General features: G+C 35.7%; 1 protein-coding gene across 1 annotated transcript; it reads right to left on the reverse strand.

Moving 5' to 3' along the window:
- Positions 1 to 6,643: 6,643 nt before the first annotated feature.
- LOC143253598 (neuropeptide F receptor-like) lies at positions 6,644 to 38,673 on the reverse strand. Its single transcript, XM_076507714.1, has 2 exons — positions 38,643 to 38,673; positions 6,644 to 11,857 (listed from the first exon to the last, which is right to left on the reverse strand). Exon 2 carries the CDS (start codon positions 11,796 to 11,798, stop codon positions 10,728 to 10,730), a length of 1,071 nt encoding a protein of 356 aa, XP_076363829.1. The 5' UTR covers positions 11,799 to 11,857; positions 38,643 to 38,673; the 3' UTR covers positions 6,644 to 10,727.
- Between the last annotated feature and the right edge of the window lie 33,416 nt (positions 38,674 to 72,089).

Genomic DNA, 72,089 nt, shown 5'->3' on the forward strand with positions numbered 1-72,089 from the left:
AAAATAAGACATCCCCCGAAAATAAGCCCTAGTGTCATATTTTGGAGTGAAAATTAATATAAGCCCTGTCTTATTTTCGGAGAAACACGGTATTAACCAGATGCTTGACTTTTGTTGTTTAAAGTTTGATTATTATACTATTACGCTTAATTATTGTACCTTTAGGCTTAATCAATCCTTGATTATTGTACTGTTAGGCTAAATTATTGTATTGTTAGCCTTAATCAAGGCTTGATTATTGTGTTGTTAGGCTTAATCAAGGCTTGATTATTTTATTGTTAGGCTTAATTATTGTATCATTAGGCTCAATAAATGCTTAATTATTGTATCATTAGGCTCAATAAATGCTTAATTATTGTATCGTTAGGCTCAATAAATGCTTAATTATTATACTGTTAGACTAAATTATTGTATCGTTAGGTTGGGCCCGGCATGGCCAGGTGTGTTAAAACGTTCAACTCGTACTCTGAGGGTCGCGGGTTTGAATCCCCTTCACACCAAACATGCTCGACCTTTCAGCCGTGTGGATGTTATAATATTACGGTCAATCACACTATTCGTTGGTAAAAGAGTAGCCAAAAGTTGGCGGTGGGTGGTGATGACTAGCTGCCTTCCCTCTAGTCTTACAATGCTAAATTAGAGACGGCTAGCACAGATAGCTTTCGTGTAGCTTTGTGCGAAATTCAAAAACAAAAACAAACATTGTATCGCTAGGCTTAATCAAGGCTTGATTATTGTACTGTTAGGCTAAATTATTGTATCGCTAGGCTTAATCAAGGCTTGATTATTGTACTGTTAGGCTAAATTATTGTATTGTTAGGCTTAATCAAGGCTTGATTATTGTACTGTTAGACTCGACACAAAACGATTATTCAAAACCTCTCTCAACATCATTATACTTAATTTTTTGTTATTGATTTTCTAATCACCTGAATTTTCTTTTTTCTCAACTCTTGATTGTAAATTTGAGCAAAATTATAAATTTAATATAGAATAGCTATTGATTCACCTGCTCTGAAAATATATCCTGTATAAAGACGTTTTACTTCTTCAATCAACTTTCTACAGATGGTAAAACAAGTTTAAATCTTTTCGGGAGTTTAAAAAGATATTAAGGTTCTCTTGTCAAATATATTCAAAACAGTTTTTATTAGTTAGCAACAGTCCCCTTTATTTTCCGTTACTGTTCTTCTGTATATGCTTTTTTTTTCTTCAAATTTTATGTTTGCAGAAGGTTTTTTTTTGTTTTTTTTGTCAGATCGCAGTGAAAATTCGTCTGCTTAAGGATTTTCTGGTAAAGATAAACAAACATGAAATGCTATATACACATATTCATCGTTAGTTTTGAAGTGATAATCTAGAAGAAAGAAAAAGGAAATATTAAATGTCACTCACCATCAACATTTAGGCTACTCTTCTCTGATCTAATAAACTACGAAGCGCATTTTGACGTCAACAAGCCCTGAAACTTCGATTCACAGTCCGAATATGCTAATTATTGGGACACGCCCGGCGCAGGTGATGAGAGAAACTAGTGTAGGCAGTGAGAGATAGCATAAACTCATATATGATATGTACTTTGTAAGGTTTAGTTTTATTTTTTTGAGTTTTTCTTTTATTATTGTGAAATGTTTAATGTACTTTAAAGGAAAAATCACTCACGTATGCCACTTTATGGAAAAACATTGTATATTTCATTTCTCAGGTAACATGAATTAAAGAGTTCTTTATCAGGTTTGTTTAACTTGAAGCTCTCGTGACTTGCGGATTTCTTGCTATTATTCGTTTTTCTTTAAAATGTCAATTTCATGGATATTCAAACAAAAATAGAATGATTCGTGTAGTTCAAGCGCTATCGGGTCTAATCTGATACCACTGCAAATCTTTATTTGCATTTTTCATTTTTTAATATATTTAAAACGTTGTTGCTTAGAAACAAATCGTTCATCTTTCAATATGTACTGGAATTTAATCTTTTATTTTCTTTTATCCGTCTACACAGTAAGTATTTAAAGGTTGAGTAAGTGTTATTCAAACGATTTTGGAGCTTCACCACGTCGTTACAATTCATGTCGCCACGTCCGGTCGTACTCTGCTTGCCAACCGTGCACTTGACAACAGCCCTACACTGTAGTATCTATTCCTGAAGACTTTGTCGTAAGGTTACCATGGTATAAAATACATAAAACAAATAGAATTAAGACACGAATTAGCCCCTCCCCAGTGGTTCAGCGGTAATTCATAGGGCTCACACCACTGAAAACATGGTTTCGATACTCATGATGGGCACAACAGGACAGACAGCCCATTATGTGCCTTTGTGCTTAACAAAAAACAAACAAAGACACTATTAAACCTAAGATAGCAATTATCTCTAATATATAAACTAAAAGGTCACCGTTCGCTTTATGTTTAAAGTTAATTTCCATAGAAGTTTATAACTAATTTAAATTGGCTTAATGCATTACATGTAAGCCTAGTAAACTTGATTGATGTAACAAAACAAAGATAAGGTATTCTCTGTTGGTTCAATTAATGACAAGAGCACAGTAATCTAAAATACATTATTCTGGACAAGTCCCTACAGTAATTAGCACCAGCAACTAACAGGTTTAAATATGGAACAGTAAGTTGTACCTTATAAAACCACACTGGAAACACAATTTTTAATTATAACATGGTTTTAGATAATACTTGTAACAACGAAATGACTACGGTTCCTTCTTTACTTTTATACGGAAACTTAGCAGGTAATTAGTGGAAACCTTAATAGCTCTCTCTCTCGGGATTTGGGTAATCATATGTACTCTGGAGGGTCAGGTGCTCTTTGACCTCTTCCTCCTTTCTTTACTTATATGGTCATGCAGTGTTGGTTGGTGTGGTTACTGCTTTAGGGTCAGAGTGGTCTGAATTACTCAGATCCTTTTCAGGGCAATGTCCATGTACTGGTATACATATATAGATATTATTTTGCCCTATCGGTAGAAAGTCTAGTTTGATGGATGCTCTTTCCTCCCTCTCTCTATATATATTTATTATTATTTTATTTACCTATTTAATTTTATTTTCCATTTATTTATTTTTGTGTTTAAAATATATATTGATTGGGGAGAGATGTTTAGGACTATCTTCATCATGTATGAGGTACCTGTCTAGTTCGCATAATAATTCATTTTCATCCAATTTTTATCAATATACGTTATTGTACTAGGTAGGATTCTATCTCGTATGGTTGGTATATTTGAATATTTGTTTGAATTTAGATGATGTCGCTCTGGGAACTGTGTATACTGTTGTGAAGAATGTGTTCTGTATTGTTTGTAACATGGTTTTAATTGTTTGGTCACTCACATGCTGGAGCTGCATAGTCTATTACTGATCTAATGTATGTTTTGTAAATTTTTAGTATGTCGTCTGTTGATACTCCACTGTTATTGCCAATTAGACTCCTAACATAGTTGGTTTGTTGCCACACTTTACTTTTAATTTCATTTACGTGGTTAATCCATGTTTATTTTAAATCATAGGTTAGACCTAGAAATGTTGCCGATGTGGCAGTCTGAAGTAGTGTTACATACGTATATATTTCAGGTTGTAGTTTTTTATTTTATTTTGTCAATTTTGTAAAGACGACAAGTTGTGTTTTTGCTGTACTTATTTTTTATTCTGTATTTGTGACAATACTCACTTATTCTGTTTAGTTGTGTTGTATGTTTGTGGCTGCTATTGTTAAGAAAGCAGGCGTCAGTGAATTTGTTTTGTTAAAGCTATCTATTATTTCTTCAGTTAGTCTGACTAAGTGGTCAATTATTTGTCTGAATTTTCTGAATCCATTTTGTTCTTCTGGTAATTTTGATGTCATCTCTAAGAATGTGGAGCAGTGTAAGACTAGAGCGTTTGGTTTGTTTTGAATTTCGCGCAAAGCTACACGAGGGCTATCTGCGCTAGCCGTCCCTAATTTAGCAGTGTAACAATAGAGGGAAAGCAGCTAGTCATCACCACCCACCGCCAACTTTTGGGCTACTCTTCTATTAACGAGTAGTAAGAATGACCGTAACATTATAACAACCCAGTCGCTGAAAGGGCGGGCATGTTTGATGCGACTGGAATTCAAACCCGCTACCCTCGGATAACGAGTTGAGCGCCATCTGGCCACGCCGAGCTATTTGAAGTTTTTGAAAAGCAATGGATTTACATTTCGAGAGTATTGGAAAATTAACCGGAAATGCTCTAATAAAGTATTGATGTAATTATATATATATTTAGTATTTAATTGAAGAAAAATAAGTCTTGGTCAATTTTAGTGACGATTTGAAGGGATGGGAGAAATAGTCAATAAGAGAATTAGGTTTTGAAAAATGTTACACCTAACACTTTCACAGAGACACTTCATCAAACAAATAGGAAAGAATATTTGAAAACATTGTGCGAGAAATATGTCGTAACACCAGCAGGTGAACCGATCTGTAAACCTGTTTTTATTAAAAATGGAAAATCAGTATTATTATGATTAGACTTTGTAAGGAAGTAGGTTACTGTTTTTAAACACTGGCCACCTTCAGTGACATTCAATAACAAACATTAATTTAGACCTTAATTAATACAATTGTAGAACAAATGCGGATAAGGGTTAAAACACTATAAAGCTGAATCTATCGAAATATTTAACTTTAGCAATATTTATATCACCCAGGCGGTGGCCCGGCATGGCCAAGCGTGTTAAGGCGTGCGACTCGTAATCTGAGGGTCGCGGGTTTGCATCCCGGTCGCGCCAAACGTGCTCGCCATTTCAGCTGTTGGGACATTATTAAGTTATGATCAAGCCCACTATTCGTTGACAAAAGAGTAGCCCAAGAGTTAGCGTTGGGTGGTGTTGATCAGCTGCCTTCCCACTGCTAAATTAGCGCAGATAGTCCTCAGGTAGCTTTACACGAAATTCAAACACAAAACAAAACGAACAAAAAAAACACGAAACCAGTGAAAATGTTAAGTTTGAAAATCGTGAATAATAGTAAAATTTTTTTAAATACCTCTTATCATTAAAAACTATTACTGTTTTACACAATGAAAGGATTTATACTTATGATATTCGTATCTTTGAGATCACAGACTTTTAAATACTGACGGCTGGTGAGCTTCCGTGAGCAAGTACACACACACACGTATAACGATTCACTAAAGTAAAACAATGTTTACAATGAATTTAAAAAATATATTAAATTAGAACTTTCATATTAGAATTTAATTCACGATTTTAAAATTTCAACCAAATATTTACAATTTATTTTCCTTAATTAATTAAATTAATATAATGTATTTTATTTATTTTCAAATAAATTATTTAAATTAAGTTCTTTAATTAAATAATTTAAATATTTAAAATACTACATTAAATTTGGATTAATACGAAATAAAACCTTTTAAAGTTTAAGGGGCCTACGTTTGTTTTATATTTTCTTGGCCCGGCATGGCCAAGCGAGTTAAGGCGTGCGACTCGTAATCTGAGGGTCGCGGGTTCGCATCCCGGTCGCGCCAAACATGCTCGCCATTTTAGCCGTGGGGGCGTTATAATGTGACCGTCAATCCCACTAGCCTTACACTGCTAAATTAGGGATGGCTAGCACAGATAGCCCTCCAGTAGCTTTGTGCGAAATTAAAAAACAAACTTTATGTTTTCTTTATTGTAAAGAAAACATTGTTTTGTATGATTTTTGTCCAGTTTTTACACATTTTCTGTAATATCACTTTGTTTTAAGTAACTTTACGATTATGTAGCTGGAACACATTTCTAACAACGACCTTATAATGTTTATTTTAAGACATTAACTAAATTTTCCCAAACACTTTATAAAAATACTCGAAACAGAAATATGTAAGAATTCTCTGGAGTTTACGTAATTAAATATATAATTATTTTATAAAAGAAAACCCATTTAGAGTTAATTGTTTTAAATTGATTCACTGAAAAGTAAACTAAAAGATAATGAGTCAATTTGTTATTTATTTTTTCCCTTTTTAAAAGTCAACCATTTTCCCGATCGTTTTAATACTCTTTAAACAATGATTTAATAATTGCTTTCTTAATATCACCAACTTTAATTAACAAAATAAAGTAAATTAACAAAGACATTCAATATATGAGAGAAATATAAACCCTAAAAGTTCGAAATGTCAGTGTTCTCTAGAGAACTTATTTTATTATCGAAATGAATGTGACAAGAGTGTGTTAGGGACAGATTCAGTTGACGAGAATCGAAGTTTGATAAAGAACATTAAAACGACTGTAGCAACAATGAACATTTGACTGATGTATGTGTACAGTAACAAATGTATCATTCTTAAACGTTTCTCAAACTAGGGTGCATTAAAGTTATAAAGACTTTGATAATTCTAGAAACTAATGAGATAATAATGGCATAACTACTAATGTATTAAGGGTTGTATATTTTACTCACAAATAATACAGTTTTTTTAATACGATATTTGGATAAAACATTTTTAACGATAATAGAAAAGAACTTTAAATATTGTTGGATTTACCTTTTTCTCTCTACAGAGGACTTGTGTGAGCGAAGATAAAATAAAACATTTGCTGATAAACGGTGTATAGGAAAACAAACTTTTATTGGGTTCTGTCGGCAAAATAAAAGACACTTTTATAGAAAAATCTATTACTGTGGTACCAGTAAACAGTCCTTTAGTATCCGTTCTCCAACTTTCGACCTTATAAAGAGTCCATAAGTACTTTACAAGGGTCATTCCATTACCATGACAGAGAAATCGTTAAGCCATCATTGTTAGACACAATTTCAGAAATTTTTCGCCAATTCTGAAAAATAACAGCAAAACATTCAACGTATTTATCCTGAAACGACCTATGTTTATTATCAGTTATCACCTTATCTGATTTCTTAACTTATGAAACACCATATTAATACGTTACATAACTAACTAAATCTGTCTGCCTTTTCTTGTTGAAAATATTAATATTGTTAAGAAATAGTTTTCACTTTTTTTTTTAAGACATTTAACATTATTTACATGTAATCTAAGACAGACAGACTGTGGAACAAACTGCTCCAATACAACACATCATGACATGTTTTTGTGAGCTACACATCAGATTGGTGCCTTACAATGAACAGTTATGATGAGTTCGTCGTGAACTATCTGACACATTGGTGTTCTACAACAAATAGACAAAATTTGACACCCTTAAAAACGTGCCAGTATTGAGTTACCAAAAACATTAGTGTAATATAAACAATAGTAGTGACAATAAGACATTTTTGTTTTTATGAACATACGTTTGTGTTAAATCTATTAATTTTCTTCATCAAAAACACATCTTTAAAATATTGGTGTCTCAAAGAAAGAAAACAAAACAAACAACAAATATTACGACGTTACATTCTTTATGACTCAGAACAGCTTACAATATATTTAACTGCTCTACTTGACACACATGATTGTATATCATTTACAATACTATTTATTGTTGTTACTGAAATAGTTAAATCTTGACACACTTATGACTAGTTTAGAACAATTATTATCTTGTTACTGAAACAGCTAAATCTTGATACACTTATGACTAGTTTAAAACATTTATTATCTTGTTACTGAAACAGCCAAATCTTTATACACTTATGACTAGTTTAGAACATTTATTATCTTGTTACTGAAACAGCTAAATCTTGATACACTTATGACTAGTTTAGAATATTATTTTGTTACTGAAACAGCTAAATCTTGATACACTTATGACTAGTTTAGAATATTTATTATCTTGTTACTGAAACAGCTAAATATTGATACACTTGTAACTAGTTTAGAAATATTAAAATCGCTCTTGAAAAAGGTCAGTCTTGATGCACTTACACTTGGATGGGAACATTAATGTTGTTCTAAAAATTGCCAACTCTTAACATAATGCTTAGAGACAACAAGGGACCTATTGGCCCACTTTGGCTGTTTCATCCGCCAAACTACACCATTATAAATTTTAAACAATCTTAAAAACAACCCTTATCACATCAACAGTACAATACTAGGATCACTTTAGAGACTGATCAACCATTACACCAAGATCCTTTTCTTTCATAACACTGTTAAGGTTATTCCCATCCAAATTATAATTCAAATTATGATAACCCACATACATCATTTTACATTTATTGTAATTAAAATCCATCTACCAGTTATTTGTCCAACTCACTAAATTTTTTAATTCACTTCAATTTACTGCCTGTACAACAACTGAAGGCAACCCATTCCAAAGGCCAACCCCCTATTAGAAAAATGAAACTGTCTTAGCTGAAGATGACTCCTACCCTGCCAAAATGTATATCTGCATCCCGTAGTTCTACTATTTTCACTGTGAGGTATAAAAAACACGACACATCAACACTATCAATTCCCTTTATAATCTTAAACACTTTAATTAATCAGATATATTCTGACTCTTCTTTTATCAAGAACAAGATAAAACAAGTTAAGAGATTTCAGCCTCTCCTCATACGACAACAACTCAGTGCTAGGCAATATTCTGTTAACCCTTCTCTAAACCCTTTCCAACAATTCAATGTCTTTCTTAAGGTAAGGAGCCCAAAATTGAACACAATACTCCAAATGTGGCCTGACCAGTGATCAGTACAATGAAGTTATAACCCTTTTAGACTTGTCTTCAATATTTCTGTAGATACAACCTTTACGACAAAATTATAACCTCTTCAGACTTGTATTAAATGTTTTTGTAGAATCAACCTGAAATCCAATTTGCCCAGCTGCTAGCAACAGTACAATACTAGGATCACTTTAGAGACTGATCAACCATTACACCAAGATCCTTTTCTTTCATAACACTGTTAAGGTTATTCCCATCCAAATTATAATTCAAATTATGATAACTCACATACATCATTTTACATTTATTGTAATTAAAATCCATCTACCAGTTATTTGTCCAACTCACTAGACGATCTAAGTCCTTGTGTAAATCATCAGCATCCACTTCACAGTCAGTAACATTTAAGATTATAACATCATCTGTAAGTTTAAGTAATTTATTGACCATTCCTTCATCTGTGTCACTGATGCAAATAAAAAGGATAAAAGTTGTAACACTGAGTCCTGAGGAATTCCACTTGTAACATTAATCCAGTTTGACTCAACTCGATTTGTAACAACCCTCTGTTTTCTTCCATCCAGACACTCTTCTATCCAACTTGCTAACTTCTTCCCCACATTTACAGAAACTATATTTTTACAAGCCTTTCATGTGGCACCTTGTCAAATGTTTTATGAAAATCTAGATACACTTACCACCATCTATATAAGCTGCATCTGTTTCAAAGAATATCAAAAGATTTGTAAGCTAAAAATTTCTTTTAATAAAACAATGTTTGTTATTCAATAAAAATTCTAAGCTTTGTTAAATGACTTGGCAACCATTTTTAACAGACTTTCCAAAACTTTTCCCACAACTGATGTAAGATTAACGTGTTTATAATTATTAGATCAGTTTTTATTACCTCCCTGAAACAGAAGAGTTACTTTATCTAACTTCCAATCCTCTGGTACCTGTCTGCTATTCAAGGACTGATCAAAATAGTAGTAAGTGACTCATATGTCCAATCTTTAACCTTTTTGACACAATTATACCAAATTGTAATATCAGTATTGGTCTAAAAACAATCAAATCTTGACACACACTTATGACTAATTTACGATATTGGTATATTATTAAAATCAGCTAAATTTTAACATAGTTATGACTGGTTCCGTACTCGAATAAGCCGGACTCCGTTACACCACCTGTCAGAGAAGTGCAACAACAAACTAAAATTAATAGTTCATTTGTTTAATTAATTAATTTTGCACTATAAATAATTTCAAGTGTCTCTTTTTGATTATTTTACACTAGTTTAAAGCAGTAGTGTCACATTCTAGATAGCCACAGCTGGCTTTTCTTCATCGTGTAACGCTGGTTGAAAACACTAGAGTCACACAGTAGATAGCCATAGTTGGTCAGTTTTCATTATTTAACATTAGCCTAAAATACTATAGTCGTACAGAAGGGAGTCACAATTGGCTAGTCTTCGCAACGTAACACTAGTGGTAAAGGACAGATAGCCACAACTAGCTAGTCTTCATTACTCTATACTAGTTTAAAGCACTAGTGTTAAAGAACAGATAGCCATAACTGGCTAGTCTTCATTACTTTATACTAGTTTAAAGCACTAGTGTTAAAGGACAGATAGCCACAACTGGCTAGTCTTCATGACGTAACACTGATTAAAAGCACTGGAGTCACACAGCAGATAACCACAAGTGGCTTGTCTTCATAACGTAACACTAATTTAAAGCACTAGTATTAAAGAACAGATAGCCACAGATAGCTATTCTTCATTACTTTATACTAGTTTAAAGCGTTAATGTCAAAGAACAGGTAGCCACAACTGGCTGTTCTTCACGATTTAGTATATGTTTTAAGCCCTGGTGTAAAGAACAGATAGCAACGATTGGCTATTCTCCATGACGTAACACTGGTTTAATACGCTATTTCCTGGTACACCATACCCCGTTATTTCCTGTTTATCTTGTAGACAATAACAGTGTAAAGTAAGGTAGCTATAGAACGGAAACACTCTGGAAACGTGTTTTAACTCAAAGCTAAAACTTTGTTTATGGAACATGTTTTTTCCACTCAACATTTCCTATTTTATTCATTTCCAGTTCGACTGGGTTTTCGAGCAGCTACACGAGCTGGAAAATATCTCTTTGAACTCTTTCCGAAAGTTGTCGTTCAACCATCCGTAGAGTAAGGGATTTGAACAAGCTGAGCTCATTCCGATCATGTGACAGCAGGCGAACACGATCCTGAAAACCGAATCATCCTGGAAAGGGTAGTAGAAGTCAGTGACGACATTAAGGATGTTGAGGGGGAGCCAGCTGATGCCAAAGATGAGGGCGATGGAAATAAGCAGGGTGTTTGTCTTCTTCATTCGTTGCTGCTTGTTTTCCATCATGGAGCCTCGGTTCACGATCCTCTGTCTCAGCTTGCGGCAAATCCTGGCATAAGCTACGGTGACAATCAAGATGGGCAGGGCGTATTGGAACACCATGGAGAACACAGAATAGATGAAACGCCCGTTTTTGATGGGCCAACGCTCGAGGCAATAGTCCACTGAATCCAGCCACGGCAACCCCACGTGGACGTGGTCCACAGTGCGGAAGATGAAGAGAGGGGAAGAGAGAAACAAGGCGATGACCCAGATCGAGGTCAGGGTTGAGACAGCGTGGAGAGGGGTGCAGCTCTGCTGAGTTGGGTACACGATGACCTTGTAGCGGTCGAGGGCGATGGCCGTTATGCTAATGGTGGAAACAAAGATACTGGTGGCCTGCAGAGCGGCCACCAGTTTGCACGTGAACAAACCGAGTGGCCAGAATTTGAGGACGATTTCAATTAGCGAGAATGGCATGGTGAAGAGGCAAAGAATGAGATCCGATATGGCAAGGTTGATTATGAAGACATTTCTGGCAGTTCTCATCTGGGGCTTTCTGGCTACTGCCATACAGACCAAACCATTTCCCGTGGCTCCCGTGATGATCAGCACCACGTAGGCCACAAGGAGGCCAATAAGAGATGGATAGTCTACTGTCCGGTTACTGACAAACCGCTGAAGTTTTGCTATAAGCTGGATTTCACTGATGTTATTGGTGGAATTGGCGTCCATCTCATACGTGAAAAAAGTGACGTTTCGGTCTTCCCACGTGATGTTGCTAGAGGTGTCCATGACAAAAACCCAGCAGAGGTACCCTCCAGTATCAGGTCTTTACAGCTGAATAACAAGACCTGAAAAGAGAAAAAAAACAACAAGAAAATTGTTACTTAAATTCAACAACTTTGATAACTAGACGTTTGATAAAAAAGAAATACCAAACTGATGATATAATACAACAGGAACGAGGGTCTAGATCGGAAGATCTAAGGTTAGACACGCGTTGAATACACTCGATACGTTCAGCAATAAGATGGTGGTGGGGTTGAATGATACAACCAGTTATTGTTTGAGAGAAGGTTGCGATAGGATATTATACTGTCGAAAAGCTTTGTTTATTCGTGGACTGCATCTCTCTAGGAAGTTTTGTATGACGTTTTAAACTGTTAGTGCGAATCTCCATCTGCTCCTAACATCGAACCTTTTCTAGACATACCCAGTCCACTAAACACGCCTACAACGTTTCTCAGCTCATTTAAAGAGTAGACATATATACTTTATCCCCTGTTTCCCTACATTTTATTTATCCTAAATAACGTAAGACAATAGATAAACAAACAACAGAGCAGGTATAGCGTTTTTTCTATATTAGTTCAAAGTTGACACAAAAGAAGGCAGATAATCAACAGAAACCGCCGCTAACTCATGGTCTACTCTAATCGAGTAGTTGGATTTGTTTGTTTGTTTCTTTTTTTAATTTCGCCCAAAGCTAAACGAGAGCTATCTGCGCTGGTCGTCCCTAATTTAGCAGTGTAAGACTAGAGGGAAGGAAGCTAGTTATCACCACCCACCGCCAATTCTTGGGCTACTCTTTTACCAACGAATAGTGGGATTGCCCGTCACATTATAATGCCCCCAAGACTGCAAGAGCGAGCATGTTTGGTATGACGGGGATTCGAACCCGCGATTCTCGGATTACGACTCGTATACCTTAACCACCTGGCCATGCCGAACCAGTTGGATTTGACACTATCATTCAACGCATCCATTGCGGAGCACAATTTTGCAGTAATCGAAATAAACCACAGATCTTAAATTCACATTCTGACACGGTCTCAAACTAAGCAGCTCACAGTAATTTTTAACAACTCGAATTACTCATTTCAAAAAAAAGAAAAATGTAAGTCATGTAACTGGTGAGAAAGGACTCATAAAATAAAACAATCCAGAACTGTAATAAAAATCTCAATTTGTGACGTATCACATAACATCTTGAAAAGAGAATGCCAGAAAACACGGGTAATTAATTATCGAAGCTGAACTACTTTTAACAGTGTAACATTACCAATGAATAAGCAGGTCTTTCGTAGGACTTGCTGATAAGAAAACAGAACAGACAATAAAGTTAGGAGACGGCTTGAGAAAAACTTGAAAGGTACGACGTTTTCACAAATTTATCTCGCCATTAGGTAAATCGTTGTCAGAACAGAACAGAACAGACTTTCTAAGGCACTCCTGTTTTCCCAATCTCACACCAAACTCCAGAGCATTGGATTTGTAGATTCTCTTTACACGTTTAAAATGTGTTACTCCACTTAGAACTACTTGCAAGAAAGATACACACTTTTTTTATCCTATTTTTTTTCCCACTTAGACCCTCTGCTATTGAACTATTACTAAATTAGAAGCCATCAATCACGACCAAATAGACTTGGTTTGGTTTATTTTGAATTTCGCGCACAGCTACACAAGGGCTATCTGCGCTAGTCTTCCTCACTTTAGCAGTGTAAGACTAGAGGGAAGGCAGCTGGTCATTACCACCCAACGCCAACTCTTGGGCTACTCTTTTGTTAACGAATAGTGGGATTAACCGTAACATTATAACGCCCCCACGGCTGAAAGGGTGGTCAAATAGACTTAATCTTATCATTTGCCTTTCGTGAAGACTTCCTAGTCGTATAATTATGTATGAGATGAAGAGTTCTTATCAGCCCTGATGAGTCCAAGTTCATAAGTCTAGTTATGAGACAGCAAAAAAAATAAAGCGATTAACGAGAAATGAACATGTGTTTTTACTACTGGAGGCGAAATAAGTACGAGACTTGAACCTCCGACTTCTTAAAATGAGTAATTTCTGATGGTTGTGCTAGGATTCAAGGCTTGACTATGATGAAACAACAAAGGTCTTACAGTGATGTAGGTGGTCTAATAATTTAACCCGCCATATTGGACGTTAAGTGTTTACATTACTCTCAGGTGAAAAATGACTAATCCATCTTCTAATAGCGTGTTATCTGAAGACGTAAAGCATTTCGTCAATGAGTATAAAGAAAAACATGTCGAGAAAGCGAACGAAATTTCGGATCAGTATCTTGCACGTAAAGTTTTAACAAATCTTATAGAATAGAATGTATGATGTTTAATATGACGGCACTCAATGAAACGGGGAGTTTTGTGGCATCACGTGCAAGATACAAAACTTTGTATACAGCAGTGTATTAACGCCATCGTTTCCAAAATGTATTGGTCACTATACTGGGACCTGGCACGAACTGCTGGTGATGGTAGGTCGACTCGCAATCTGAGGGTCAAATTTACCAAGTGTGTAACAGTCAATCGGGACATCTGTGTAATGTTTGGTAACATGCAGGATTTATACGATATCGGAAAAAGTTACAATGAAAAATATAGAGTATTTTGCCGAAACGTTTTCTCTGAATACAATGGTTGTGTTGGTTTTCCATATCTCAAGTTCACCATTCTCTTTGCTTTGATATTGTGTCATATCTGTTGTGCTGTTAGTAAGTAGAACATCTGATAGTTGTAATGTTAGGGTTAAACTTTCCAACATCTGCTCTCAAATATGTGTACAATCCTGACAAAACGTCTGCTGGTTGTATTTACAGATCTTAATCTTGACAGAAGGTTTGCTCGTAGTGTTTACATATAACATCAACCGAAGTTAGGTAAAACCTATCTATATCTAATGGTATAAATCAGCTGCATCTCCTGTGGTTTTGTGTTTAAGATTTTTCATATAAGTATCACAATCCGCAAACCTTGTAAGAAACAAGGATAGAGGAAAGAAGTGTGGTTCTGAGAGAAGGGTAGAAAGGAAATATGTCAGAAGTGTGGCTCTGAGAGAAAGAAGCAGTGTGGCATTTGAAGAAGGAATACTGAATGTCTTCAGTGATTGGTTATTAAACACTGAGGTATTCAACCAACTGTCGTTACAGGACTCCTATTTATAAATGTTGGATGCGTTCTTGTTTTCAAATCGATTCTGCGATTAATATTTTCTGAGTTTAAGATATACGTTTTCTACGTTATCACAGCGAGAAGTTTGAAGGAAAGCAGCAGCTTGACACAAGTAATGTTCGTTTGTTTTTTGAATTTCGTGCAAAGCTACACGAGGGTTAGCTGCGCTAGCCGTCCCTAATTTAGCAGTGTCATCACCACCCACCGCCAACACTTGGGCTACTCTTTTACCAGCGAATAGTGGGACTGATCGTAACATTATAATGCTCCAATGGCTGAAAGGGCGAGCATGTTTGGTGTGACAGGGATTCGAACCTACGACCCTCAAGTAGTTCTGAAATAACACTATCAGAATTTAATGTAAAATCTTTTCACTGCGAAATCTGCTACGCTAAGAACTAAGTAGAAATATCCCAGCATCCTGTGGGTATCCCAGAATATCGAAACGCGTTTTCTAAGCTTGTACTGTACAATGTGACGACAGATTGTATTTGATTACCAACAAAATTAATTTGTCTTCTAGAAACCAGCGTATTTCTGGCCGTTTTGTGTACCTCGTGGTTAATTAATTATCACTAGACGTCACAGATGACGTAAGCATACTTTCAGAACAAAGCAAAATAGATTCTCATGTGAAATGTAGCCAGCATCGGAAGCTTCGAGTCCCTAGTTGTACTAGCAAGGTTGAAACGCCTGTGGTTCTAATCAGATCCTTTTAAACAAATTTTACGAGATATAATATTTATATTTCATCAGTTTTCCGATTTCGTGTCAGTTGGTGCGTTTCGAATTCACGTAAAAGAAAAACGATGAAACACGAAAAAGAAAAAAACAACAACAAAAACGAAAACAAGTTGCACTATCCTAAAGACCTAGGTCATTATAACTTCTTTATGTATCGTGCATAGTTTTCAATAAATTGGACCAGCACTATAAGTCTTACTTGGCATATGAGCACGCATAAAAGATCGAAAAAAGAGGTTGTTAAAAACTTAGATTTTCTGAGCGGTTGAGAAACTTCTGAAATGTAAGAAAAAGAAATGATGGACCGAATAGAAAGTTTGCAATGGTTCGGAGGTGAAAAATACATCATGCAACGTAGAGCATGATTCGGAGCTGGAAAATACATCATGCAACGTAGAGCATGGTTCGGAGCTGGAAAATACATCATGCAACGTAGAGCATGGTTCGGAGCTGAAAAATACATCATGCAACGTAGAGCATGGTTCGGAGCTGGAAAATACATCATGCAACGTAGAGCATGGTTCGGAGCTGGAAAATACATCATGCAACGTAGAGCATGGTTCGGAGCTGAAAAATACATCATGCAACGTAGAGCATGGTTCGGAGCTGAAAAATACATCATGCAACGTAGAGCATGGTTCGGAGCTGAAAAATACATCATGCAACGTAGAACATGGTTTGGAGCTGAAAAATACATCATGCAACGTAGAGCATGGTTCGGAGCTGAAAAATACATCATGCAACGTAGAACATGGTTTGGAGCTGAAAAATGCATCATGCAACGTAGAGCATGGTTCGGAGCTGAAAAATACATCATGCAACGAGCGTATTACGAAGTTTTAAAGTGTTTGTGTTCTAAATAACCACATAAATATTTTTCTGTCTGAAGAGATTTCACGTGTGACCTCTACAAAGATTAGATCAAAAGTTCAGTTCTCGTAGAAAATTCATTTATAAATATGGAACTGGTCAAGTACGTATTCGGAAATGACGTCTGAACAGATAGATAGTGTATGTAACTGTTAAATGAGTAGAGTGTATGTGTTGCTGTTAAATGGATGGATAGCACGTGTAACAGTTTTTTGGATGTATAGTGTGTGTAACTGTTAAATGGACGGATAATGTGTGTAACTGTTAAATATGTGGATAGCGTGTGCAGTTATTAAATGGGTGGATAGTGTGTGTAACTGTTAAATGGACGGATAGTGAGTGTAACTGTTAAATGGACGGATTGTGTGTGTAACTGTTAAATAGATGGATAGTGTGTGTAACTGTTAAATGGATGGATAGTGAGTGTAACTGTTAAATGGACGGATTGTGTGTGTAACTGTTAAATAGATGGATAGTGTGTGTAACTGTTAAATGGATGGATAGTGTGTGTAACTGTTAAATGGATGAATAGTGTGTGTAACTGTTAAATGGATGGATAGTGTGTGTAACTGTTAAATGGATGGATAGTGTGTGTAACTGTTAAATGGACGGATTGTGTGTGTAACTGTTAAATAGATGGATCATATGTATAACTGTTAAACGGGTTGATAGTGTGTGTAACTGTTAAATAGACGGATAATGTGTGTAACTTTTAAATGGGTGAAACCCGTGTTTTGATACCCATGAGAGGCAGAGCACAGATAACCATTTATGTAGCTTAGCGTTTAACCATAAACAAGAGTAGGTGGTTAATTTTTCTAAAACTTGAGGTTTGAACCTACTAGGGTGGATAATAAATGAACTAACTCTCATCTTAAAAGTCAGTTTACGAAAAAATTATAAATAGATAAAAAAACAGACCTCAGCCACATTTTAATTGAAATTACGACAGTTGAAAAATGTATTTAGAACTGGTTCTATGGTTCGTAACCGTTTTGCACAAAGTTTCAAATTTACTTGTTTGCTTTTCTATCTCTTTCTTTTTTCAAAGATAAGTAAAAATAATCTAGATGTCTCTGTTTGTTCGTTATCTACTGGAAAAGTCTTACGTCGTCCTGTGTCTTCATATGTTGATCACAATATATCCACAGTTCCTGGATGGCTCTAGGATATTTATTTCATATTTTTCATTTTCATCTTTTCGTCGTTAACATGGAACAGCGATAAGAAAAAGAAGATATTGCCCGAACGCCCTTGGTCTTGGCAGGAACATCAGCGTGCATAACCAACAGCACGGACTGGTTGTTTTTTTTGTCCTTAATGAATAACTACAACGTTTCATATTGAGTAACGTATTCTGAGGATGTGCACGTCTGGAGCCCATCAAAACCAGCAAACCGAACTAATTACTTTTGTTTTCTCCAGATATCCTTAAACTTATATAACATTACAGCAAAATACATGCAAAACTGTAACGTTTATATTTATGATTTAATGGACAATGGATAAATATGCGTATGTAACTTATTTTCTCAAGACCTCCACGAGGAGACAGAAGCGATGTAAGTTCTGTTTCATCGTCAGCAACATTGGTTTTGAAAAAATTTAAGATCGCGGTTTTTCTAATGAAACTTATAAGTTTTCGACGAATAATGGACCGGTATTATCGTCTTTTATCAACTTGTACTCTGAGGGTTGCAGGTTTGAATCTCCATCAATATGCTCGCCTTTTCAACCGTGTTGGGCGTTATAAGGTTACAGTCAATCCTAGTAGGTAAAAATGTAGCCTACGAGTTGGCGGTGAGTGGTGATGACTAGTTGTCTTCCTTTTAGTCTTACACTACTAAATTAGTGACAGTAGACACAGATAACCCTCGTGTAGCTATACGCGAACACTCAAAGACAAACACAAACAACTAAAAACCTTATCAGTGTGCCTTCCCCCATGGCACAGCAGTATATCTCCGGACTTATAGACTAGAAACCAGGTTTCGATACCCGTAGTGGACAGTGCACAGATCGTCCATGGCGCAGCTTTGTGTTTAATAATAAACAAACAAAATTCAGTGTGCTTTGAACGTGTACATTTAACAAACGATTGATTCCATCTTTCCATATATCCACAATTTGAATGTGGACAAGCATACAAATGTCGTGCATTCCATCCATTGTTGTGTTCACCACGTTCACTTTACTTACAATGTATTCTTACTTCTTAAATACCATCCTCCCTCTGATATTCTGTATAGTAAGTATATTGTGTAATAAACAGTTTATGTCTACATAACCAATCAAACTTCTCCATCTAGCCTGACATCTCACATTTCCTGTTTTCATTGTTATTGTACACTGTTAATTATTGTTGCACTTTGTTTTCTATTCTTGTATACTGTTTTATATTTTCCTTTATTGTTCGAAGTTTAAATAATTGTGTTAATTTTTTATTTCTAGTGTAAGATTTCCACAAAGTAAAGTAATCAATATAATTAAATGAAACACCATACAAATAAGAAGTAAGCGAGAGGAGATCATAATTACTCTCTTTAAATATTCCATTAGTTTTCAGACCAATAACAAAAGGTAACGAATGCTAAAGTCTTTAAATAAGACCGTACAGTTATCCACCTGTTAGATTAATAAACAAACAAACATACCATGAAATGGATTTATTTCGCACAAGCTAACATCATGGTCAGTAATATGATGAGTTATCAACTCAATTTCTTTAGAGACATTACGTCGTTATTATTCTCAAGCGAACAAGAACTGAACACCAAAGACAAAAGTAATACTTGGTAATTCCTGTTTTTTTCATAGGAGGCCCCGCTAGAACAGCGGTAAGTCTAGGGATTTACAACACTAAAATAAGCGGTTTGATTTCCCTCGGTGGGCTCAGCAGATAGCCCGATGTGGCTTAATTATAAAAAACACACACACACTTATAAAAGATTGTTATGGGATTCTTTTTGTTATAAATTTAAGTCTCTTTTTGAATGTCTCACATTTCTACACGAGGGATATATGCGCTAGCTGTCCCTGATTTAGTAGTGTAAGACTAGAAGGAAGGCAGCTAGTCATCACCACTACCGCCAGCTATTGGTCTACTATTTTACCAAGGAATAGTGGGATTCACCGTGACATTATAATGCTCCACGGCTGAAAGGGTGAGTACGTTTGGTATGATGGAAAGTCGAACCCGCAACCCTCAGGCTGCGATTCTAACGCCCCTAACCGGGCCTCAGTGATAAGACCATTTAAATCTAATAACTTCGAACGGTGAATAACACACAATGTAATCCTATAAGAATATTCTGAATAAGTGAATAATTACACTCCATAATGACAGTTTAATAGCGTGCTCTGTGGTAAATAAATCAACATAGACTTCTGATTAAGGATGTGCCCTAAATCACGTAATCAAGGAATACTCTTGGATAACAACGTATTTTAGGGTGTTTACTGTTGGATAAAAACGTACTGTAATGTGTTTACTGTTCACCTTTCCTTTATAGATTAATTATCTTTATTATGTTTGTGTAAAATGATAAAATCTCTTACAGAATAGGAGAAAAAATGCCGTCATCGCCTTTGTTAAAACAAGAATTGCAGTTCCTGATGCAGTCTCATTTTGGAGTTTCTGTTCACGAGCTACCTACTGAAAAGTTTTCTGAAGCCATAAAAAAAAATAGAGAGGGTCCATCATTTGAAAGGAGGGGAGAAACTCCTCGTTAGAAATATTCAGAAATAATGAATTAAATGAATGACAAATTTAAGTGTTTGAAAGACGCTGTTCCCTCCCTACCTCATCAAAAAAGAAATAAAAAGGAAGACAAATGAGGTAATTCAAATAACGGAACGTTCAAATAGTGCCCTTCAGCTTCCAGTGTTTTGTTCACAAATGTGCATTCTTCCGCTACTTTAAGATGCATTACACGTTGTCATGTTCCATTCCTGACGCCATCTCAAAAATGGCCTTCATGGAAATGTTTGTTTGCCCTTGAACACGTGATTTGCATGGCGTACTGAGAGGGAGGTTTGTTTTGTTGCTAATGGATACGTTTTCAAAGTGGTCTATTCCTGCTAAACAACTTGACAAGATCAAACTTTGATCATTACATGGTCAACAAGTGATGGACTAGAGAGCTGTAAGTTTTGATTTTTAGGTATCTAAATTAATTGACTGACACACACACACGCACGCGCACTTCTGGTAAGTGTGATGGCAGCTCGCCCTGTCAGGCAATAGCAACTAATGTCTCAAAGTCTATTTATTACTCTGTGTGTTGAGTTAAAGCTCAGTGACGTTTTCTAAGACAGTTAATGTACGAAATGAACATCTGATCTTGTATGCAAGGCCATCACTTACTGCAACTTCAATTAATTTTTATTTTATGTATTGGCTTTAACCAGTACACTAAGATAATGTACTGTGTACAAGACACACAGGTAATGTATTATATACACAGATAGTATACTGTATACCAAGGGTAGCCAAACCTGCTTAACATAAGAGCTACATACGATAAACTTCAGATGTTTGAGAGCCACAAGACATGAACAAATATTACACACACGTTTTTATCGTTAGATGTACATTTTGTTATATACATTTTATAAAAATATTAATAAATACGTGTACGTAATAATATTTATTCATATATGTAGTTTTTAAACTGTTAATTTGTATTAGTTACAATAATCACAAAGCACACATATATATACCAAATGTTTCAAAATCCTGACTGATTATTGTTTTAACTATATTGAGCGTATTCAATACGGTAATGAACTACGGAAACATCTAAGAAAAATAAGCAAATTTGCATTTCATTAATATTAAATGAGACTGACAAAAATAAAAATAAAAGGGTAAAAACAGATATTTTTAATGATATTTGTCTTAGTAAATATTTGGTCAAAACGTGGAGGAAAATGTGTAAAAGAATAAAATTAGAGATATTTTAATCAGGTACCACCTTACAAAATTGAGTATTATCATAAATGTTTCTGACACAAATAGACATCGATACAATTATCAGGCTATTTACTGCTTGTGGAGGTCTTGCGAGTTTTCATCTTGGTTGTGAGTTATTGAAATTCCAGCTGACATGTTGTCAAGGCTGTACGAATTAACTCCATCAGGTGTTGATTTGTAAGAATTGCACGATACTTCGACTTCACAAACTTTATTACAGAGTACAGTGATTCACAGCAGTATGTTCTGCTGAAAATTGAGATGAGTCGCACACTGGTTTTCTTCAGTTAAGGATATTTTACTTCTGGAACTTGCTTCCAGAACTCAATTGTAGAATGGGATTTATGGATCATCTTTAGACCTAGGTCCTCCTGTAGTTCTATTAGGTCCATTTCCACAGTTGATGATTCTGTAACCAAAGATTTGAGAATTGGACAACCATCATTGATCACATCAACCATGAATGGATTTAAAAGAAAGGCGAAGCAGATCTTCAGCTTCTGCAAGTCGTCAAACCTGTCTAGAAATTTATCAAGTAGTCCTTGTAATTTATCTTTGTTTTCTTCCAGTTTGTGGTCTTTTATTTCAATATGGAATGTATTTACTCTCATTTTGAGATTGGGAAAGTAACTGAAGTTTCTTAACAATATGTCTCTTTGAAAAAGTCTTATTTTTTTTGAAAGCTGAAAATTGTCTGAGAAACATCAGAAACAATCTTATCCTTCCCCTGGAGTGCCAAGTTGAGAGTTTGTAGATGATTAATCATATCAGTAAGGAACATTAAATATTGCATCCATTCGTAATTTCCCAGTTGAGGACAGAATATTTTCTTTTCTTCAAGAAAAGTAATAATAGGCTTGAACAGATCCACAAACCTAGTTCTGACAACACTGCTGGTTGACAGCTACCTCTCAATACATTAGAAAGAGATATCATGGGATTTATCTTCAAGCTCCAATTCTTCAATAAAATTTTTGAACTGTTGGTAGGTGAGGTGTTTTTTTATAGCAAAGCCACATCGGGCTATCTGTTGAGTCCACCGAGGGGTATCGAACCCCTTATTTTAGCGTTGTAATTCCTTCGACTTACCGCTGTACCAGCGGGGGACCTGCTGGTGGATCTTCCCATTTAAACGTATGAAGTTGGCAATTTCAAAAACAAATTTCATAACATCTTCATACTTGAAGTACCTGGCTGTCAGGTGTTCACGATGAATAATGCAATGAACAGAGAGAAACTCTGGAAAGCTGGGATCACTTTTCATAAATGCAATTAATCCTGTATTTTCCCCACCATTGCAGGTGCTATATCTGTTGCAAACACTGACAAGTTTATCAAGTGGAATATCAACATTTGTTGAGGCTCTGTCAAGCGCATTTTAACGTCAACACCAAGAGTTGTTTCTTTTAGTGCCACAAAGTCCAACGTATCTTCTTTCACAGTTACGTCAGAGGAAACATAACGAATAAATACTGTCAGTTGTTGGTTGTCTTGTATGTCTGTAGATTTGTCAAGGGTTAACCTGAATGAAAGGGACTTCTTTAAATCATTTTGCATTTTGCCTGCAACATCACCACTGCTCTGGAAGATACGTCTCTCTGTAGTGTGGCGTGAAGCTGGTGTTTGTGCTGTTAGTCGCTGAAGTTTTGTGTTGTTTGGATCTAACACTGCAACAACTTCAACTATATTCTTCTTAACAAATTCATCATCAGAATATGGGCGTTTAGCACAAGCAATATTCCATGATATAACAAAACTAGCTTCAGTCGTTGTATCAAATTCCTTACTGAACATTGTCAGCAATGTCTGCTGGCTATTTAGTGATGATTTTAACACAGTTAACTTGTTTTTCCTTAATTCTGGTTTAAGTGAATAATCAGACGAAAAATTTTTGTGATTTGTTTTATAGTGGCGTTTCAAGTTACTGGCTTTGTAATGGCTGAGTAACACATTGCAAATAAGACACAAAGGTTTACCTCTTTTAACGCTAAATACAAAATCTTCTTCCCACTCTGGCTTAAAATATCTGTTTTCATCTTCATACTTTCGCTTCTTACAATTTGATGACGTCATCTTCCTTTATAAAATTTTCACAGACACTTCTAAGAAATTAAAGTGCAAAGAAACAATAAGCTCCAACATGCGCAACACAACCAAACTCTACAGCGCCCAGTATCACACCAACACTCTGCTAATTTAATTGTCCGCAACACAGCCACACACGCCACAATCATGCGATCGCAAGCCACGCCCATTAAAACTAACATTGTCAGCACCGGATTGTATGGTTAATGATTCTTCAGCACAATTCCTCTGTAATTCTTGCTGATCCGAAATAACTTTAATTCCTGATTTTAATGCATCATTAAAATTAGGATTTAAATTTTAAATATATTTATTCACCATGAATAATAAACTTACTTTTTAATCCAGTGGACTTTCAGTTTAACCCGGTAAATAATTATAAAGCTTGAAAAGATTTTATTTACCTTATATATTAATTTTGATGCAAAAGGAGTTTAGCCAACATATTTCCGCGAGTCGCACACTATGTGTCAAAGAGCCGCGGTTTCCCACCCCACACAGATAAAGTACTGTATACACGATATATATACGTCCACGTAGTTTACTCTATATAATTTACCCTACTGAACTCAAGATATGGATGTTTAATCCCAGTACTTATTTTTAACAAGAAAACCTTCACTGTAATAAATAATAATTTTATTCAATACAAAGATTCATGTTATCGATTTAGTTGTACGTTATCTGTAGTTTGTTTCCACTCGTTTTAAATACCTGTGCATACAGATCGTGATGGAATTAGTAACAACTAAATATTCCTTTTATTTTTTTTTCTAAATAATTTTGTTTAATTTCCTCGAAAGCAGAAATAAACAACTCTAAACAAAACTCGTAAAATAATTAAAAGGTATAACCACGAACTGAAAATGTGTCTGTGCTTTTATGGTTTTTGTAAACCTCCCACCAAAAAACTGATCAGTGCCAAAAAAACAACAACTAGAAAATCAAATATATATACACACTTTCAGCTTTATCTCTTAAAATATAGTAACTTTAATTATTATAGTATATTGAACTTACGATCATTATTATACATTTTTGGCCCGGCATGGCCAAGCGTGTTAAGGCGTACGACTCGTAATCTGAGGGTCGCGGGTTCGCATCCCCGTCGCGCCAAACATGCTCGCCCTTTCAGGCGTGGGAGTATTATAATGTAACGGTCAATCCCACTATTCATTGGTAAAAGAGTAGCCCAAGAGTTGGCGGTGGGTGGTGGTGACTAATTGCCTTCCCTCTAGTCTGACACTGCTAAATTAGGGACTGCTAACACAGATAGCCCTCGTGTAGCTTTGTGCGAAATTCAAAAAAACAAAAATAAACATCTAATACATTAACGGTTTGGAACAGATTGAGATAGAGACCTCGTCCTTTAATGAATATTTGCGGGCTATATTATCTCACTCACTTGCAATTCAAATACTAAATATTAACTCAGTTTATTTAACTTTTTTGTAAAATGTATCTTGTTTAGTGCTTTCGTAACAGTTCCTGACGTTTTTATAGCGTTATTAATCTTATTATATGACGTGTTTGTATTCTTTTCTTTCCTCGCTTCTTAAGGGTTCGAAACTAAGTGTGTTTTATATCGTATTTTCATTAGCTGTGTTCACTTCTTTAATATATGTCATTATGTGGTCATATACATTTACAAAAATGGCCAAAAACGTGCGTAGGAAGCGAATTAAAGACGCTTGCTAAATCGCACCAAAGAAACCAGTCATGCGTAAGAAAGCCAGAAGTTCGCTGAGGGCATGAAAAGAGAGAGATCGAATGTCAGATATTTTGCCCTCGGAAAATTTTAAAATTATTGATTTTATTTTAAGCAATAAAATAACTTTCAAATTAAATCCATTTGCTAGAATATATCTCTGTGTATTGTTGTATGACAAGAGAGAGATTTAACGTTACAGCGACTGCGTGGCTTAAAACCTAGAATTTTCTCAAATGTTTATGTTTTAGAACGGTTTCAGCTATATGTGAAGACACAGTTAAGGTTAAGTTGTTGATTGCTTCAAACACTTAATTCATACATTTTAGATTATTTCGTCAGATTATCCTTTGCTTTGGGTAAATGCCATAGAATATCCAATAATTAGAAGTTCTAGTCGACAAAAATAAAACATTTGTCATCGTCAAGTAGAAATAGACTTTATCTTGTTCCTTTTATTTAGTGATCCAAATGTGATAATTTCGTAAAGGTTTCTATTGGTTAGCAGGTTCTCATAAACAGGCATTGCTCTGTAATTTGACTAATATTATGACAACCACTCAAATTCAGTAAAGAGTTTTACGAGTACGCTGGGTGGACCTGTGGTTTGAGCCATGAATTACGGAGTTGATGATCAGCGTTCGAGTCCGTGCTGTACCATAAAATATTCCCTGCACTTTAAGCCGTGGGTGCATTATAAGAGTAACAGTCGAAACCTTTGCATAGTAGAGGGCTACCAACTATAATCCTTCCTTCTAGTTAGTGATTCAATGCAAAAATTCGATTTCCCAGTGGGAACAGAGTGTAGATAGTTTATTGAGTAGCTAGAAAACTAACATCAACGTCATGGGTGGTGATGACCAGCTGCCTTCCCTCTAGTCTTACACTGCTAACTTGGGGATGGCTAGCACAGATAGCCCTCGAGTAGTTTTGTGGGAAATTCAAAACAAACAAACTCTTGTCCGGCTTATTAACTCGAGAAAATGTGGGTGTGTGTGCTATGATAAACGAAATTCTGCCGTGTTCCGCGAGGAGAATCGAATCACTGATTATAGCGTTGTAAATCCAAAGACTTACCGCTGTATCACCATTTAATAAAGTTTTTATTATGGTTTGGTGTAACCCATCCCAATGGTACAACGATATGTTTGTGAACAACCAAAATCTAGAAACCGGGTTTCGATAGCTGTGACAGGCAGAACACAGAAAGTCCATTGTGTATCTTTGTACATAACAGCAATTAATCATTCAATCGTTTTGCGTGAGAACATGGAGCCACTTTTGGTCGTATATAAAGTTAAATATAATAAATGCTCATCAACATCAGTAATAAGAATAAATGAGTTCTAAACATCCTATAATACGCCCCTTGTTTGAAACTATCATCCTACAAAATTTGGTTCAGATCAACTGAGTGGCCTAGGACTAGTTAGGTAACGGATAAACAGACAGACGTACATATTTTTGTCCTTTTACAACTAGATGTATAAAATATACACATCCTTGTCGCACACGTACGAATTAAAGGTAAGAAAGATTTTGATTATTGTTTTTACTTTTTACTCCTTCCTTTTACCCAATGCTCGGCATTGTCAGGTGGTTAAGGCACTCGACTCGTAATCCGAGGGTCGCGGCTTCGAATCCCTGTCACATCAAACATACTCACCCGTCGGTGGCGGTCAATTTGATGGTGAATTCCACTATTCGTTGGTAAAATAGTATTCCAAGAATTGGCGGTGGGTTGTGATGACTAGCTGCGTTCCCTCTAGCCTTACACTGCTAAATTAGTGACGGCTAGCGCAGGTAGTTCTTGTGTAGCTCTGCGCGAAATTCAAAACAATACAATCCAAACAAACCCTTTCACCCCTTAAAAAGACGGAGGGGATTTTGATTATAGTTTTGCCAAGTTACTAAATTTTTAATAAGAAAAATAGTCTAAACTGCGACGAATGTCGCTACTGATGGCTCAGCTACATTATTTACTATGTTAATTTTAAAAAAATATATTTGATCAATGGAGGATTAATCTATTAGATTCTAATATCAAGAAGTCTGTTTTATAAAGTTTATATTTTAAGTTCTTTCTATTGTAGCTCAATTCGCCACTATTGTCTGTTCTGTGATAATCGTGTTTTTCGACGGATGGGTGGATGGAAGTTAAACGAATTCTCTTTCAGTTTAAAAATTACCTTCCAATGACGTGGAAAGTTCACGAAACACGAGACTTAAAACTATGTTTCACCACATTTAAATTTGGGCTCATAGCTCACTTGAGCAAATTTATAAATTGGCTCGTAAGCCGAGATATGATTGGCTTTTATCCTGCGAAAAACTAGACGTGATCTACAATTCTGTATAGGGTCATTACTACAAAAAAAAAAAGAAAAGATAGTCTTTACGTGGAAACCATTTTTTTTGTTAAATATCTAAAAACGTGAAATGCGATAAAGTTGGCACGAAAATAAATTGTATTGCTTGTTGTTAAGAGCAAAGTTACATACTGCAGGAATCGAACCCGAGATCACTGCGGGATATAACATGTTGGGTTTGTTTAGAAACTCGAGTGTAGCTTTCAAAAATGGCTCTTTACGCATCAGGTAACTAAAAATTTCAATAACTTAATGACCAGCTAAGATGTCTATTTTTAATGCCTTTAATTGTTTTAACATCCTTACCTTTGGAAGATAAAGTATAGAATTGGCTTGGCTTGAAATAAACCATTTTAATATGTCTTATTCTTCGAGATAATCATACATGTATAAAATGGGCCATATATTCACTTCAATAAGAATATGTGTGTGTGTGTGTTTGTGTGTTTTCTTATAGCAAAGCCATATCGGGAATTAAACCCCTGATTTTACGTTGTAAATTCAAAGACTTCCCACTTCCTACTGGAGGACGTCAATAACGTAAAGTATGTTAATAACAACAAAACAGCACGCAATTACACTAATCACCAGCGCGTAGTATTAAAGGTAGGGTTCTGCTTTTTTATAATTGTGATTGATAAAAGACGTACTGTTTCAATCGTCATTATAAACGTGGAATGGCTCGTTTTCACGAGTCTGTAGGTGTCTATAAAGATCCGTAATGGTTTCAGATCGGCGATATATAAACCCGAACATTATTCAGAGGGGAATTGTTGAAGTAAATAGATCGATTACCTGTCGATTAAAGGCAACCAATGAACCTACAGAATAACTGGGGATTCTCTTTTGTTCATTTATATACATGTTTGTAAGACTCAAAGTTAACATACACGCCAATGGAACTTCCTTCACAAACGTAATAACTACTATATATATATAAATTCTAATATCAAATGTTTACAAATAGGCTTAAACAATATTAAATTTACCAGTTTGTTAAAATCGCACAGAAGTTTAAGAAACAAGCTAGATTTGAAATGGAAACAGACATTTTGAAGACCACAAGAACCAGAACTCCACTCTGAAAAGCCGGCGAATTTACACGTACAAAATTTATTTTTTTACAAATTATAAACAGCATAATGGTAAACAGAAACTCAGAGAAACTTATAATCTAAGTGAAGATACAATGATAATTCTAGACCAAGTGCTCCTGAGAAGAAAATCTTTTAACAGTAGTCAATCAGTCACTTCGAATGACTTAGTTACACGAAAGCATCTCTAAAACTCTTTTCTTCAATGGAATGAAATGTTTGTCTCATGTACGACTCACCAAGACAAGAAGCTCACTCACCACCTTTATTCTACTATGAAAAGCAAAAAAAAAAAAAGTTTTAAAATGAAGTAGGCAGATAACTTAACATTTTGTTTGACATTCGACATTAAAACGCTGATATGATATCATCCCTTATTTTGTTTTTACTCAAACCATGACATTAAGTTCATCAGAACGGATAACAAATATCGAAATGAACAAACTGTAGTAATTTATTGTTTTAAAAATGATTAGAAATCAGTAGAAAAAATTAAGGTATGAGAAGCGTTAGGCCAATAGTGTTTGATTGTTTTGAATTTCACGAAAAGCTACATACACTAAGGTTATCTGGGCTAGTTGACCTTAATTTAGCAGTGTAAGACTAGAGGGAAGGCAGCTTGTCATCACCACCCATTGCCAACTCTTCGGTTACTCTTTTACCAACGAATAGTGGAATTGACCATCACTTTATAACGTCCCTACGGCTGAAAGGACGAGCATGTTTGGTACGACGGGGATTCGAACCCGCGACCCTCAGGTTACGAGTCGAACGCCTTCACCCACCTGGCCATGCCGGGCTGTTGATTTTTTTAAAGCATTTGATCTGTTTTACATTTCGCGCAAAGCTACACGAGGGCTAACTGCTCTAGCCGTTCCTAATTAAGCAGTGTAAGACAAGTGGGAAGGCAGCTAGTCATCACCACCCACCGCCATCTCTTGGACTACTCTTTTAACAACAAAGAGTGGGATTGACCGTCAAACTTCTTTCCTCTATCCTTGTTTCTTACAAGGTTTGCGGATTGTGATATTTTATATGAAGAATCTTAAACATAAAACCACAGGAGATGCAGCTGATTTATACTGTTAGATACAGATTTGTTTTACTAAACTTTGGTTGATGTTATATATAAACACTACAAACAAACCTTCTGTCAAGATTAGGATCTGTAAATACAACCAGCAGACTTTTTGTCAGGATTGTACACATATTAGAGGGCAGATGTTGAAAGTTTAAACTCTAACATTACAACTATCAGATGTTCTACTTACTAACAGTGCAACAGATGTGACACAATATCAAAGTATCAAACCCTAATTGAGACTAGACATTAATTTAACAAAATTTCCAAACAATCAAGGAGAATCATTTCCATCTACTGACCTGGTATGTTTACAGAGTCATCAAAAGACGTACACAGTCATGGTCAGAGCAGAGAGAATGGTGAACTTGAGATATGGAAAACCAACACGACCATTGTATTCATAGAAAACGTTTTGGCAAAATACTCTATATTTTTCATTATAACTTTTCCCGATATCGTATAGATCCTGCATGCTACCAAAAATTACACAGATTTCCAGATTGGCTGTTACACACTTGGCCAATTTGACCCTCAGATTGCGAATCGACCTACCATCACCAGCAGTTCGTGCCAGGTCCCAGTATAGTGACCAATACATTTTGGAAACGATGGCGTTAATACACCGCTGTGTACAAAGTTTTGTATCTTGCACGTGATGCCACAAAACTCCCCGTTTCATTGAGTGCCGTCATATTAAACATCATACATTCTATTCTATAAGATTTGTTAAAACTTTACGTGCAAGATACTGATCCGAAATTTCATTCGCTTTCTCGACATGTTTTTCTTTATACTCATTGACGAAATGCTTTACGTCTTCAGATAACACGCTATTAGAAGATGGATTAGTCATTTTTCACCTGAGAGTAATGTAAACACTTAACGTCCAATATGGCGGGTTAAAATATTAGACCACCTACATCACTGTAAGACCTTTGTTGTTTCATCATAGTCAAGCCTTGAATCCTAGCACAACCATCAGAAATTACTCATTTTAAGCAGTCGGAGGTTCAAGTCTCGTACTTATTTCGCCTCCAGTAGTAAAAACACATGTTCATTTCTCGTTAATCGCTTTATTTTCTTTGCTGTCTCATAACTAGACTTATGAACTTGGACTCATCAGGGCTGATAAGAACTCTTCATCTCATACATAATTATACGACTAGGAAGTCTTTACGAAAGGCAAATGATAAGATTAAGTCTATTTGGCCACCCTTTCAGCCGTGGAGGCATTATAATGTTACGGTCCATCCCACTATTCGTTGACAAAAGAGTAGCCCACGAGTTAACGGTAAGTGGCGATGACTAGATTTCTTCCCTCTTGTCTTAAACTGCTAATTAGGGACAGCGGTGGGTGGTGATGACTAGCTGCCTTCCCTCTAATCTTCCACTTCAAAATTAGGGACGGCTAGCGCAGATAGCCCTCGTGCAGCTTTGCGCAAAATTAAAAACAAACAAAGAAACAAACAATATTCAGAAAGACAAATGCGTTTTAGACTTTTTTATTTTTAAGTTCGAATATTTTTTCAAGCTATTCAAAATACTTTCTAAACCTTTCTCTAAGGATAATTTACGCCTGAACCTTTAGAATACGATATAATGTTATAAGAGATCATCCATTGATGGTATGAAACGAAAAGAACAAACACCAGACACAATGTATAGCTTTAATGTATTTTTTTCTAATTTTATTATAACTGAGTATTTTAAACACGAACGTTGATATGATGTTCATCTCTCTAGTAACACAGGCATTTGTTAGCTTGGATATTTGTGTGACGTGTTATTTCCAGTCACCAATCATTTTTAAAGAATCCAGAAGTTTATTAGGACTGTTCATCATCCGAAAGAAACAAGATTAGGTTTCAGTCAGCCTCTTTCCCTCTCGCTTCACTAATTTTTTGTTAGTAATAATGGATTAGCGTTGAAAAATAGCAGCGAAATATTCAATCCGAGTAAAGTTAGTTTTGACTGTATTAAACGATCAAGGTACGAAACCATGGGAACGCTTTGGATCTTAAACGGAAATTATTATCTCTCTGCGATGGCGCTTTAATCATTGAGAGGATGACGTTCACCTGCTCTAAGCTATGACTCTTGAAAGCAGTAATGTCAACTTTTTAACGCGCCAGTAAGCCAAGAAGTGACATTTAAAAGTAATATACCTTCTCCTAAAGGTACAACAAAACACGTGCTTGTTAACTTCTCAGGTATATATATCTCGAGGCTTAAAGAACTTGAAGGTGGTGGACAAGTCCCCCCCCCCCAATTTTTAGCTAGCGCTCAGCCTATTAGCGGAATATTGCCTGAATAGTTTGATATCGAGGGGGCTTACGCTTATTAATATAGGCACGGTTGAAGCTTTACAAATACTGAGTTAGGTCCTTGTTAAAAGAACAGATGGAACGTTCTGTATTACAATGATATACCAATCGGGAGGACTGCATCTTTAGCCAGAAATGGATTTCACCAAAACATTTTCATTTAACACTGGAATATCACAATGGATACGTTGTACCTCCGTCGTTCTTAAACGTTATTTGTCACTTGAAACGTTAACAATTTCACATGTATACTTTAGTATGTCCCTAAATCACTACTCTTTTTGCTGTGTTTCTACACGATCCATTTGAAACTCCTTGGATATTCACATTACACTGAGTATACAATTTGTTTATTGTTAAGCACGAGTAAGACAAGGAGCTATTTTTTGTAGTGCTCCCTGTCCTGTATGATTCTTACCCAGCAATTTTCTGAAACTCACTTCTGGACACCCCCTCCTCCCTAGTGGCACAGCAGCAAGCCTGAAGGCTTACAACGTTAAAAATCGGGTATCAATATCCGAGGTGAACTCAGAACAGATAAACCATTGTGAAGCTTTAAGCTGAACAATAAGTGAACAACGAAAATCAGTAATAAGTTGTCTGGGAGGTTAGGTTTAGGAGAATATTTTATAAATTCTTTTATTTCTTTATATTTACCGTATTTCAATTACAGGTAAGTTCACACCAGGAGGCACTATACGAATCACGAATTGGTAATGATATTTACAACTGAAGTGGTTTATTTGTTTGTTTTTGAATTTCGCCAAAACCACAAGAGAGCTATTTGTGCTAGCAGTCCCTAATTTAATAGTGTAAGATTAGAAGGAAGGCAGCTAGTTATCACCACCCACTGCCAACTCTTCGGCTACTTTTTTACCAACGAATAGTGGAAATGACCGTCACTTTATAACGCCCCTACGGCTCAAAGGGCGAGCATGTTTGGTTTCGAACCCGCGACTCTCGGATTATGAGTCGAGCGCCCTAACCACCTGCCTTAGGTGGTCAGGTGGTTAGAGGGTGTGCGAAATTAAAAACAAACAACCTAATCTTTCTTGACCTAACTTGACCTGACCATCCCGAACAAATATGGTAAATATCATTTCACAGCTGTATATTACAAACCTGCTTGATTGTCACTCGTCAATGACGGTCAACTAAAAGGTCATTGACACATGCGGTAATTTTTAGGTTCTCCAAGTCACAACTTAGTTTACGTATGTCATACGTCACTGGGGCATCACAACAGGAGTTTATGGATTGGGCAGACTGGGAAATCTCAGGACTGTCTACGGCACTCTTCCCGTCATACATCACGTTTGATTTCTGTGTATCGATAAACTTTGTTATAGATTCAGTTTAGTTGAGAGATGATATTTTTCAGTGATCGTGTTGTTGTCTGGTTTATCAAATGTGGCATACGTTCCATCTGTGCAGCGCTGTTGTAGGAAAGAGGCTTTTGGTTTCTTGGTTTCTATTGAATTTCGCGCAAAGCTACACGATTCAATAGTGTAAGATTAGAGGGAAGGCAGCTAGTCATTACTACCCACCGCCAACTCTTGGGCTAATATTTTACCAACGAGTAGTAGGACTGACCGTCACATTAGAACGCCCCCACGGCTGAAAGGGCAAGCATGTTTGGTGTAACGGGAATTTGAACCCGCGACCCTCGGATTACGAGTCGAGTGCCTTAACCACCTGGCCATGCCAGGCTAAGTCCGAAGCAGTCACGTCTTTGTTTCTCTTGGTGGTTTGTTTGTTCATTTAGAAACAAGTACAAAGCTACACAATGTGCTATCTGTGCTCTGCCTACCAGAGGTATCGAAACCCGGTTTCTAACGGTGAGAGTTCACAGACATATCGCTTTTGGTGGACGTCGGGCGCTGCACTCGCATCTTGGAGGTCACGGGTTCGAATCCTGTCATCACAGATGTTCGCCCTCAAAGCCATGGGAGTCTTATAATGTGACAATCAATCCTGCTTTTCGTTGGTAAAAGAACACTCCAAAAATTATTAATGGGTAGGGTTTACCTGCTTTCTCTCTACAATTTCATTTCTAAATTAAGAACAACTGACGCAGATAGCGCTCTTGCAGCTTTGTACGACATTTTTTTTTCTGGCTCTGCCTAGCTTTTTAAACTAAACGGATTATTTTAAAAGTTCCTATAACACGTTTTTAAAATATATATTGAAATGCGCTGATCAGATATATATACTAGTTATCTTACTTCTGAGGATAGCAACGAGGCTTACTGTAGAATCAGTCATAAAAACCAACGTCACTAAGGGTGATAGATAAACTCAATGAACACCATTAGTGGTCGGTTGGGGAATAAACCTTAATTCTAGTAGTATGATTCTTAGGACTTGAATGCGACCAGAACTTTCCATTATCAAAGTATGGATGACGTATCACAAAGACAACATTATTAAAATATGTCCTTTCATCCATTAAAACCAGTGTATTAGAGAATCTAACCGGCTTAGTTTGTGAAACGATAAGTGAATGAATTCATTAAATATTTGGGCTGATCTCTATGTAGATGGCGTTGCCGCTGTTAATCACGTGCTGACCTTCTGTGTCGTTACAACACGTTTCAGCGTTCTCAGTTGCACAGTGACTAATACTGATTATCTCTTAGTCTCGTTTGTTTGTTTGTAAATTTCGCGCAAAGCTACCCGAAGGTTATCTGCGCTAGCCGTCCCTAATTTTGAAGTGTAAGACTAGAGGAAAGGCAGCTAGTCATCACCACCCACCGCCAACTCTTGGGCTACTCTTTTACCAACGAATAGTGAGATTGACCGTCACATTATAACGCCCCCACGGCTGAAAGGGCGAGCATGTTTGGCGCGACGGGGATGCAAACCCGCGACCTTCAGATTACGAGTCGCACGCCTCAACCACCTGACCTTGCCGGGCCAATATTCCAAATAACTATGTCAATGTATGTATTCTGAATCTATTGTAGCATTGAAGAACAGTCAAACAGTTTAAATGTTTTCATTTTAGAGGAATATTAAAAAGCCATAAAGAAAGTACAGTAAGTTAAGAATTATTTATTGTAAAGAACTCTCACTGTGTTAAATATTTCATATTTACATCTGATATTAAATTTTTTTATCACATTTTATCATAATCTATTACAATTATTTAACATGCAAGAGCTGCAGGTTAGACAATATCGCTTCTTTTAAAAGATACGCATGCGCGCACGTATATATCTATGATTTAAATCTATAATTTCTAATATAAGAAAACACTTCTTTAATTATAGACAAGTTCTATAATAATATTATAATTAAAGGAGTGTTTTCTTATGAGAAAAATTATAGATTTAAATCTTTTTAAAGAAGCGATCTAGTGAAAAAACACAGAGAAAAGAAATGGTTCTTTATTTAACAACTTATAATATAGGAAAGCCAGTGCATTAAGGTAAGAATGCGCTGTAACAATGGCTTTTATATCATGTTGCTTAGAAATAAAAGTGTAATTTAATATTGTTGTTAAGAGTCTATGTGGTTTTCCGCTAGCTTGCTTCATTAAAAAGATGAGCACGCTCGCACGTTCGTGGATAAATAATAACACTCACGTGCATATCACCGAGGTCCATTTAGAACGAGTGCAAAATGTCTGGTTTCCAGGTTCTTTCCTCTTTTAGCTATGGCGGTTACACCTACATAGACATGCACGAGCGTGTCTGTCTGTCGATTTTAATACTCTTTGAAATATAAAGAACCACCCCTTTCTATGTGTTCTTTCGCTATCCTGTCTCATTAAAAGATGCGCATGCACGCCTACACTTGAACATTTATTTTCTATTTGTTTCTTCGTGCATGCAGGTAGATAAGTAATAATGCCCAAGTGTAAACCTTCATGATTCACTCAAAATGAATGCAAAATTTAAGGTTTCTAGATTCTTTCATCTTGGAGTTATGGCGGTTACACACACATCCTTTTATTGCTACAAAATTAATAACATAAACATGGATCTTTTATGGTTCCTATAATAAAGCCACAAACCCATTGTAACAAAGACAATGACCCATTGTGGTCTCTGCAACAGAGAGAGTGAATTTATTTTTTGTCTTTTTAAACACAACATAAAGTTTATGGACAACATGGGATCTACTAATTCGTTTTGACTGTTCTATCTTTTAAACCATACTAAAATAATTAAAAACACACTTAAAGTCAAATCTTATTATTCATTTACTTATCCAGCTTTCTCTTAAACTCAATTAAAATTACCTCTACAACATATGAAGGTAACCCATCACAAAGGCAAACCACCCTGTTAGAAAAATTAAGCTGTCTTAGCTAAAAATTAGCCATATTTGTCAACATTTATATTTGTATCATGTACTCCTACTGTTCTCACTGTTAAGTATGAAAGAAGATAACTTATAAACACTATCAATTCCCTTTACAATCATAAATATCTCAGTTAGATCCCTTAAAACGCTTCTTTTTACGGGGAAAGGGAAGAAAGATTTCAACCTCTTATCACATTACACTCCCTCCTTCTCAGATATCATTCTAGTAACCATTCTCTGAACCCTTTCCAACAATTCCATGTCTTTTCCTAAGGTAAGGAGCCCCGGACTGAACACAATACTCCAAAAATAGCCTAACCAGTTACTTGTACAATGTAATTATAACCTTTTTAGACATGTATTAAATATTTCTGTAGATACAACCTAAAATCCTATTTGGCCTACCACTACTAACAACATATTGCTTGGATGGCTTTGGAGAATGACCAACCATTACACCAAGATTCTTTTCCTTCATAACACTGTTAAGGTTATTCCCATCCAAATTAAACTTATAATTCAAATTATGCCAACATACGTGTATTATCTTAGATTTGTTACAATTAAAATCCATCTACCATTTATTTGACTAACTCACTAGATGGCCTAAATCCTTTTGCAAATCAGCAGTTAGTAACACCCAAGTCAGTGGAGGCCGTTACACCCATTAGTAATCTAATGAAAGAAGAAAAAGATCTCTCTATGATCTATGTTTATTTGTTAGCGACATTTCAAATCTCTCTGGACCTGCCCCTGGTTATTATTGCCATAGTTTTCAGAAAAATGTGCCAAACCAAGACAACGGTTACTTGCAGTTCATTGGAATGATCGCAGAAAGTTTGCAGAGTTAGGTAGATGTAAACCGTGACATCAGGCATAACATGACTAGAGCGTCAATATCCCTCTGTACATATATTTAAAACGTAAAAAAATAGATTATACAACAGCATTTGTTCACGGACGAAATTTGTTTATCTAAGGAAACCTTTTGAAAAGATAAACAGCTAGGCATTTATAACGTAACATCAGGAGTTCGAACCGTGTTTGGTTGTATAGAGACTGGATAATATTATTTGGTTACGGACAAGATTTGTTGGTGATATAAAATGTTTAAAATACACCAGGTATTCGTAACGTAGAATCAGGGGTTCGAACCGCATTTGGTTTTATTCTTGTCCCCCGCTAGTACAGCGGTAAGTCTACAGATTTATAACGCTAAACTCAGGGGTGCGATTCCCCTCGGTGGGCTTAGTAGATAGCCCGATGTGGCTTTGCTATAAGAAAACACACACACACACGCATATATTCTTTCATTGGTTAAATACACTTATCATCTTCAGGCTTTCTGACTAGTTTTATGGCTGATCATATTTTGTAGTGAAAACCGTAACAGATTTCAGTGTTGTCAAATTACAGCTCAACACGAACATTAAACGAAGAGCTTTGCAAAACAGCCTAAAACAGGTACACTGACTTATAGTTAAGGTTTACATCTTCGCAGGCCCGGCATAGCCAGGTGGCGCTCGACTCGTAATCTCAAGTCGCGGGTTCAAATCCCTGTATATGGTCTTACCATTGAGGCCCGGTAGGGTCAGGTTGTTAGGGGCGCTCAATTCGCAATCTAAAGGTCGCGGGTTCGAATCCCCATCACACCGAACATGGCAGCCCTTTCAGCTGTAGGGACGTTATATGTTACGAGCAATCCCATTATTCGTTGGTTAAAGAGTAGCTCAAGAGTTGGCGGTGGGTGGCGATGACTAGCTGACTTACATTGCTAAATTAGGAACGTCTAGCGCAAATAGTCCTTGTGTGGCTTTGCGTGAAATTCAAAACAATCAAACAATACATCTTCACGAGGGCGTCACAGATTCCATGCTAACTAGTTTTCTGTACTAAACACAGTAATATCAAATTAACCAAAAATATAAGAAAATGAAAGAAACAAATGGAATCGATTAAAGCTTCGAATTTATAAATGTTCAGTTACACTTGTTCACTTGAATTAAAGATTATTAGTTACAATCTATTAAAACAATACCTAAGAAACACCAAAACCAAAACTAAAACCTCACAATGAAAGAGTAAAAATCACCCTACCTCGATGATCCAGTCCAGAGAAATTCGTTCGTTGGTGAATCTGTTGATTCTGAAACTCGCTCGCAACGTAGTACCATATGTACCCTCGACAGGTTAGCGCTACCTATTAGCAATTTTAAGAAACAGCGCACTTGAGATAATAAAAAGCAAATAAGGAGGTCCTGATAAGTTCTGTTATCTCGAGCGTTTTAGTTACAGAAACATTTCTTATGTGTTGTGATTTTTTTCTTGTTTCAAATAAAGAGAGCAGTTTACAGTAAATAATATTTTATAGGAAAGCTAATAGGACTCTTTTACTTTGCGGAAGAGGGCGTTGCTCTCACTGACAGGGGATGTAGTTTTAAAGATTTGCAGCTTTCAATGTGTCCCTTGGTTCTCTGTTGTTTGATGATCGGCCGGGCGTGGCCTAGTGGTTTGGGTGCTGATCTATAAACGTAGAAAAGGTTTATAGCTCTTTCCCTGTTGCCACAACTGGTTGCGTTATGAGAGTGACAGTGAATCCCATTGTGGGATTAGAATAGCACAAGAGTTGGCGGTAGGTGGTGTTGAGTATCTGCCTTGTCTTCAACCTATTATTTTAAAATTAGAGACGTCTAACGTAGGTATCATACCACGAATAACATTTGATAATGTGGATGTATAAATATGGTTCTTCAGAGACGGCTCAAACAGAAATGTCAGAGTCAGTAGTGCGCTGTCGAGTATTCGTGAATTTTTTTGTAAACCGAACATGCAGGTGTTGAACATGTCACCTTAGTAGTTTATTTAAACAGTTTCCAGGTTCATCAAAGGATACTTTTTTTTCTGCACTGAAATTACACATTTTCATCAGAAAGGAATGAATTAATTGTGCAAACAGTGTTAATGAAATGTGTTAACCCTAGGTATAATAAAAGGAAAAGCCCTTCGATATTTGTATCCAACTTTCAGCCTTACTAAAAGAAACATTTGTAAAAAACACAACAAAAAACAATAAATCTAATTTTTCTGTATCTTTCGTTGTATATATATACAATATATATATATATATTGTACTATATCAGTTCAACTACAGCTTACAGAAAAACAAAAATGGAGTGTTTTTATTGAATTCATAGTGTGGCAGTAATGAGTTTATGAGCTTACAACAACATTGCTCTCTTCTGAGGCTCGATATCCCGCGTTAGACACAGCAGATAGTTCAGTGTTGCTTTGCTCTGAAAAACAAAGTGAACAGATTAATAAAGATGCGCAATAAATCAGGTTTAGCTGCTTCCTAGTGTTTGTTTGTCATATCCTGGTCTTTTTCAGTTTCATCTGGTTCAGGAACATTTCCGTTTTTCAGTTTATTAAATTATTTTAACTCAGTGGGAACGATAGCTCGCTTGAGTATGACCAGTACATTTGGCTTAGCATGCAAACCGAACTAAAGAAATGTAGTTTATTGCTGGGTACATTTACAGATTTACAACTCTAAAATCAGGGGTTCGATTCCCCTCAGTTGACATAGCAGATAGCTGGGCAGTTTCTTGACGAACATTATCTTGTTGTTAATTAAGTTAGAGAACCAATGAGCAGATTTCCCTCAGAAAGTCTAAGTTCGTTGCTATTATAATACAACATTAGTGTTGTCATTCTACATGTTATTGTGTAGCTATATTAGGATCGCGTTAACTTTTTTGAAAATATTACAAATCCTAAGAATTTATAATCGAATCCACGAGTTCTTACTTCAAAGAACTAACTCGCAGGAGCTACACTCTATAATATATCGTATTGCACGGCCTGAAGACTGAAGCGACAGCAAACAGAAATACGTGTTTGTTTGTTTTTTGAAATTTCGCACAAAGCTACTCAAGGGCTATCTGCGCTAGCCGTCCCTAATTTAGCAGTGTAAGACTAAAGGGAAGGCAGTTAGTCATCACCACCCACCGCCAACTCTTGGGCTACTCTTTTACCAACGAATAGTGGGATTGACCGTCACATTATAACGCCTCCACGGCTGAAAGGGCGAGCATGTTTGGCGCTATGGGGATACGAACCCGAGACCCTCGGATTACGAGTCACACGCTTGGCCAGGCCGGGCCAGGAATACATGAAACCAGCTGAAATATAAAGATTTTGGTCTCAACCTAATAAACTATTGTTTTCAGAAGTTATGTGTTATCTTCTTTAATAAAAACAATGAATTAATAAGTTTGTCTAAGATTTACATTTCACACAAAATGTCGGTTATTGTTTTCACGTTATAGATTGTTTATTCATTAAATTTCCTGCAGAAATGTACTCGTTAGCTTAAATTATAAGAATTTCTAATAGTCTTAGGTGATTGAATAAGTTTCGCTATTTATTGTCACCAGGTGGGGCGAGAGGATGTCATGGCGATAGTTACATCTCTTTCCTCTGCCCCTTTCAGATTACGACTCGAGTGCCCTTACCACCTGGATATACCGGGCGCAAATGTATTAGAATCGCATTTGTTAAACAGGAAATAATGATAACATACGTTTTAAAATAGGATGAAGCTGTAACATTCGTTTTAAAATAGGAGAGAGATGTAACATACGTTTCAAAACAGGAGGGAGTGATATTGATAACATATGTTTTTAAACGTTTTCTAGTGGTTCAGTGGTTTGTTTATATTTATCAACAAAACTACACAATGGACTGTTTGTGCTCTGCCTAACACGTGTTTTGAAATCCTGTTTCTAGCGTTGTAAGTCCGCAGACGTGCCATTGTGCCGCTGCGGAGAGGATCAATGGTTTTATAGAAATCGGGCTTCAATATTCGTGATGGGCAAAACACAGATAGTCCGTTGTGCAGATTTGTCTTAACTACAAAACACATATTTTTTAAATCTAATCATTTCGCGTCGACTACTTTATTTAAATAGATTAGTTTTCTCTTTGAAATATGTGAAGCAATTCACTTTACACTCTAAATTTACAAATTATTTCTCTCTCTTTTTATATCTTTATCCATCTCTCTATTTCTAGAAATGTACCCTTTTCTTTATTCTTTCTTTTGTGCCTTTTTCCCTATCTCTCTTTCCGTTAATTTCTTTCACATTATCTCTCTACACTTGTCTCTTTATCTCTCTAGCAACCTATCTGTACTATCTCTCTTTTTCCTTCTGACTCACCTGCATAAGAAAGTTAAAGCGGCACACAAAGAAAGTGTAGCCAAACTCTGATTGGTTCTTTTGTTTTACTATGCTCCATTTGGGTTATTTCACTTCAAGTAAAACGTAAAACTGGTTTTGTGCTGATAGAAGTTCCGGCTGAGGGCAGACCGCTCAGAAACAAAGATTTCACTTTAACTCTCTTTTAGGAGAATAAGGTTTGATCTTATTGAATATTCAAACTCTCAGAAATGTAAGAAGAAAACGTAACTGCGTGTGTGTTAAAGTAAACAGTAAACAGTCGAGAGATGTGGTGGAAAAAGGTAAACAGTCGAGCGATGTGGTGGAAAAAGTAAATAGTCGAGCGATGTGGTGGAAAAAGGTAAACAGTCGAGCGATGTGGTGGAAAAAGTAAATAGTCGAGAGATGTGGTGGAAAAAAGTAAACAGTCGAGAGATGTAGTGGAAAAAGTAAACAGTCGAGAGATGTAGTAGAAAAAGGTAAACAGTCGAGAGATGTGGTGGAAAAAGTAAACAGTCGAGAGATGTGGTGGAAAAAAAGAAGAAGGAAATACCAAGAAGATATTTAGCTTCGAAAGGAGCGTTGGAAATCATGTGGGAAGACAGCTTAGGAAGCGATCATGTACGTAGCTCGGGAAGAAAGAAACAAACTTGTCTTTAACCCTGTAAAAAGTCGAAGACTGCTTTAGAACGACACGAGACTTTGTAAAAATTTTTTCCAGAGACGTGTATACAGACTTTGGAGCCGTTAAAGAGGACGACCTCTTCTTGGGTGAATTATAAAACTTTCACGCAAGAACATTTTAAGTGATGTTACAGTTTAACCACGCCCTGTGGTGGTGAAGAATAACATGCTAGCATGTAAACACTCGTTTTCACGTATACTTGTCATTATATTTGAAAAATGATGGTTTCATGTTTTTGTACATTAGACACGCCCCCTGGTGGTAAAGAACTACATGCTAGTTTGTAAACACTCGTTTTTCCGTACACTCGTCATTATATTTGGAAAATAATGGCCACATGTTGTTGTTGTTTTTTGTACAACAAAGTAGTTAAGGTGATTCAATGGATTTCTAATAACACGAAACAGTTTAGACAAATAGGGTCTAAGTCGGTTCGGCATGGCCGGGTGGTTACGGCGCTCGACTCGTAATCTGAGGGTTGCGAGTTTGATTCTCCGTCACACCAAACATGCTCGCCCTTTCAGTCATGGAGGCGTCATTATGTGAGGGTCAATCCCACTATTCGTTGGTAGCGCAAGAGTTGGCGGTGGGTGGTGATGACTAGCTGTCTTCCCTCTACTTTTACACTGCTAAATTAGGGACTGCGTGTATCTTTGCGCGAAATTTAAAACAAACCAAACCGAGGGTCTAAGTCTTGTAAAGTAGAGCATAGAACAATAAACACAAACTGTAATGTAGGGTTTCAGTAAACATTGCCTATCGGTGAAAGAGTGCACGATTTTTTTTTATGTTCTCATTTTCATTAAATCTGGTTTTAACGGTTTCTAACTGCTTCATCTTTTAAAAATGTCACCGGAATGTTCAAATGTCAATTTCACTTTATTAAGCACCAAATAAAGAACGATTTAAAGATGTCTCTTTAACGTAATGTTTTTAATTGATTTAGTTCGTTAGCGATTTTATATTCTGATTAATTTTAATTGATTTTTTACGTTTTGCCACGTTAGAGAAATACAAAGAATCGTCCAAAAATATCAACAAAACCATCTATCTAAGTTATACTATGCAGCATATAATTTCATTTATTTCAGAATTCGTCGAAATCGTCTGCAGTAAGCCGTTTGAATGATAAGTGACGTATATAGAATAATTAGTTTAGGCCTGGCTGCAAAATTAATACTTTGATAAAAATAATGACCCGTCTTACAAATTTCCTTCATCTTACTTTCTATTGTGGTTTGCTTTTTCATTTGTCTAGATAATATATTTTATTTCTTTTTAATTTTTTGATGTGTTTGTTTGGGACTGGAATGCAAATTTCTTTATCGCCATCTAGTGATAAAACTTTACTTAATTTTAAATATTTAAGAACAGAATAATAAAAACGAAAATTTTCCGATTTTGTATTAATGCATTGATGATTAACATTTTAGTTCTCGGAAAAACATGGACATAGATACAAACATTTTAAAATTAAACTAAAGACGTCTCTCTCTTTTCTACCTCGATATTCTGTTGTAGTGATCAAAGTTATGTAAATTCTTGCCTGTTTACGTGAAATGTGAACGAACTTAAAGAGATGTGAACTTCATCGATAAAAAAAAATCGCTTGTCGACTTATCAGATAGTGTGTTTTAACAACTGTATGAATGTTTATAAATGCATAAATATTTATAACTATGCATAACTACGTTCTTTGACGATGTGTTCAGAAAACTGATTTATGTAAGTCTTGAAATTATTAAAGGAGTCCACAGGGGGTTTCGTAACAATACAATAATCCATTTCTTTGAAAAATCGCTTTAGGTCTTTGTCCGTGTTAACATGTAAAGAAGAACAGTCTGGAAGTTAGGGCAAAATTCTCGCCCTTTTAGCGGTAGGGACGTTATAATAACAGAATCAACCCACTATCTATTGGTGAAAGGGAAAGTCCAATTTTCGTTGCACAATAATTTCGACAGGAACAAAAATTATCAGTGTCTGATTTATGGTGGCTTTAATCTCTTTCAACTGACTGTATATGGTCAGTCTGTTTCTGTGTTTGTGGTCTCTCAGTGGACTCATATCCCCGTTTAGAACTGAGTTTCGATACCCGTGGTGGGCAGGTTTGGTTTGATTTGAATTTCGCGTAAAGCTACACCAGGGCTATCTGTGCTAGCCGTCCCTAATTTAGCAGTGTAAGACTAGAGGAAAGGCTAGTCATCACCACCCACCGCCAACTCTTGGGCTACCAACGAATAGTGGGACTGATCGTCACATTATAATGCCCTACGGCTGAAAGGGCGAACATATTTCGTGTGACGGGGATTCGAACCCGCGATCCTCAGATTACAAGTGGAGTGCCTTGTCCACCTGGCCATTCCGATCCGCGTGGTGGGCAGAGCAGAGACAGCCCATTGTGTAGCGTTGTGCTTTATTCTTAACAAACAAATAAACAACGAAAGAAAAGTTTGTGTTTTTAAAGAAAAGATGACTATAGTACGATATTAACTTACAAACACACTGGATAGTTACTGAGGTTTCACGAGGTGAAGGCAATATGTGAATTATCCTTGAATTTAAATTTCTTTTTTGGATGACTACATTCTGTCTCATTAAGATGTAAATTGATTGATTGATTGATTGATTGATTGATTTAGTGTTTTATGGCACAAAGCAGCGAGGCTATCTGCGCCAGACATTCGGTAAAAATGTAAAATAAATAAATAAATAAATAAATAAATAAATAAATAAATGTAGTAATAGACATAAATGGAACTGAAGGTAAAACAAAAAAGTATAAAACCAATGTTGACACCTAGTCTACAATGTTAAGATAGAAGGCAGAGTATAAGAAGTTGTAAGGTATTTATTCTAGCAAAAAGGTAATGATCATAACCCGCCAGGAAGACTAACAGGTAAGTTCAAGAACAACCGTCAGTCACCTGAAGTTGGCCTTTCCAGTCCTGGTTCTGGGTTATGTGTCATAGCAGCTATTATCAAAATGTAAAAGAAGGTAAAAGTTTTAAAAGACACTCCGCAAAATCGTAATAATGAGTAGCCAAATGTCCAGTAAAAGGATAAAGTCAAGTAAATGGAGTAAAATTTGTAGAAGTAATTGAAGATAAAAGCAAAACGGCAATTAAGACAGAAAATGGCGTAAAAACCAATGTTGACATCCAGTCAACAAAGTTGTAAAGAACTACCTGTAGCAGAATGGTAATGATCGTAACCCGCCAGGAAGACTAACAGGTAAGTATAAAAACCACCGTCAGTCACCTGAAGTTGGTCTTTCCAGTCCTGGTTCCGGGTTATGAGTCAATATGGCCAGTACTAAAAAGTTAATTAGTAAAAGTGTGAAAGGATATGCAGTAAAAGTATAATAACAACTCGCCAGGATGACTAACGGATAGTTCAAACAGGAGCGTTAGTCACCTGAAGTTGGCCTTTCCAGTCCTGGTGTCGAGTTATTTAATGTTCTGGCCATTGTCCAATGTCAAATTGAATGACAGAGATTAAAACTGTAAAAAAGGAACCACAATTAAAAAGGTGTAATGAATAAACATGCAACACTTAAATGAGATTAAAAGGTTAATGGCCATTAAAAATTAAAAACATTATCAAGGTGGACAGAGTCACCATCACCAATAACTCTGTCCAATGTTACAGATTGACCCTGGGAAAAAATATGTTTAAAATATTGCCGTCGTTGAGAATTGTAACGATGGCAAGAAAGTAAAACGTGGCTGATAGTGATTTGAGTGTTACACAAATTACACATTGGTGCATCAGTTCCAGATAAAAGAAAATGATGAGTTAAAAACTGTGACCAATGCGTAGCCTAGTGAGAACAACTTCCTCCTTCCGAACTTTACGGAAGCTAGATGGCCAAAGTCCAATTTTGGGTTTGATTTGAAAAGTTTGTTGTCACGTTGCTCACTCCAAGTGGACTGCCAGCTGGCACGGAGCCGACCCTTGAAGATAACACCATAGTCCATGTACGGAATAGGCATAGGGTGATGGTGCTGAAGCAGACATATTTAGCTGCCATGTCTGCAAGCTCGTTCCCGCGAATACCAACATGGCCTGGTATCCAGAAAAACTGGATTGAAGTAGCTGCTAATGAGAAACGGGCCAGTCGGTTACGAATATCAGCGAGAATAGGATGTGAGCCAACGTGTAGCGATTCCAAGGCAAGTATAGAACTAAGCGAATCAGTATAAATAATGCAGTTGGAGTACTGCTCAGCTGCAATATGATCCAGGGCAAGAGATATGGCATACAGTTCAGCAATGAACACAGAAGCTGTAGAAGGGATTCTGCGTGCAACTACTGACCCATAGCAAACCATAGCAGAGCCCACTGAATTACCTGATTTGGAACCATCTGTATAAATAGGAACTGAATGATTGTTTGAAAGATATTCATTGAATAAAAGACGGTACTTCCAATCTGGAGTATCTGCCTTTTTTAGGTGACTGAAAGAAAGGTCACATTTGGGGGCTGTAATAAGCCATGGTGGGATGGGCCGACCTGTGGAACATGCAATGTTATCCAAGGACAGACCCAATTCATCCAATTGCTTCCGGATGCGAAGGCCAAACGGAGCAATGACAGATCGTCTGTTCTGAAAAAAGTACTGCCCACCGAGGAAGGAAAACACATTTCCAGGTGGGATGCTTTGGTAAGGAATGAAGTTTCGAAGTATATTGTAAAGATAGTTGCAAACGGCGAAGGTGTAGAGAAGGTTCATGAGATTCAATGTATATACTTTGAACTGGAGAGGTACGGAAAGCCCCAGTGCAGAGTCGAAGTCCTTGGTGATGAACGGGGTCCAGCATCTTTAAGGCCGAGGGTCTGGCAGAGCCATAGACCATTGATCCATAATCGAGTTTCGATCTAATAAGAGCACGATATACCTTTAACATTGAACAGCGATCTGCCCCAACTGGTAGAAGAGAGAACACGGAGGATGTTCAGTGCTCTTGTGCATTTGACCCGAAGCTGCTTTAAGTGTGGTATAAAGGTCAGTTTACGATCAAAGATAAGCCCCAAGAACTTGGTCTCAGGGACAACTGGCAGCAAAACTCCACCGATATGAAGTTCAGGATCAGGGTGAATATCCCGTCGACGGCAAAAGTGCATGCATACAGTTTTGGAGAGAGAGAAATTAAAGCCGTTCGCCATAGTCCACTTCCGTACACAATTGAGGGCGGTTTGTAGTTGCCGCTCAATATATCTCATGTTTGACGACTGACATGAGATGTGAAAGTCATCGACATACAGCCCATTCGCAACAGTGAGAGGGAGTTGTTCAGTGATGGCATTTATCTTTATACTGAAGAGTGTAACACTCAATACACAGCCTTGAGGGACTCCAAGTTTCTGTACAAAAGAACGGGAAAGTGTCGAACCCACACGAACCTGGAATCTCCTGTCCATTAAAATTTTTTTAAATAAACATGGGTAGATGGCCACGTAACCCATATGTATGGAGGTCTCGCAAAACGCCATACCTCCATGTTGTGTCGTAAGCCTTCTCTATGTCAAAGAATATTGATACAAGATGTTGGCGGTTGAGAAAGGCTTCTCTGATAGATGTTTCAAGACGAATTAGGTGGTCTGTGGTGGAGTGCTGTCGACGGAACCCACACTGGGTGGGCGAGAGGAGGTTGTTTGATTCAAGGAACCAAACAAGACGAGCATTAACCATCCTTTCTAATGTCTTACAGAGACAGCTCGTCAAAGCAATTGGACGGTAGTTTGAAGGAATCTTGGGATCTTTCCCTGGCTTAGAGAAAGGTAAAATAATAGCCTGGCGCCAAGCATCAGGAAAAACATTCTTCTGCCAGATCCGGTTGAAAACAATCAGAAGGACATTAAGAGAAGCAGGAGATAAATGGTGCAGCATGTCATAATGAATATCATCAGGTCCAACAGACGTACTGGCAGACCGATGAAGGGCCATTTTTAGTTCCACCAGGGTAAAAGGACGATTATAGTCAAAGAAACAGTTAGTTCGAAAGGAAAGAGGTGATCGCTCCGCCCGAGTCTTGATGGCCAGGAAGGTGGAGGAACAAGCAGAAGTGCTAGATACCCGGCAAAAGCTTTCACCTAGAGTGTTAGCGATGTTCCGAACATCAGTCACCTCCTGACCATCAGAGAGTAAGATCGAGAGGGGGATAGAATTGTAGTGTCCATTAACCTTTCGAATCCTGTCCCATATGATCTTGGAACTGGTGGTAGAAGATATACTGGTTGTAAACTTAATCCAAGATTCCTTCTGGCTGTGACGTCTTACCCACCTAGCATGTGCACGGGCCCGTTGGAAAGCAACCCGGTTTGAAAGTGTGGGATATCTACGAAAAGTATCCCAGGCCCGTTTTTGAGCCTTCCTTGCTAAGTGGCAAGCAGGATTCCACCACGGACAAGGATATCGTGGAAAACGTGTCGAGGTTTTAGGAATACACTGAGCAGCTGCATGTGTAATACAGTCAGTTACCGCTGCTACACAGTCGTCTATTGATGGCTGATTTACGATGGCAGGATCAAGTTCTGCGAGAGCAGTGAAAGTGGACCAGTCTGCCTGATCCAGCTTCCACCGGGGCACGCGGGTAGGGTGGCATCGACCACGGCCAGTCTCTCTTATAAGGATTGGAAAATGATCACTGCCTAGTGGATTACTGTCAACCCTCCATGAAAAATGGGAAAATAATGAAGGGGAGCAAACTGAGAGATCAATAGCGGTAAAGGACTGACTCGGTGCATGAAAATAAGTGGAAGAACCAGTATTGAAAAGAGAAAGATTGTGATCAGAGAGCATCCGCTCTACAGATCGGCCCCTCCCATCAATAATAGCACTTCCCCAGAGGGGATGATGTCCATTAAAATCCCCTAGGATTAGAAACGGAGATGGCAATTGTTCAATGAGAGCATCCAGATCTGATTGATCATATGTCTTTCCAGGGGACAGGTACAGAGAACAAACAGTGATGGTATGACCCAAGGAAACACGGATGGCTACAGCCTCCAAGGGTGTGTTGAGTGACAAAGACAGGGTGGGCACGTGTTGATCAACCAACAGTGCCACCCCTCCATGTACTCGACCATCACACAACCTGTCATTTCTGTACGGGGAAAACTGCCGAATGGAGACAGTATCAGCAGTTTTGAGAAATGTTTCTTGTAAAGAAAGACAAACAGGATGGTAGGAAGCAATCAGCGTTTTGATATCATCCAGATTAGAACGTAAACCTCGACAGTTCCATTGTATCAAGGTGGCCATTTTTAAGAACGGGTAGGTGAAGTGGCTGGAGAACCCTTCGGTTTACGACCACGTCTTTTTTCTTTACTGTCTTTAGTTGGAGGAGGTCTATCAACCTCCATGGATACTGCTCTGTGTCGGGTGGGCAGGTTTTTGTTATTGGAAGGGGAATCCAGTGACTGAGGACGCGAACGAATAATTGTGTTGTCTCTTGTGGTGGGAGAATGCACTTAAGATGTAAAAACAATGATGTCAAGATAAGGTGTAAAAACCTCAATTTTAAACCACACGTATGTTAGTTAGTCCAGTGAAATCTATCGCGTGACAGAATCAAATTTAATGTTTATCGGAAAAACAAACAAACTATGTGTGACTCAAATCTTAAATTCTTGAGTTTTTATAGTGTTAACTATCGGTAGGGTTTACATACCTCATAATTTATATTTGTACCTGTCAACAATGTTTTTACTCGCCACTATACTGTTTGTATCTGTCACGGCACTGTTTGTATCACTAGTTCATTTACAAACAAGTCATTGAAATATTGTGTAAGTTGTTTTTGCTATACATAGGTTCTAGAAAGTCGGGCTATGTGCTGAGTCCACCGAGGGACTTGTTTGACAGAAATTACGAGTTATGATTTGAATGAAATGTAAAGAATAAATTATATTTTTAGGATGTAAAGAGATTCGTCCAGAAAGGATAGAGAGATAGAACAAAACATCGTACGCTTTGTTAAGAAGTTACTCTCTTAACATGAGAGTAGCTTGTGATAGAGGGATGTAATCGTTTATTAAATCTGCTGACTCGAATATAAAGAAAGGATATTTTTTCTTCAAGTTCACAAATAAATGTAATATAATTATTTTGGGAATTAAAATAATCTAGAAATTTCGTTCCATATAGTGAAATAATTAATAAAATATTATGCGATCTCGCGATTTACGGACTTACAACGATAAAATTCGGGGTTAGATTCTCTAGAGGACATAGTAGATAGTCCATTTTGGTTGTGCTCTAAAACAAACCAATCAATCAAGTATCACGTGTTGTTAGGGACGTTGTAGTACGATAAGTGAATAGTTTAGAAACAAAAAACCACAAAAAAAAGATGGTGTTCGAAAAGGCCTCCGTTTTTAAGACTGATGTGATTTCAACATTCTTTCGCGTGTATAAAATCTTCTTGGTGCTTAAATACGGTTAATCTCTTGTTAAACAAACTGAGTTGATACATCATCAATTTGTTTGAAAAATGAGGAACAGTTTCTGCAGGAAATAACTAGTTAAGAAAAGTTTCACTCAAGTAACGAGATATCATAAAATTATTTGGAAATAAAAGTTTTTAACAATAGAATAAATAAAGAGATTAAAATCTTGTTTAAAAATAAACAACAACATAAAAATCAAGAGCACAAATGAACTTAGTACTAATCCATTGATTTATTAACGCACCTGAGCCCTTTGATTGAAACATATCTATGCTTATCTTAAATTTTCACAAACGACCGGATGTTCAATAACTAAATTATTACATTGTTTTTTGCTATGTTTTTCAGATTTTCTTATTGTAACCTGTGAACAGAAAGGAACAAAATAAGCGTGATTGGACATGAATCAAGCAACGATAGCCGAGAAACTGGAAGAAACTGAGAATCAATTCCTGAAGATATCAGATGTTGGTGTCATAAAGACCAAATAGCTCTCCATTACGTCCGCCTTAAGACAGCCAATAAACTGCCTATCACGGTTCTTATTGAAGTCACAATTTGTTAAAGACGATATAATAAATTTCAAACACGATTTTGCTCTTGAGACGTATTACTTTTAAAATATACATTAAAATGACACGGTTCAGACAATGAAAACTTCTGTAGTTTTATCTAAGTTCGACAAAGTATTTTGCCAAAATATTTTTCTTTCTATTTCATGAAGTTTCTTCATTCACACCTGTAACTCAAATGATGTAAAATATAATAGTTTCCTTTGATAATTAGTCAAAATATTACTAAAAATCGATATAAAAAGTATGTAGACAAATTTCAAGAAATACAATAAAAACTGCTCTTTTTCTTAATTCAGCTGATAACCAATAACAGAGTGAAGTGTTCTGAAGTTAACATGTTATTTCTTCATCTCCCAATAAAAATAATCTGGAAATTATAAAATTAAAAATCATTATTTTTTCTTCTTTGTGTGTGTTACAGCAAAACCACATCAAGCTATCTGCTAAGCCCACCGAGAGAAATCGAGCCTCTGATTTTAGCCTTGTAAATCCGTAGACTTACTACCGTACTAGCGGGGGGCTTTTCTCTTTATGATTCTGTTTGCTGAATCGTTCGAAAACAATACTACATTAATAAAGTCAAATTAGGTTTAAGCGAACATTAGTTAAGCCTAACATGGAGGTGTGTGTGTTTTCTTATAGGAAAATCACATCGGGCTATCCGCTGAGTCCACAAGGGAATCTAACCCCTGATTTTAGCGTTGTAAATTCGTAGACTTACCGTTGTGCCAGCTGGGAAGAATATGAAGGTAATTTGACTACTTCCTCATTAAAATTTAGGTTTTATTTTAATTTTTGTCTTAAAAATTACAGTGAACTGTTTTTTTAATAGATAATAGTAGGTTACTTGTAACATATATACTAAATTTTACAAACCAGCATGAATGATTTTAATTAGAATTTAGTTATTTAAAATTATTCTACTTAAATTAGGAATATTTTTTACGTTTAGGTAAAATCTTTGGAACAGCAAATCCAATAAACTTTAAAGTTCAAAGCAAGTTTCCATTTACTCTTCGTTGGCCCCCCGCTAGTACAGCGGTATGTTTACAGATTTACAACGCTAAAATCAGGGTTTCGATTCACCTCTGTGGGCTTAGCAGATAGTCCAGTGTAGCTTTGCTATAAAAAAACACAAACACACACACACACGTACTCTTTGTTTAGAAATTACATTAATAAGTTACGTTAAACAAAAACATAACTATATATTATTAAGGTATAATGAAATGAATTTACAATTTAATCTGGCTTTTATTAACCTTATTATTCAACGAGTACTTTATTATTATCTGTAGATTCTTTTCACTTGCATTTACTCAGCGCAATTTGTTTTTGTAAGTTTAGTTACATATTATTTTACACGGATTAAATTGCATTGTACGTTAAAAATTATTTACCATATATTTCAGTAATTTTGATTCAAAAAACTAAAGTGGACTTCCCAAGGAACTTTACATATCATGAATGTGGAATAAAGTACGCTGATTTGTTCTTTCGTTCCCATGTGTTAAAAGTGTCAAACCATAAAAACGAATAGTAAAACATAGCACAAAGATTTTATTTTTCGATTTTTTTTTTCATCTAAGACTACTTGTATTTCAAACGGTTTGAAAAATCAACTCTTTGGTACATTTATTATTTAATAAAATAAAAAAACAGTATATCTTTATCAAATATAAACAGAGTAATACTTGGGATTAAAAAGTAATTTAGTGAAATAAATACTTGTAACTGAAATAAGCTAATAAATAAATATAGCACAGAATAACTCCATTAATTAAAAACAAACAAACAATAACTTAAGTTTCAAACTACACTCTGAGAGGTTGAAACTGATAAATACTTTTTTTTTGTTGCAACATACCCAAAGTGCATGAATATTTGACAAATTAACAAATAACTGACTATTTCTATACATAAATTTCAAATATTAGGCTTAGTTGTACAAAACTATTGATTTTTTTGTTACAAGAGGCGACAAATACAAGAAAGGTTCTTAGAAACGAAAGTTCGAGGTGTTTCCTATATCTCTATTTCAGAGACTTTGCTTAGTCGTTAAGCGCTATTTGAGATATCCAAGTTTCGCTTAAGTAACTACATACAGACATTTTAAAGGGACAGTATTAAAACCAAAATATAAGATGAATTTCATGTCTATTACTTTCAATGCCAATACGCTTATTTAAATAATACATAGGCCTTGAGACTATTTGTGATTGTAAACACACACAACAAACAAAAAAAAAACAACACTTAATATGATTGGATATTTTAGTTCGTAGATAACACTGTGTGTCAAAACACAAAATATATTTATTATTATTATAATATTGTGTGTACTTTTTATTATGTGGATTATTTTACGTTGTTGTCCTAATATAACAGTTTAGAGTTAGCCTGAATCTACTGTGATGGGGAATCTGCTGAAATATTATTAGCATTATAGCCGAAGATGCCGTTAAAAGCGAGGATATACAAATAATAAATCAATCAACACGTGAACAGGAAAGGTATGAATATGGCCTATTACGTAAATTACAAATAATTACTGGACTAACTTTTATTGCTGATTTGTGGTTTGATTAGAACATAACTGAACACTGAGATAGAGCGAGACTTAATTTCACCTGCAGAAATGAATTAAATTAAAGTATTATAAAATAAATTGGTCTAATATTAGGGTTAAGAGTGTCAGAAAACTGATCCTTTATTCGTAAGTGATTGTTTTATTTTAGGCTTAAGATTCATTCGTTTGTAGTTACCTATTTCCTCCCTGGATAGCACAACTGTTATAAATTGTAAGGAAGACGATATTGATAGCGATAACGCATACACACACGCTATTGAGATACAAGTGGAAAACGCAGCTGTTAATTGATATATTATAAATTGCTCAAAAATAAAGTCCAATCACAGTTACTATGAATAAAAGAAGACATTTAATTAACAAAGCAACAGTCAAAACAGACGCAGAAGTGTTTCCGTTCTTGATACATTGTTGTAGATTAAAACACAAAAACCATCAACAGACACAACCAACTTAATTCTGTTGTGCTTAGAAAAAACCAGATTAATACCAAAATAAATGATAATTGTATTTTTGTATATTATTGTGAGAAAGTAATTTTAATTCGACTTTTACAGTGCTCAATTCCCCGCAGAAGGTCCATTTTACAGCCTTTTAATAGGAAACCAATAACAAAGCAATATATTTCTCACGCTATATAGTACTAATATTATCTAGACTCAATAATATACGAGTTTTCTTTAATTTTATTGCGACGGCAAAAAAATTTGTTAATATGTTTTGTACAAATAAAATCTATGTTACAAAAAGTAATTTTTTGGAGTATTTAGAGTATTAATTATATATTGAAAAATAGTGCTACCAAAACCGTTGAAATAGGTTCCCATATTTCTAGTTATTTAATAATTGGTTAGGGAAAGCGATAAATATTATAGTTATGATAGAGGTTATTTTTATTCCATTAAAAGGCCCGGCATGGTCAGGTGGGTTAAGGCACTCAACTCGTAATCTGAGAGTCGCGGGTTTGAATCCCGGTCGCACCAAACATACTCGCCCTTTCAATCGTGGGGGTGTTATAATATTACGATCAATCCCACTATTCGTTGGCAAAAGAGTAGCCCAAGAGTTGACGGTTGGTGGTGATGACTAGCTTCTCTCTAGTTTTACACTACTAAATTAGGGACGGTTAGCACATATAGCCCTCGAGTAACTTTGTGCGAAATTCAAAAAACAAACAAGCAAACTATTCCATTAAAATTTGTTTTGAGTTAAATTCACATGCTATAAACATGTTAACAAGATATCTTTTTCCTAATCAGGTTTACAGGTTACTTGTATTTCTTCTCATATTTTCGTATATTTCCTTATTCGCCAACACAGAATTATAACTACGGCTCGTTTGGGTTGAGAAAATATTTTACATAGAAGAGCGAACAACGTTTCGACCTTCTATGTAAAATATTTTCTCAACTCAAACGAGCCGTTTTTGCTGCATATATATTTCTTTACAAGTGGGCTTTCTCGACATCACTGAGAGTTATAACTACGTTGTCACAACAGTGCACTAACGACATCTATTGACAATTTATGAAACGTAGAGTGACAAAATATGAGCTATTCCTATTTGTTACTTTATCGATTTTGTACAATGTGTTCTACCTGGAAGAGCCCCGCATAGCCAGGTTTGTTGAGGCATTTGACTCGTAATCTGAGGGTCGCGGGTTCGAATCCCCCTCACACCAAACATGTTCGCCCTTTCGGCCATTGGGGGTTCTAATATGACGGTCAATTCCACTATTCGTTCGCAAAAGTGTAGTCCAAGAGTTGGCGGTGGTTGGTGATGACTAGCTGCCTTCCCTCTAGTCTTAAACTGCTAAATTAGGGACGGCTAGCGCAGATAGCCCTTGTTTAGCTTTTCGCGAAATTCAAAAACAAACAAACAATTTACCTAGAACGTGTTTCATTTTTTTTCTTTTTCTATACAAGCTGTACGAATCATGAATTTTAAATTTCTATAACGCGTGTAAAATCTATAAAAACGAAGAGAAAGCAATAATTTCTTCGTTAGTTCTTAGGATAAAGCACAGGTTTCTAGGTTTAGATTTTTTTTAGTATTATAAGAACTTTAAATTTACCGCGGAACCAACAGAGGGTGGGCAAGTTAGAGAGTGAGAAATGAAGAAAAAAAATAAACATATATTTTATGCCTCCAATAGATTTTTAAAAATGAATTCATCTTAACTGACAAAAGTCGATTTGAAGGGAGTATTACAAATCAGTGTTAAAATATCAACCTTATTTCACGATAAATAATCTGTACAAAATATTGTAGCTGATGACTAACTTCAGGTGTGACTTTGTGTGATCGAGCTGATCCTTATTCGCAGGTTTGGTATTTCCTTGTAGTTATGGCACTCGACAAACGAATCAAATCAATCTTCCTTTACACTCCACAATAACCATGGTTTTAGTGATAATAAAATATGAGAAACAGTTATCGTTTCTTCTCAGTAAAATTGACTGTTTAAGATTTTTACTTTATAAATCTTGCTCACTTTGGATCGTTATTGATCTATTGTTTTATTTTTACAAGTATTTTTTTGTTATTCAAAGTTGCGAAGTTTAACACGCTAAGCCTTGCATAGTGTGTCTGCTTAGAACTGAAGGGTACATGTTGGTTCTGTGATAAAGCTATGGGTTTCAGAAGTGGGGAACGAGTTTAAATCCGTACCATGCCCTACAATTTCCCATGCATTTTAAGCCATGTGTGCGTTATAAGAGTAATAGCCAAACCCTTAGCATGGTTGGTAGGGTGCTGCTAACTGTCTTTTTCTCTCTGCTAAGTAGTTCGAAATGAGGGTCGGTGGCTGGTAGTCTTAGTGGGTTTGTCTTAAATTTAAAAAATAAATAGATATATTAGTGTTGAAACGATTTTTAGGTATAACAAATAATCGTATTGGCTTATTAATTGAATGCCTCCATTCAGAAATTTTTGAACTCAAGAATATTTTGAGACCTAATATAGCCTAATTGTTGGAGCTCGACTCTTAGGTTGCAGGATCAAAACACGTCATCGAACATGCTTGTTCTTTCAGCTGAAGACGTCACAATGTAGTTATGAATTATGTCAATACATATTAGTCCACAAGTTGACGATAGATTGTATTGACTCTATCAATTTAAAATTAGGTACGGATATCTCAGATGGTTCTGTAGTAGCTTTGAACGAAATAGAATAAACATAAGGTACGAGTTAAACCTTTCTATTGATGTGTAGAGTTTTTGTTACTTATTTCTCCTGTTTATTTGAGATGATATAAAAATCGTTTTTAAGTTATTCTTTGAAGTTTCTTAACTGGGAAATAGGAATACTTCATTATAATCCTTCAAAATAAAACTTATGTAGCAATAAATTAATAACAATAAAACAGCAGAGGAGGGCTGCTGTATTTATGATTAGAATATAAATAATAAAAAGACGATTTACTTCTGTTTCTCCAACACAGTTTTTCTATAAGGATCTGAAATCCCCAAATAATGTTTTCTAGTTTCTGATAAACATACTTAATAATATTTATCATTTATTAGTCATTTAAAAATGACAGTATAGTCACAATGACCCCTTCTTTTCCTTTATTAAAAAATAGTTGGTTAGTTTAGAATCTTTAGGTTAGTAAACTTTATTTTTATTTCATGTTTAGCTACAACAAAAGAGGATTATTATGCTTGTGGCGCCCTCGTTTGACAGTAATTTCTTTTCTAATAATAGAATAACTCTAGAATTTCTGAAGGAAAAGTACTGGCTTTTTTAGAACGTTTTTCTCAGCTTCTTATGCACCAAATTGTTTGTAGGACCACCACAGCTTTGCTGGTTTGAAATATGTAATAACAAATAAGTTATGAATAAAACAGTAAACAACATAATTTAAAGTTCATTTATTTTTTACTCGATTTTCTACAGTAACTACTATGACAGGTAAAATAATAAAATTGTTCAATATGATACAATATGTACATCTGATCGCTAGAGGGCAGCATAAAATTGTCAGGGTTAACGCCTCGTATACTTCAGTGTAGGAATTCTAAAAATAATTAGTTTCCATGTCAACGCATTTGTTACGGAAATACCTATTCCTATGAGGGATTTAAGAGATGGGAACACATCGTTTTGTTGGATTAAAAACAATAAATTAGTTTTACAAATTCTTCTATTTGTTTAGCATATTTCTTTTTTAAGCAGCAGGAAGCTAATTAAGTACGAGTTAAGTAATTAAAGACTAGTGTATTCATTTTAAAGTCCATTTGGATAAACATCTGGCTCTACTGGGATATGTCATTAAGTATTTTGTAACCAATTGGTAACAGTATCACGTGGATGATATGCAAGGCCTTGCAGTGGTTTACTAATCCTTTTCTTACATTCTGTACAACTCTTTGACTTCTACTATATTAGTAACATAAAACAACAACTATACTGATTTTTATGGGTTTTGACATATCGTTGTTTCTAGGCTGCTGTTGTGAAAGGAGTACATTAAATATGTAAGAAAGATGAGAAACTAGTTCTAGTCAGGCTGTTCTATTAGATCTTTATAAACACCTAGTCCTGCTGTTCTATTAGATCTTTATAAACACTTAGTCCTGCTGTTGTATTAGATCTTTATAAACACCTAGTCCTGCTGTTGTATTAGATCTTTATAAACACCTAGTCCTGCTGTTGTATTAGATCTTTATAAACACCTAGTCCTGCTGTTCTATTAGATCTTTATAAACACCTAGTCCTGCTGTTCTATTAGATCTTTATAAACACCTAGTCCTGCTGTTGTATTAGATCTTTATAAACACCTAGTCCTGCTGTTCTATTAGATCTTTATAAACACCTAGTCCTGCTGTTCTATTAGATCTTTATAAACACCTAGTCCTGCTGTTGTATTAGATCTTTATAAACACCTAGTCCTGCTGTTCTATTAGATTTTTATAAACACCTAGTCCTGCTGTTCTATTAGATCTTTATAAACACCTAGTCCTGCTGTTCTATTAGATCTTTATAAACACCTAGTCCTGCTGTTCTATTAGATCTTTTATAAACACCTAGTCCTGCTGTTCTATTAGATCTTTATAAACACCTAGTCCTGCTGTTCTATTAGATCTTTATAAACACCTAGTCCTGCTGTTGTATTAGATCTTTATAAACACCTAGTCCTGCTGTTCTATTAGATCTTTATAAACACCTAGTCCTGCTGTTCTATTAGATCTTTATAAACACCTAGTCCTGCTGTTCTATTAGATCTTTATAAACACCTAGTCCTGCTGTTCTATTAGATCTTTATAAATACCCAGTCCTGTTGTTCTATTACATCTTTATAAACAATTAGAACTGCTGTTCTATTAGATCTTTATAATCACCTAGTCCTGCTGTTCTATTAGATCTTTATAAACATCTAGTCCTGCTGTTGTATTAGATCTTTATAAACACCTAGTCCTGCTGTTGTATTAGATCTTTATAAACACCTAGTCCTGCTGTTCTATTAGATCTTTATAAACACCTAGTCCTGCTGTTCTATTAGATCTTTATAAACACCTAGTCCTGCTGTTCTATTAGATCTTTATAAACACCTAGTCCTGCTGTTCTATTAGATCTTTATAAACACCTAGTCCTGCTGTTCTATTAGATCTTTATAAACACCTAGTCCTGCTGTTGTATTAGATCTTTATAAACACCTAGTCCTGCTGTTGTATTAGATCTTTATAAACACCTAGTCCTGCTGTTGTATTAGATCTTTATAAACACCTAGTCCTGCTGTTGTATTAGATCTTTATAAACACCTAGTCCTGCTGTTGTATTAGATCTTTATAAACACCTAGTCCTGCTGTTGTATTAGATCTTTATAAACACCTAGTCCTGCTGTTCTATTAGATTTTTACATAAACACCTAGTTCTGCTGTTCTATTAGATCTTTATAAACACCTAGTCCTGCTGTTCTATTAGATCTTTATAAACACCTAGTCCTGCTGTTCTATTAGATCTTTATAAACACCTAGTCCTGCTGTTGTATTAGATCTTTATAAACACCTAGTCCTGCTGTTGTATTAGATCTTTATAAACACCTCTATTAGATCTTTATAAACACCTAGTCCTGCCTATTAGATCTTTATAAACACCTAGTCCTGTTCTATTAGATCTTTATAAACACCTAGTCCTGCTGTTCTATTAGATCTTTATAAACACCTAGTCCTGCTGTTTTATTAGATCTTTATAAACACCTAGTCCTGCTGTTGTATTAGATCTTTATAAACACCTAGTCCTGCTGTTGTATTAGATCTTTATAAACACCTAGTCCTGCTGTTGTATTAGATCTTTATAAACACCTAGTCCTGCTGTTGTATTAGATCTTTATAAACACCTAGTCCTGCTGTTGTATTAGATCTTTATAAACACCTAGTCCTGCTGTTGTATTAGATCTTTATAAACACCTAGTCCTGCTGTTGTATTAGATCTTTATAAACACCTAGTCCTGCTGTTGTATTAGATCTTTATAAACACCTAGTCCTGCTGTTGTATTAGATCTTTATAAACACCTAGTCCTGCTGTTCTATTAGATCTTTATAAACACCTAGTCCTGCTGTTCTATTAGATCTTTATAAACACCTAGTCCTGCTGTTCTATTAGATCTCTTATAAACACTTAGTCCTGCTGTTGTATTAGATCTTTATAAACACCTAGTCCTGCTGTTGTATTAGATCTTTATAAACACCTAGTCCTGCTGTTCTATTAGATCTTTATAAACACCTAGTCCTGCTGTTCTATTAGATCTTTATAAACACCTAGTCCTGCTGTTTTATTAGATCTTTATAAACACCTAGTCCTGCTGTTGTATTAGATCTTTATAAACACCTAGTCCTGCTGTTGTATTAGATCTTTATAAACACCTAGTCCTGCTGTTGTATTAGATCTTTATAAACACCTAGTCCTGCTGTTCTATTAGATCTTTATAAACACCTAGTCCTGCTGTTCTATTAGATATTTTATAAACACCTAGTCCTGCTGTTGTATTAGATCTTTATAAACACCTAGATTGCTGTTGTATTAGATCTTTATAAACACCTAGTCCTGCTGTTCTATTAGATCTTTATAAACACCTAGTCCTGCTGTTCTATTAGATCTTTATAAACACCTAGTCCTGCTGTTCTATTAGATCTTTATAAACACCTAGTCCTGCTGTTGTATTAGATCTTTATAAACACCTAGTCCTGCTGTTGTATTAGATCTTTATAAACACCTAGTCCTGCTGTTCTATTAGATCTTTATAAACACCTAGTCCTGCTGTTCTATTAGATCTTTATAAACACCTAGTCCTGCTGTTGTATTAGATCTTTATAAACACCTAGTCCTGCTGTTCTATTAGATCTTTATAAACACCTAGTCCTGCTGTTCTATTAGATCTTTATAAACACCTAGTCCTGCTGTTGTATTAGATCTTTATAAACACCTAGTCCTGCTGCTGTTGTATTAGATCTTTATAAACACCTAGTCCTGCTGTTCTATTAGATCTTTATAAACACCTAGTCCTGCTGTTCTATTAGATCTTTATAAACACCTAGTCCTGCTGTTCTATTAGATCTTTATAAACACCTAGTCCTGCTGTTGTATTAGATCTTTATAAACACCTAGTCCTGCTGTTGTATTAGATCTTTATAAACACCTAGTCCTGCTGTTGTATTAGATCTTTATAAACACCTAGTCCTGCTGTTCTATTAGATCTTTATAAACACCTAGTCCTGCTGTTCTATTAGATCTTTATAAACACCTAGTCCTGCTGTTCTATTAGATCTTTATAAACACCTAGTCCTGCTGTTCTATTAGATCTTTATAAACACCTAGTCCTGCTGTTCTATTAGATCTTTATAAACACCTAGTCCTGCTGTTCTATTAGATCTTTATAAACACCTAGTCCTGCTGTTGTATTAGATCTTTATAAACACCTAGTCCTGCTGTTCTATTAGATTTTTATAAACACCTAGTCCTGCTGTTCTATTAGATCTTTATAAACACCTAGTCCTGCTGTTCTATTAGATCTTTATAAACACCTAGTCCTGCTGTTCTATTAGATCTTTATAAACACCTAGTCCTGCTGTTCTATTAGATCTTTATAAACACCTAGTCCTGCTGTTCTATTAGATCTTTATAAACACCTAGTCCTGCTGTTGTATTAGATCTTTATAAACACCTAGTCCTGCTGTTGTATTAGATCTTTATAAACACCTAGTCCTGCTGTTCTATTAGATCTTTATAAACACCTAGTCCTGCTGTTGTATTAGATCTTTATAAACACCTAGTCCTGCTGTTCTATTAGATCTTTATAAACACCTAGTCCTGCTGTTCTATTAGATCTTTATAAACACCTAGTCCTGCTGTTCTATTAGATCTTTATAAACACCTAGTCCTGCTGTTGTATTAGATCTTTATAAACACCTAGTCCTGCTGTTGTATTAGATCTTTATAAACACCTAGTCCTGCTGTTGTATTAGATCTTTATAAACACCTAGTCCTGCTGTTCTATTAGATCTTTATAAACACCTAGTCCTGCTGTTCTATTAGATCTTTATAAACACCTAGTCCTGCTGTTCTATTAGATCTTTATAAACACCTAGTCCTGCTGTTCTATTAGATCTTTATAAACACCTAGTCCTGCTGTTGTATTAGATCTTTATAAACACCTAGTCCTGCTGTTCTATTAGATCTTTATAAACACCTAGTCCTGCTGTTCTATTAGATCTTTATAAACAATTAGAACTGCTGTTCTATTAGATCTTTATAAACACCTAGTCCTGCTGTTCTATTAGATCTTTATAAACACCTAGTCCTGCTGTTGTATTAGATCTTTATAAACACCTAGTCCTGCTGTTGTATTAGATCTTTATAAACACCTAGTCCTGCTGTTCTATTAGATCTTTATAAACACCTAGTCCTGCTGTTCTATTAGATCTTTATAAACACCTAGTCCTGCTGTTCTATTAGATCTTTATAAACACCTAGTCCTGCTGTTCTATTAGATCTTTATAAACACCTAGTCCTGCTGTTGTATTAGATCTTTATAAACACCTAGTCCTGCTGTTGTATTAGATCTTTATAAACACCTAGTCCCTGCTGTTGCTGTTATTAGATCTTTATAAACACCTAGTCCTGCTGTTCTATTAGATCTTTATAAACACCTAGTCCTGCTGTTCTATTAGATCTTTATAAACACCTAGTCCTGCTGTTCTATTAGATCTTTATAAACACCTAGTCCTGCTGTTGTATTAGATCTTTATAAACACCTAGTCCTGCTGTTGTATTAGATCTTTATAAACACCTAGTCCTGCTGTTCTATTAGATCTTTATAAACACCTAGTCCTGCTGTTCTATTAGATCTTTATAAACACCTAGTCCTGCTGTTCTATTAGATCTTTATAAACACCTAGTCCTGCTGTTCTATTAGATCTTTATAAACACCTAGTCCTGCTGTTGTATTAGATCTTTATAAACACCTAGTCCTGCTGTTGCTATTAGATCTTTATAAACACCTAGTCCTGCTGTTCTATTAGATCTTTATAAACACCTAGTCCTGCTGTTCTATTAGATCTTTATAAACACCTAGTCCTGCTGTTGTATTAGATCTTTATAAACACCTAGTCCTGCTGTTCTATTAGATCTTTATAAACACCTAGTCCTGCTGTTCTATTAGATCTTTATAAACACCTAGTCCTGCTGTTCTATTAGATCTTTATAAACACCTAGTCCTGCTGTTCTATTAGATCTTTATAAACACCTAGTCCTGCTGTTCTATTAGATCTTTATAAACACCTAGTCCTGCTGTTCTATTAGATCTTTATAAACACCTAGTCCTGCTGTTCTATTAGATCTTTATAAACACCTAGTCCTGCTGTTCTATTAGATCTTTATAAACACCTAGTCCTGCTGTTGTATTAGATCTTTATAAACACCTAGTCCTGCTGTTCTATTAGATCTTTATAAACACCTAGTCCTGCTGTTCTATTAGATCTTTATAAACACCTAGTCCTGCTGTTCTATTAGATCTTTATAAACACCTAGTCCTGCTGTTCTATTAGATCTTTATAAACACCTAGTCCTGCTGTTCTATTAGATCTTTATAAACACCTAGTCCTGCTGTTCTATTAGATCTTTATAAACACCTAGTCCTGCTGTTCTATTAGATCTTTATAAACACCTAGTCCTGCTGTTCTATTAGATCTTTATAAACACCTAGTCCTGCTGTTCTATTAGATCTTTATAAACACCTAGTCCTGCTGTTCTATTAGATCTTTATAAACACCTAGTCCTGCTGTTCTATTAGATCTTTATAAACACCTAGTCCTGCTGTTCTATTAGATCTTTATAAACACCTAGTCCTGCTGTTCTATTAGATCTTTATAAACACCTAGTCCTGCTGTTCTATTAGATCTTTATAAACACCTAGTCCTGCTGTTCTATTAGATCTTTATAAACACCTAGTCCTGCTGTCCTATTGTTTTATTAGATCTTTAGATAAACACCTAGTCCTGCTGTTCTATTAGATCTTTATAAACACCTAGTCCTGCTGTTCTATTAGATCTTTATAAACACCTAGTCCTGCTGTTGTATTAGATCTTTATAAACACCTAGTCCTGCTGTTCTATTAGATCTTTATAAACACCTAGTCCTGCTGTTCTATTAGATCTTTATAAACACCTAGTCCTGCTGTTCTATTAGATCTTTATAAACACCTAGTCCTGCTGTTCTATTAGATCTTTATAAACACCTAGTCCTGCTGTTGTATTAGATCTTTATAAACACCTAGTCCTGCTGTTGTATTAGATCTTTATAAACACCTAGTCCTGCTGTTGTATTAGATCTTTATAAACACCTAGTCCTGCTGTTCTATTAGATCTTTATAAACACCTAGTCCTGCTGTTCTATTAGATCTTTATAAACACCTAGTCCTGCTGTTCTATTAGATCTTTATAAACACCTAGTCCTGCTGTTGTATTAGATCTTTATAAACACCTAGTCCTGCTGTTCTATTAGATCTTTATAAACACCTAGTCCTGCTGTTCTATTAGATCTTTATAAACACCTAGTCCTGCTGTTCTATTAGATCTTTATAAACACCTAGTCCTGCTGTTCTATTAGATCTTTATAAACACCTAGTCCTGCTGTTCTATTAGATCTTTATAAACACCTAGTCCTGCTGTTCTATTAGATCTTTATAAACACCTAGTCCTGCTGTTCTATTAGATCTTTATAAACACCTAGTCCTGCTGTTGTATTAGATCTTTATAAACACCTAGTCCTGCTGTTGTATTAGATCTTTATAAACACCTAGTCCTGCTGTTGTATTAGATCTTTATAAACACCTAGTCCTGCTGTTGTATTAGATCTTTATAAACACCTAGTCCTGCTGTTCTATTAGATCTTTATAAACACCTAGTCCTGCTGTTCTATTAGATCTTTATAAACACCTAGTCCTGCTGTTCTATTAGATCTTTATAAACACCTAGTCCTGCTGTTGTATTAGATCTTTATAAACACCTAGTCCTGCTGTTCTATTAGATCTTTATAAACACCTAGTCCTGCTGTTGTATTAGATCTTTATAAACACCTAGTCCTGCTGTTCTATTAGATCTTTATAAACACCTAGTCCTGCTGTTGCTATTAGATCTTTATAAACACCTAGTCCTGCTGTTCTATTAGATCTTTATAAACACCTAGTCCTGCTGTTCTTTATTAGATCTTTATAAACACCTAGTCCTGCTGTTCTATTAGATCTTTATAAACACCTAGTCCTGCTGTTCTATTAGATCTTTATAAACACCTAGTCCTGCTGTTCTATTAGATCTTTATAAACACCTAGTCCTGCTGTTCTATTAGATCTTTATAAACACCTAGTCCTGCTAGTTCTATTAGATCTTTATAAACACCTAGTCCTGCTGTTCTATTAGATCTTTATAAACACCTAGTCCTGCTGTTCTATTAGATCTTTATAAACACCTAGTCCTGCTGTTCTATTAGATCTTTATAAACACCTAGTCCTGCTGTTCTATTAGATCTTTATAAACACCTAGTCCTGCTGTTGTATTAGATCTTTATAAACACCTAGTCCTGCTGTTGTATTAGATCTTTATAAACACCTAGTCCTGCTGTTCTATTAGATCTTTATAAACACCTAGTCCTGCTGTTCTATTAGATCTTTATAAACACCTAGTCCTGCTGTTCTATTAGATCTTTATAAACACCTAGTCCTGCTGTTCTATTAGATCTTTATAAACACCTAGTCCTGCTGTTCTATTAGATCTTTATAAACACCTAGTCCTGCTGTTGTTATTAGATCTTTATAAACACCTAGTCCTGCTGTTCTATTAGATCTTTATAAACACCTAGTCCTGCTGTTCTATTAGATCTTTATAAACACCTAGTCCTGCTGTTCTATTAGATCTTTATAAACACCTAGTCCTGCTGTTCTATTAGATCTTTATAAACACCTAGTCCTGCTGTTCTATTAGATCTTTATAAACACCTAGTCCTGCTGTTAGTATTAGATCTTTATAAACACCTAGTCCTGCTGTTCTATTAGATCTTTATAAACACCTAGTCCTGCTGTTGTATTAGATCTTTATAAACACCTAGTCCTGCTGTTCTATTAGATCTTTATAAACACCTAGTCCTGCTGTTCTATTAGATCTTTATAAACACCTAGTCCTGCTGTTCTATTAGATCTTTATAAACACCTAGTCCTGCTGTTGTATTAGATCTTTATAAACACCTAGTCCTGCTGTTTGTATTAGATCTTTATAAACACCTAGTCCTGCTGTTCTATTAGATCTTTATAAACACCTAGTCCTGCTGTTCTATTAGATCTTTATAAACACCTAGTCCTGCTGTTCTATTAGATCTTTATAAACACCTAGTCCTGCTGTTCTATTAGATCTTTATAAACACCTAGTCCTGCTGTTCTATTAGATCTTTATAAACACCTAGTCCTGCTGTTGTATTAGATCTTTATAAACACCTAGTCCTGCTGTTCTATTAGATCTTTATAAACACCTAGTCCTGCTGTTCTATTAGATCTTTATAAACACCTAGTCCTGCTGTTCTATTAGATCTTTATAAAACACCTAGTCCTGCTGTTCTATTAGATCTTTATAAACACCTAGTCCTGCTGTTCTATTAGATCTTTATAAACACCTAGTCCTGCTGTTCTATTAGATCTTTATAAACACCTAGTCCTGCTGTTCTATTAGATCTTTATAAACACCTAGTCCTGCTGTTCTATTAGATCTTTATAAACACCTAGTCCTGCTGTTCTATTAGATCTTTATAAACACCTAGTCCTGCTGTTCTATTAGATCTTTATAAACACCTAGTCCTGCTGTTGTATTAGATCTTTATAAACACCTAGTCCTGCTGTTGTATTAGATCTTTATAAACACCTAGTTATAAACACCTGCTGTTGTATTAGATCTTTATAAACACCTAGTCCTGCTGTTCTATTAGATCTTTATAAACACCTAGTCCTGCTGTTCTATTAGATCTTTATAAACACCTAGTCCTGCTGTTCTATTAGATCTTTATAAACACCTAGTCCTGCTGTTTAGATCTTTATTAGATCTTTATAAACACCTAGTCCTGCTGTTGTATTAGATCTTTATAAACACCTAGTCCTGCTGTTGTATTAGATCTTTATAAACACCTAGTCCTGCTTTATGTTCTATTAGATCTTTATAAACACCTAGTCCTGCTGTTCTATTAGATCTTTATAAACACCTAGTCCTGCTGTTCTATTAGATCTTTATAAACACCTAGTCCTGCTGTTCTATTAGATCTTTATAAACACCTAGTCCTGCTGTTGTATTAGATCTTTATAAACACCTAGTCCTGCTGTTCTATTAGATCTTTATAAACACCTAGTCCTGCTGTTCTATTAGATCTTTATAAACACCTAGTCCTGCTGTTCTATTAGATCTTTATAAACACCTAGTCCTGCTGTTCTATTAGATCTTTATAAACACCTAGTCCTGCTGTTGTATTAGATCTTTATAAACACCTAGTCCTGCTGTTCTATTAGATCTTTATAAACACCTAGTCCTGCTGTTCTATTAGATCTTTATAAACACCTAGTCCTGCTGTTCTATTAGATCTTTATAAACACCTAGTCCTGCTGTTGTATTAGATCTTTATAAACACCTAGTCCTGCTGTTCTATTAGATCTTTATAAACACCTAGTCCTGCTGTTGTATTAGATCTTTATAAACACCTAGTCCTGCTGTTGTATTAGATCTTTATAAACACCTAGTCCTGCTGTTCTATTAGATCTTTATAAACCTAGTCCTGCTGTTCTATTAGATCTTTATAAACACCTAGTCCTGCTGTTCTATTAGATCTTTATAAACACCTAGTCCTGCTGTTCTATTAGATCTTTATAAACACCTAGTCCTGCTGTTCTATTAGATCTTTATAAACACCTAGTCCTGCTGTTTTATTAGATCTTTATAAACACCTAGTCCTGCTGTTTATTAGATCTTTATAAACACCTAGTTTGCTGTTGTATTAGATCTTTATAAACACCTAGTCCTGCTGTTCTATTAGATTTTTATAAACACCTAGTCCTGCTGTTCTATTAGATCTTTATAAACACCTAGTCCTGCTGTTCTATTAGATCTTTATAAACACCTAGTCCTGCTGTTCTATTAGATCTTTATAAACACCTAGTCCTGCTGTTCTATTAGATCTTTATAAACACCTAGTCCTGCTGTTCTATTAGATTTTTATAAACACCTAGTCCTGCTGTTCTATTAGATCTTTATAAACACCTAGTCCTGCTGTTGTATTAGATCTTTATAAACACCTAGTCCTGCTGTTTTATTAGATCTTTATAAACACCTAGTCCTGCTGTTCTATTAGATCTTTATAAACACCTAGTCCTGCTGTTTTATTAGATCTTTATAAACACCTAGTCCTGCTGTTGTATTAGATCTTTATAAACACCTAGTCCTGCTGTTCTATTAGATCTTTATAAACACCTAGTCCTGCTGCTGTTCTATTAGATCTTTATAAACACCTAGTCCTGCTGTTCTATTAGATCTTTATTATATTAGATCACCTAGTCCTGCTGTTCTATTAGATCTTTATAAACACCTAGTCCTGCTGTTCTATTAGATCTTTATAAACACCTAGTCCTGCTGTTCTATTAGATCTTTATAAACACCTAGTCCTGCTGTTCTATTAGATCTTTATAAACACCTAGTCCTGCTGTTCTATTAGATCTTTATAAACACCTAGTCCTGCTGTTCTATTAGATCTTTATAAACACCTAGTCCTGCTGTTCTATTAGATCTTTATAAACACCTAGTCCTGCTGTTCTATTAGATCTTTATAAACACCTAGTCCTGCTGTTCTATTAGATCTTTATAAACACCTAGTCCTGCTGTTCTATTAGATCTTTATAAACACCTAGTCCTGCTGTTCTATTAGATCTTTATAAACACCTAGTCCTGCTGTTCTATTAGATCTTTATAAACACCTAGTCCTGCTGTTCTATTAGATCTTTATAAACACCTAGTCCTGCTGTTCTATTAGATCTTTATAAACACCTAGTCCTGCTGTTCTATTAGATCTTTATAAACACCTAGTCCTGCTGTTCTATTAGATCTTTATAAACACCTAGTCCTGCTGTTGTATTAGATCTTTATAAACACCTAGTCCTGCTGTTCTATTAGATCTTTATAAACACCTAGTCCTGCTGTTGTATTAGATCGTTGTAAACATCTAGTCCTGCTGTTCTATTAGATCTTTATAAATACCCAGTACTGCTGTTCTATTAGATCTTTATAAACACCTAGTCCTGCTGTTCTATTAGATCTTTATAAACACCTAGTCCTGCTGTTGTATTAGATCTTTATAAACACCTAGTCCTGCTGTTGTATTAGATCTTTATAAACACCTAGTCCTGCTGTTGTATTAGATCTTTATAAACACCTAGTCCTGCTGTTCTATTAGCTCCTGCTGTTCTATTAGATCTTTATAAACACCTAGTCTGCTGTTCTATTAGATCTTTATAAACACTAGTCCTGCTGTTCTATTAGATCTTTATAAACACCTAGTCCTGCTGTTGTATTAGATCTTTATAAACACCTAGTCCTGCTGTTCTATTAGATCTTTATAAACACCTAGTCCTGCTGTTCTATTAGATCTTTATAAACACCTAGTCCTGCTGTTCTATTAGATCTTTATAAACACCTAGTCCTGCTGTTCTATTAGATCTTTATAAACACCTAGTCCTGCTGTTCTATTAGATCTTTATAAACACCTAGTCCTGCTGTTCTATTAGATCTTTATAAACACCTAGTCCTGCTGTTCTATTAGATCTTTATAAACACCTAGTCCTGCTGTTGTATTAGATCTTTATAAACACCTAGTCCTGCTGTTGTATTAGATCTTTATAAACACCTAGTCCTGCTGTTGTATTAGATCTTTATAAACACCTAGTCCTGCTGTTGTATTAGATCTTTATAAACACCTAGTCCTGCTGTTCTATTAGATCTTTATAAACACCTAGTCCTGCTGTTCTATTAGATCTTTATAAACACCTAGTCCTGCTGTTCTATTAGATCTTTATAAAACACTGCTGTTGTATTAGATCTTTATAAACACCTGCTGTTGTATTAGATATTTATAAACACCTAGTCCTGCTGTTGTATTAGATCTTTATAAACACCTAGTCCTGCTGTTCTATTAGATCTTTATAAACACCTAGTCCTGCTGTTCTATTAGATCTTTATAAACACCTAGTCCTGCTGTTCTATTAGATCTTTATAAACACCTAGTCCTGCTGTTCTATTAGATCTTTATAAACACCTAGTCCTGCTGTTGTATTAGATCTTTATAAACACCTAGTCCTGCTGTTGTATTAGATCTTTATAAACACCTAGTCCTGCTGTTCTATTAGATCTTTATAAACACCTAGTCCTGCTGTTCTATTAGATCTTTATAAACACCTAGTCCTGCTGTTCTATTAGATCTTTATAAACACCTAGTCCTGCTGTTCTATTAGATCTTTATAAACACCTAGTCCTGCTGTTGTATTAGATCTTTATAAACACCTAGTCCTGCTGTTCTATTAGATCTTTATAAACACCTAGTCCTGCTGTTCTATTAGATCTTTATAAACACCTAGTCCTGCTGTTCTATTAGATCTTTATAAACACCTAGTCCTGCTGTTCTATTAGATCTTTATAAACACCTAGTCCTGCTGTTGTATTAGATCTTTATAAACACCTAGTCCTGCTGTTCTATTAGATCTTTATAAACACCTAGTCCTGCTGTTCTATTAGATCTTTATAAACACCTAGTCCTGCTGTTCTATTAGATCTTTATAAACACCTAGTCCTGCTGTTGTATTAGATCTTTATAAACAACTACCTGTTGTATTAGTAAACACCTGCCTGCTGTTGTATTAGACCTAGTCCTGCTGTTTTATAAACACCTAGTCCTGCTGTTGTATTAGATCTTTATAAACACCTAGTCCTGCTGTTCTATTAGATCTTTATAAACACCTAGTCCTGCTGTTCTATTAGATCTTTATAAACACCTAGTCCTGCTGTTCTATTAGATCTTTATAAACACCTAGTCCTGCTGTTCTATTAGATCTTTATAAACACCTAGTCCTGCTGTTCTATTAGATCTTTATAAACACCTAGTCCTGCTGTTCTATTAGATCTTTATAAACACCTAGTCCTGCTGTTCTATTAGATCTTTATAAACACCTAGTCCTGCTGTTCTATTAGATCTTTATAAACACCTAGTCCTGCTGTTCTATTAGATGCTGTTTATAGATCTTTAAACACCTAGTCCTGCTGTTCTATTAGATCTTTATAAACACCTAGTCCTGCTGTTCTATTAGATCTTTATAAACACCTAGTCCTGCTGTTGTATTAGATCTTTATAAACACCTAGTCCTGCTGTTCTATTAGATCTTTATAAACACCTAGTCCTGCTGTTCTATTAGATCTTTATAAACACCTAGTCCTGCTGTTGTATTAGATCTTTAT

This window comes from Tachypleus tridentatus, chromosome 6 (genome assembly GCF_004210375.1).
Source record: "Tachypleus tridentatus isolate NWPU-2018 chromosome 6, ASM421037v1, whole genome shotgun sequence".
NCBI lineage: Eukaryota > Metazoa > Arthropoda > Merostomata > Xiphosura > Limulidae > Tachypleus > Tachypleus tridentatus.

Excerpts from the sequence above, each read along its gene's own strand:
- LOC143253598 (XM_076507714.1), bottom strand. The coding sequence starts at position 11,798 with ATGGACACCTCTAGCAACATCACGTGGGAAGACCGAAACGTCACTTTT.